General features: G+C 45.9%; 1 long non-coding RNA gene across 1 annotated transcript; it reads left to right on the forward strand.

The window, feature by feature from the left end:
• The first annotated feature begins 5,692 nt into the window (after positions 1 to 5,692).
• LOC141101026 (uncharacterized) lies at positions 5,693 to 44,490 on the forward strand. The gene is made up of 3 exons (XR_012234856.1): positions 5,693 to 5,836; positions 8,593 to 8,623; positions 43,710 to 44,490. It is a non-coding gene; the product is annotated as an uncharacterized lncRNA (long non-coding RNA).
• Positions 44,491 to 72,089: the final 27,599 nt, after the last annotated feature.

Raw genomic sequence — 72,089 nt, forward strand, 5'->3', positions numbered from 1 at the left:
GTATCAGCATACTCAGGACAAATTGGACAACAACTTTTGGGGTCCAATTTCTCATGGTACCCTTGGGAAAATAAAAAAAATGGCGACTAAAAGATCATGTTTGTGGAAAAAATACGAATTTTTTATTTTCACGCCCGGGCGTTATAAACTTCTGTGAAGCACTGGGGAGTTTAAAGTTCTCACCACACATCTAGATCCTTGGGGGGTCTAGATTCCAAAATGGTGTCATTTGTGGGGGGGTTCCACTGTTTAGGTACATCAGGGGTTTTCCAATCGCGACATGGTGTCCGATCTCAATTCCAGCCAAAAACGTCAAATGGCGCTGCTTCCCTTCCGAGCTCTGCCATGCGCCCAAATAGTGGTTTACCCCCACATATGGGGTATCAGCGTACTCAGGACAAATTGCACAATAACTTTTAGGGTCCTGTTACCCTTGGAAAAATAAGAATTGAGGGTGAAAAGATCATTTTTGTGGAAAAAATATGATTTTTTAATTGTATGGCTTTATGTTATAAACATCTGTGAAGCCCATGGGGGTTCAAAGTTCTCACCACACATCTAGATAAGTTCCTTAGGGGGTCTAGTTTCCAAAATGGTGTCATTTGTGGGGGGTTTCCACTGTGTTGGTACATCAGGGGTTTTCCAATCGCGACATAGTGTCCGATCTCAATTCCAACCAAAAACGTCAAATGGCGCTGCTTCCCTTCCGAGCTCTGCCATGCGCCCAAATAGTGGTTTACCCCCACATATGGGGTATCAGCGTACTCAGGACAAATTGCACAATAACATTTAGGGTCCTGTTACCCTTGGGAAAATAAAAATTGGGGTAAAAAGATCATTTTTGTGGAAAAAATATGATTTTTTAAGTGTACCGCTGTACGTTATAAACTTCTGTAAAGCCCTTGTGGGTTCAAAGTTCTCACCACATATCTAGATAAGTTCCTTGGGGGGTCTAGTTTCCAAAATGGGGTCACTTGTAGTGGGTTTCCACTGATTAGGTACATCAGGGACTCTCCAAACGTGACATGGCGTCCAATCTGAATTCCAGCCAATTTTGCATTGAAAAAGTCAAACGGCGCTCCTTCCATTCTGAGCTCTGCCATGCGCCGAAACAGTCGTTCCCCCCCACATATCAGGTGTCAGCGTACTCAGGACAAATTGCACAATAGCTTTTGCAGTCCAATTTCTCCTGTTGCCCTTGGTAAAATAAAAAAATTGAACCTGAAGTATTTTTTTTATGAAAAAAAGTAAGATGTTCATTTTTTTAAATATTCAAAAAAATTCCTGTGACGCACCTAAAGGTTAATAAACTTCTTGAATGTGGTTTTGAGCACCTTAAGGGGTGCAGTTTTTAGAATGGTGTCACTTTTGGGTATTTTCAATCATATAGACCCCTCAAAGTGGCTTCAAATGTGATGTGGTCCTAAAAATAAAATGGTGTTGTAAAAATGAGAAATCGCTGGTCAACTTTTAACCCTTATAACTTCCTAACAAAAAAAATTTTGGTTCCAAAATTGCGCTGATGTAAAGTAAACATGTGGGAAATGTTAGTTATCAAGTTTTTTGTGTGCCGTATCTCTGTGATTTAAGGGCATAAAAATTCAAAGTTGGAAAATTGCGAAATTTTCTAAATTTTCACCAAATTTCCGTTTTTCTCACAAATAAACGCAAGTTATTTGAGTGAAATTTTACCACTAACATGAAGTACAATATGTCACGAGAAAACAATGTCAGAATCACCGGGATCCATGGAAGCGTTCCAGAGTTATGACCTCATAAAGGTACAGTGGTCAGAATTGAAAAAATTGGCCCGGTCATGAACGTGCAAACCACCCTTGGGGGTGAAGGGGTTAAATGTCTAAGCATGTAACTGGTATTCAAATTTCTCAGATTTTTCCCTCGGCTAAAGGTCTTTGCGCACTTCTTTGCCTGATCATTAGGATTTTGTTCAAAAAAGTGCCACACTGCACTCTTCCTACTATGGAATACATTTTGAGGCCTTGCACGCTGTGCTAATTTGACCGTCTGGCCTAGAGTTCCTGCAACTCTTTGGGTTTTTGTAACCCATTTTTGGACTGCTCCGGGCCTGCCACATAACAGCTGTTGCGATGTCGATGCCTGCTGCGGATGCTCCTCCTCCTCTTCTGAGCTATTGGCAGCGGCACCCTCTTCCCCCAATGGATGCCAATCTGGGTCAACAACTGGGTCATCCATCACCTCCTATTCAATGTCATGTGCTCCTTCCTCTGTGTCACCATGTAAGGTGGTATAGTATGCGGGAAGGGGCACCTGAGTTTCATCAGGGTCAGATTCTGGCTCAGTACACTGCGAGGACAATGTAGTGCTCTGACTGAATGTACCAGCAGAGAAATCTAGCAGTGGCTGTGCATCAGTGCAATCCATGTCAGATTCTTCTTGGACTGGGAAATTCACAATTTGACTTGATAACCCATGCAAGGTATGTGAAAAGAGCTCCATGGATTAATCTGTAGTGTGGCCTGCCGCATCCTGCACTTTTGGTAGGGGTGAAGGACACAAGGAAAGGTGTGGTTCCTGACCATGAGCCTCCAATGAGGACTCAGTGCTTTTATTTTTTGAAAGTTCAGAAGAGGAGGCGATAGAGCAGGAGGCTGTGTCAGCAATGTAAGCCAAAACTTGTTCCTTTAGCTCCGGCTTTAAAAGCGGTTTACCTACTCCCAGAAAAGGGAGCCTTCGAGGCCTTGTGGAGTAAGACGATGACGCAGGCTCAACACCTCCTGCATTAGGTGCTATTGTGCTTTTGCCACTACCAGCAGATCCACCACCACCAACACCATCATTACCAGCTGGCAACCCCCGCCCACTTCCACGGCCTCTTCCAACACACTTCCTCATTTTTGAGAAAATGTACTCAAAATACCACCAGCAATATGGTACTGTAAAACAAGGAACAAGGTGTATATAGTATTGGGGAGAATTTAAATCTCCCTACATACTTGAGGACACTGAACTATTACCTCAGGCCTAGTGTAGATTACACCTCAATATAACAGGCTGAAATTGGATGATGTATAAAATGTCTATATAGGATTGGGGAGAATTTGAATCTCCCTACAGACTTGATGACACTAAACTAGTATCTCAGGCCCAGTGTAGATTACACCTCAATATAACAGGCTGAAATTGGATGGTGTATAAAATGTCTATATAGGACTGGGGAGAATTTGAATCTCCCTTCAGACTTGAGGACACTGAACTATTGTCTCAGGCCCAGTGTAGATTACACCTCAATATAACAGGCTGAAATTGGATGGTGTATAAAATGTCTATATAGGACTGGGGAGAATTTGAATCTCCCTACAGACTTGAGGACACTGAACTATTATCTCAGGCCCAGTGTAGATTACACCTCAATATAACAGGCTGAATTTGGATGGTGTATAAAATGTCTATATAGGACTGGGGAGAATTTGAATTTCCCTAGAGATTTTAGCAAGCTGACAATGATGCTCTCAGTCCCAAGTATGGCAGCAGGCAGCCTCATAAGCTGGACTGCTGCACACAAAAGTGTGGAAAAATGAACGATTGGTAGCTGGGCAAAAAAGAGGATGAAAAGTATTTTTGCTTTAAAAAAGCAGTTTGCACAGCAGTGTGAAAAACAGCAATGCAGCTATCAGGGAGCCTTATAAGGCAGCCTAATAACCAACAGAGCTGAATGCACCAAAATATAGCCTCCCCTTGCACTGCACACTAACTGGTGTGTTGTACAGGCAAAATCGCTAGCAGCAGAAGCAGTTTTTTGTATCTTCTTCCCTGCCTAACGCTCTCCCTACAGAATCAGCAGCAGCAGCTCTCCCTATTCTGAGATCAGCAGAAGTAAGATGACGGTTGGCGTGCACGCCCTTTTATAGCCCCTGTGACGCCACACAAAGCAAGCCAATCACTTGCATGTCCTTCTCAAAGATGGTGGTGACCGCTGCCTATGTCATCGCATTGCCCACAGTGTGCATCCTCCATCATTGGCTGATAAAGGGCACTGGAAGCATCTTTTGAAACGCAACTTTGGCACCATGGTCGATGACCTCGTGGCCGACCTCACACTATGGTCGGGTTTCATTTCATGAAACCAGACTTTTGCGAAAGTCGGCGACTTTTAAAATTGACCAACCCGTTTCGCTCAACTCTAGTGGTGGTATCTAACCCTCAAAAGATAGTTCAAAAATGTATCGGTCTTATATTAGTCAACCATAGAGTATTGTGTTCTTGGGTACATTTTGGTGGTATCTAACCCTTCCAAAAAATTGTTAAAAAATTATCGGTATTATATTTCTCATCCATGGAGTACTATGTCTTCTTGGGTGCATTTCAATGATATCTAAGCCTCAAAAAAAAGTTCAACATTTTTTGGGTATTATATTGCTCATCCATTGAGTATTAAATGTTCTTGGGACAATTCAGTGGTATATAGCACTCAAAACAAGTTGTCAGATTTTCTTCGGTATTATATTGCTAGCACATTGGATATTACATCTTTTTGGGTAAATTTTGATGGCATATGTAACACTTTAAAAAAGCAGTGAGAAATTTGTCTGGATTCAGTTACTCATCCATATGTGTTTTCAGTTACATTTTGGTGTTATACAAAACCAAAAAAAAATTGAAAAAATATTTATTGATGCAATTACTGGTCCATACAGTATTACGTGCTTTCTGTTACATTTTGGTGACATAAAAATTAAAAAAAACTTGGAAAAAAATGTTTATGGATTCAATGATTCATTCACATACTGTAACAGTTATTGTTACATTTTGCTAGTGTATTAAATTCTAAAAAAACTGAATGTATGGTATTCAATGATTTGTGAATACAGTTTAATGTGCTTTGTGTAAAACTATGGTGGGTTAAAAAATTTTAAAAACGCTTGTCCTTGTACAGTTCCAAAAATATTTTTGGTCAAAATATTGAGTTTTGTCTTATATACTGTAGAACTTGTATGAAATAAATACCAAAATTGGCCTTGCTGCAAGTGTACACTTTCTTAATATTTTAGTGTAACGTCCAGTTGTTGCCTTCAAGAGTGTATAAATGACCCTGCTTGTAATTTTTTGGAAGGCTTTGCACTCTGCATGACTATTGAGAGTGGGGGAGTGCCACAACTATACTTTGCTCACAACATTTGAATGAGGTGCTACAGTTGGTACCATAAAAGTTGTAAGGATGACCCTGCTTGTAACTTTTGGTAAGCCTTGCCCTGTGCAGATCTTTTATTAGTGGAGTAATACCACCACTATACTTTGCTCACAATATTTTAATGAGGTACTACAGCTGGTGCCTTCAGGGTGTATGGATGACCCTGTTTGCTATTTTTAAAGGGTTTACAGTTAGTGCATAGCCGATGAGTCTAGTAGTACCACTATATGACAATTTGAAGAAAATGTGTATGAGGCCCTCCTTTATGTCAAATACAGGGTGTATCAGAGTCCTTCTTAAATCACATTTTTGGCAGTTCTTGCTTTCATCATAAATTACACTGAAATTTCCCATATTTTGCTAGAAATTTCAATTTTGATTTACTTAATTTTTTATATCTTTTTTAAATTTTATCTTATATTAAAGTCATTATACATAAAAGAATGCTTCTTAACATTTTTTTTTTCTGTAAACTCTAGTTTCTTGTTGATTTTTAATGTTTTGTAGGGTCTGCCGGAAAAATGCCATTATACTTGTTTCTTCAGACGAGCATTCAAGAATTAAAAATTGCTTGGTTGAGTAAAGAGCATCTGACCATTTTAGTGCTCGCTCTTCTCTACTTAGAATATCATCATTAGAATATGAAGTTTGTGTAGCCTGAAAAAGGTATTTGTATGGAACTGGCATATTTGTGGTGATAATAATAAAGATGGTTGTGGGGTAGAGGTTAAGGTGTGATGGTAGTATTTAGACATTGTATAGTGGAATCCTTAACAATATTGGTCTTTATGGCCTTAAAATAGAGGTATTTAAATCTGATACTCGACAGCACTCAGTATTAAAATTATCAATATTACATGCTGTAATCTGCACAGCATCTGACCTAACAGTATCATAAATCACTAGTGCATTTCCAGAAAGTCAACAGCAGGTTACCTACCGGTCACCAAGATCAGAGTAACAGGACATTTTGTACCCTAATACAAAACACTCAGCAAAAGAACTGACCATTTGGATTTGACTTTGGAGCCAAGAGTGCCACCAGAGTTTATTTCCTAATGGTTAATTTAGCTATAACCTATATCACTAAACTAATTTACTGTAAAGGGGGTTCACACTGACTTTTTTATGTGAATTCTTGCTCCAACATCCACATTAACAAGAGCTTTAAATAATGTTTACTTAAACTTCTAATAGTTCACATGGTTCTGTTTTTTTCCATATTTTTTTTAGCAGGAGAAAAAAACCATGTGCCACTTCTAAAGGTTTTCTCCATGAAAAAAACTCCAAGTTTGACCACTGAAGCAGATAACATTTTCCATAAACAAGGCACATACCAAAAATACATTTCAAAAATCGTTTTTTTTTAGGCAAGTGAATTTTTAACCAGGAAAATCCACGTTTGTGTGATCAAACCCCTAGTTGTTACTGATATTAAAATCTTATTCATAGAAAAATGTAATGAAATGTTCTGTATAGATGGAGATTGGGTTCTTAGTACCAGCATCCACTGTTGGATCAACTGCTGTAGTCTGACACTTTAATGTCACTGTACTCACATGGGATGTGTCTGGGTTTATATAATTGTAACAATCCCAAATTTTTGTGCCCCACACAAAACATCCACCACAATTCTCTCAATTGGTCCTTTAGAGGTTAAAGGAATTGTCCAGTCTTAGGGTACTGTCACACTTAGCGATGCACCAGCGATCCCGACAAAGATATGACCTAGTAGTGATCTAGGGATCGCTGGTGCGTCGCTACGTGGTCGCTGGTGAGATGTCAAGCAGTCAGATCTCACCAGCGACGCAGCAACGATACGAAATGATACGACTGTCGTTGGGACCCTGTCTCTCAGACCTGTAGTATAGAGGTCGTTTGTCGTGGTCCCTGTCAAACACAGCGATGCATGCTGGCCAGCGGGACACCAGTGATCAAAAAATGGCCCAGGACATTCGAGCATGATCAGCAACATCGCAGCAGGGGCCCGATCGCAAAATCGGTGAAGCAACACTGATCTCGCTAGCGAACTCGCTACGTAAGACGGGGGCTTTAGGCTACAATTCTGCAATTACTCTATGTTACTGCAGATATGTGAATCCACACACATAACGTACTGCAGGCTCTGAAAACGGGCGGTTATGTGACTGCAAGTATGCAATTTGCATACTTCCAGCCACATGCTGACTAGACGTGTTTGGCCTCAATATACTAGCATTGGCTGAGGGCGATCTTGTCTAGTCTGCATGTGACTCTATGCATGCAAACTGAATACTTGCGGTCATGTGCCCAGCAGCGGCACCAGAGAATTCTTACCGTGTGCGCGCTTTGAGGATTCACAAGTCTGCGGTTACATAGAGTGACCGCAGACTTGTAACCTAAGGCCAGACGATCCCTTTAGTGACTAACATTATTCATAACTGGATTCATGGGGATTCCAAACAGCCCCTGCCAGGCATCCATATAACTTAACTGAGAACAGCCCCTGCAAGGCATCCATATAAAAGAAATGAGAACAACCCCTGTCAGACATCCATATAACTTAGAACAATGGTTCCCTAGGAAGATGTCAGTAATAACTTTGAACAAACAGACACTCGAAATTAAATCCTTGATTCAACACATGATTGGCATCGACTTAAAAGGCTCCAAATTCAACCCGGGAGCTGCGAAGAGCTTTTTAGCTAAAAATCAAAATTGCTTATAATTACGAAACAAAAAAAACATAATTTGTCTGTGTTGTCATTCAACATTCATTTTCTTGTCATTTTTTCAAGCCCAAAATGCCCATCATAGCGGCTGAAATGGCACTGCTTCAATCATCTCTGCAAACATTTGTATAAGCAAAGGATATTGACTGCTATAAGAATATTTCAGCGTGATTATGACACCGAGCAAACTCTTAAAAACACATACTACCTCTGGAAGCAAAACTGTTAGGTGGAAATGTACTGTGAATGACAAAACCCGAGCACAGAGAGACAAGAAGAAAGGAGAGGAAGGAACAGAGAGGAATAAAAGAAGCGGATGAAAGAAACAGTAAGAAGCTCAGAAATATAAATTGATAGATGGACGGAAGGGTAAAAATCTTGGGAGACTTGCCGTACTCCTAACAGAAAACAACAGGTATCCAATTGACTTATAACCCCTGTAGATGTTTCTTCCAATGGAAAATAACACAATACAGAGGAGCCAACCGTAAATAAAGCGACCATTGTGTGCAATTTATAGAATTCATTTTTAGACGCACTTCACAAAGCGTTGCTTGAAAGGTTGGAGATTCAGATTTCTAATTGTATGTTCTTTTGGGGTCATAAAATCAATTTCCTTTGAAAGTGAAAAAAGTGACAGATGTAATTAGTTCATAGGTTAACCCTTCAATTTGAGAAATACAGTAACCATTTTTTATTTCTGTTTGACAGATCAAGTCTTCATGGTCAGTAGAAATCAAAAGTAAGTGCTGTTGAAATAAGTCCTGTGCCAAAGAGGAGTTTGAGGTCTTGTTGACCGCTTTAAAGTTAAACAAGGCATTGACTCTCCAAAGGTACTACAAAATTTGACAGCAAAATGAGAGAACTTTGTATGTTACAAGTATGTTACAAGAGATTGAATGGAACAAACAAGTGCTAAGTCTTTAAAAAATGGAAGTTGTATAAAATAAATATACAAACACGTGTGTGAACTAGTGAACAGTGAGTTTGACAAAATTTGAATGTGAAATTTTCTTGAATTTGGCAAGAAAATCAATCTTAATCAAAGATACGAAATGCAAATTGAAAGTTCCTTACTAAGCTATAATGTTCTGGGGACTTTCTAGATCCTAAAGCATAAAAATTTAAGGGTGTAAAAAAATGATACTCCTCTGTCCTGTTGCCACTGTCTGATCCTCCATTCATTCATGCTTTCTCTGACATGTAATGTCTTTATCGGGCAACTTAATTTTGCTCCAGGGCTTCAGGAGCTGATCAGGCTTCTGAAACAACAAATAGTTTAGAGGGACTTAGATTTATTTTTTGTTGTCAGGGTCTTTGTAACTCATGTATGCACTACTACAGCAGCACGACCATACAGTCATGTTCAGCCTTATCTGAATATTAGGAATTTTATACTGTTTTTTTTGAGTAATTTCTACTTCACAAAGAGTATCTACAGTTGTGCTGAAATGCCATGCCATTTTATTCAGAAAAATAATTGTTTATTAATTAAATACATGTACAGCAAGCTGCACACACTGCACTAATTGTATTTGTCACAGACATTTACAGTTGTGCTCAAAAGTTTACATACCCCGGCAGAATTTTTGCTTTCTTGGCCTTTTTTTTAGAGACTATGAATGATGACACCAAAACTTTTTCTCCACTCATGGTTAGTGATTGGGTGAAGCCATTAATTGTCAAACTGCTGTGTTTTCTCTTTTTAAATCATAATGAAAACCCAAAACATCCAAATGACCCTGATCAAAAGTTCACATACCCTGGTGGTTTTGACCTGATAACAAGCACAGAAGTTGACACAAATGGGTTGGAATGGCTACTAAAGGTAACATCCTCACCTGTGACCTATATGCTTGAAATCAGTGTGTGTGCATAAAAGCTGAGTGAGTTTCTGGGATCCAGACAGACTTGCATCTTTCATCCAGCCTCTGACGTTTCTGGATTGTGAGTCTTGGGGAAAGTAAAAGAATTGTCAATGGCTCTATGGGAAAAAGTAGGATAACTGAATAAAACAAGAAAGGGATACAAAAAGATATCCAAGGAATTGATAATGCCAGTCAACAGCCTTCAAACTGTGATTAACAAATGGAAAATCAGGGGCTTTGTAAAAACAAACCCATGATCAGGTAGACCAGTAAAAATGTTGTCCAAACTGCCAGGAAAATTGTTCAGGATGCAAAGAAAAACCCACAAATAACACCACCTCAGTGTTCTGTTCTGGGCCCCATATTGTTCAACATTTTTATTAATTATTTAGATGATGGAATTGAGGGTAAACTGATTAAATTTGCTGATGACACAAAGCTAGGTGGGATAGCTTATACTAGAGAATAAAGAGAGAGGATTCAAAAAGATATAAATAAACTGGAACAGTGGGCAGTAGAGTTGAGCGAAACGGGTCGAAAAAATTCAAAAGTCGCTGACTTTTACCAATGTCGGGTTTCATGAAACGAAACCCGACCTTAGCGTGAGGTCAGCCACGAGGTCGGCGACTTTAGCGCCAAAGTCGCGTTTCAAAAGATGCTTCAGCGCCCTTTTTCAGCCATTGAGGAAGAACGGACACTGTGGGCAACATGATGATATAGGCAGGGGTCACCACCATCTTTGAGAAGGGCATGCAAGTGATCGGCTTGCTTTGTGGGGCATCACAGGGGCTATAAAAGGGCGTGCACGCCGACCGCCATCTTACTTCTGCTGATCTCAGAATAGGGAGAGCTTCTGCTGCTGCTGCTGATTCTGTAGGGAGAGCATTAGGCAGGGAAGAAGAACAAAAAAACTGCTTCTGCTGCTAGCGATTTTGCCTGTACAACACACCAGTCACTGTGCAGTGACAGGGGAGGCTCTATTTTGGTGCATCAGCTCTGTTGGTTATTAGGCTGCCTTATAAGGCTCCCAGATAGCTGCATTGCTGTTTTCACACTGCTGTGCAAACTGCTTTTTTAAAAGCTAACATACTTTTCATCCTATTTTTTGCCCAGTTACCAAGTGTTCATTTTTCCACACTTTTGTGTGCAGCAGTCCAGCTTATTAGGCTGCCTACTGCCATACTTGGGACTGAGAGCATCATTGTCAGCTTGCTAAAATCTACAGGGACAATCCAATTTTCCCCAGTCCTCTATACACATATTTTTCACCATCCAAAATCAGCCTGTTACATTGCGGTGTAATATACACTGGGCCTGAGAGAATCCTTCAGTGTCCTCAAGTCTGTAGAGAGATTCCAATTCTCCCTAGTCCTCTATAGACATTTTTTACACCATCCAAAATCAGCCTGTTACATTGAGGTGTAACATACACTGGGCCTTAGAAAATACTTCAGTATCCAGAAGTGTGTAAGGAGATTCAAATTCTCCCCAGTCCTCTATACACATTTTTTACACCATCCAAAATCAGCCTGTTACATTGCGGTGTAATATACACTGGGCCTGAGAGAATCCTTCAGTGTCCTCAAGTCTGTAGAGAGATTCCAATTCTCCCCAGTCCTCTATAGACATTTTTTACACCATCCAAAATCAGCCTGTTACATTGAGGTGTAACATACACTGGGCCTGAGAGAATCCTTCAGTATCCAGAAGTGTGTAAGGAGATTCAACTTCTCCCCAGTACTCTATACACATTTTTTACACCATCCAAAATCAGCCTGTTACATTGAGGTGTAATATACACAGGGCCTGAGAGAATACTTCAGTATCCCGAAGTGTGTAAGGAGATTCAAATTCTCCCCACTACTATATACACCTTGTACCTTGTTTTACAGTACCATATAGTTGGTGGAATTTTGGGTACATTTTACCCAAAAATGAGGAAGTGTGGTGGAAGAGGCCATGGAAGTGGACGGGGGTTGCAAGCTGGTAATGATGGTGTTGGTGGTGGATCTGCTGGTAGTGGCAAAAGCAAAATAGCACCTAATGCAGGAGTTGTTGAGCCTGCGTCATCATCTGGCTCCATAAGGCCTCGAAGGCTCCCTTTTCTGGGAGTAGATAAACCGCTTTTAAAGCCGGAGCTTCAGGAACAAGTTTTGGCTTACATTGCTGACAGCCTCCAGCTCTATCGCCTCCTCTCCTGAAGTTTTAAAAAATAAAAGCACTGAGTCGTCATTGGAGGCTCATGGTCATGAACCACACCTTTCCTTGTGTCCTTCACCCGTACCAAAATTGAAGGATGCCACAGGCCACACTACAGATTACTCAATGGAGCTGCTTTCACATACCATGCCTGGGTTATCAAGTCAAATCGTGAATTATCCAGGCGAAGATGAAGCTGACATGGAGTGCACTGATGCACAGCCCCTGCTAGATGATTCTGCTGGTACATTCACTCAGAGCACTACATTGTCCTCACAGTGTACTGAGTCAGAATCTGACCCAGATGAAACTCAGGTGCCCCTTCCCGCATACTATACCACCATACACGGTGACACAGAGGAAGGTGCACATGACATTGAATACGAGGTGATGGATGACCCAGTTGTTGACCCAGATTGACATCCATTGGGGGAAGTGGGTGCCGCTGCCAGTAGCTCAGAAGAGGAGGAGGAGCATCCACAGCAGGCATCGACATTGCAACAGCTGTTATCTGGCAGACCCGGAGCAGTCCAAAAACGGGTTACAAAAAGCAAAAGAGTTGCAGGACAGCTTGGCCAGACGGTCAAATTAGCACAGCGTGCAAGGCCTCAAAATGTCTTCCCTAGTAGGAAGAGTGCAGTGTGGCACATTTTTGAACAAAACCCAAATGATCAGGCAAAGGTTATCTGTAAGAAGTGCGCAAAGACCTTTAGCTGAGGGAAAATTCTGAGAAATTTGAATACCAGTTGCATGCTTAGACATTTAACCACCATGCACGTGCAAGCGTTGATGGACTACCAAACCTCACGTACCACATGTGCAACTGCTCCCAATGAAGGTAGTCAGCAAGGCTACATTGTTTCCCCCACTGTAAGCCCACTGGTTAGCACACCACCAGCAGCAAATGTTGAGGTGTCGTCGCAAGGCCAAAGCAGTCAGGGTATCACAATGTTATTGCTACGAAAGACTGAATCTAGGCTATCAGAAAGAACACCAACTCCATCACCATCATCAACCCTCTCTCAGTCTGCCAGATCCACCGCTAGTTCCACCAAATGCAGCTCTCAAGTCCAGCTCACCCTACCAGAGAATATGAGTAGGACAAGAAAGTACTCATCCGCGTACACTGGGTTTGAACGCCCACATTGCCAAACTAATCTCGTTAGAGATGATGCCCTACCGGTTGGTTGAAAGCGCAGCTTTCTGCAAACTCATGGCCTACGCAGTACCACGCTATGGTCTACCCAGTCTGCACTTCTTTTCTCGCAAAGCCATCCCAGCCCTCCACCTTCATGTGAAAGAACGCATTGTCCATGCACTCAAGCAATCAGTGAGTGGAAAGGTGCCCCTCACCACAGCTGCATGGTCCAGTAGGCATGGCCAGGGCCGTTACGTGTCCATCACTGCGCACTGGGTTAATGTGGTGGATGCAGGGTCCACAGGGGACAGCGGTGGTGGGACAGTGCTGCCTAGCCCACGGTATAGGAAACAGTTGGCTGTAGGCGTTCGACCCTCCTCCTCCTCCTCCTCCAGAAGCGAAAGCTCGTCCACAGAGCGCAGTCGCACGAGCACTCCATCCACAGTTGCCAGTGTTGCACACAAGGTTTCCCACTATCGATCAGCTAGTGGAAAGCGTCAGCAGGCTGTGTTGAAGATGATGTGTTTGGGTGACAGACACACCGCGGAGGTACTGGCCGACTACTTTCAGCGACAAACTGATTCATGGCTGGGCAGTCTGCTTCTTGAGGAAGGGAAGGTAGTTAGTGATAACGGCTGGGAGCCAGTACCGACGCCCACGAGTGGGCCCCCCTTGCTTGGGCAGGGCCCCAGCATTTGTAATGTTTACCTCTCCCTGCTCCTCCGCTGTGTAGTCTGGCCTGTCAAATCCTTCACTGGGACTGCCACTACAAATATGGTGAACTGATAGATGATGGTTAAGACGTAGCTATGCCCTGTCCTGCTGGACGGGCTCTAGCTTCAGATGATCAATGGCTTCCTTTTCTTAAGGACGTCGACTCACAATGAGATGCATTGGTGGTTTCTCATCAGCTTTCACAGTTTTCCTACTCACAGACGTGTGACATTCCTGCCCACATTTTTTAATGTGCCCTCTCATGCCAATCCAGTAGAATCGCCTACAGTCTGTGGCTTCTGTCTTTTGCAATCCAAAGTTACGTGACAGATCATGATAGGCAGTGAGCACCATGTCTACATCTCTCCCTGTGATCAAAATTTGATGGAGATGAGTAACGGTGATGGGATCAACGGTACTGTGATACAGCAACACTTTCTTCACAAAGAACTGTTTTCACTGTCTCCATACACAAAAAGTAATTGAGGGTCAGCATCGCTTCTGAGAATTCTCCTAGAAGTTTTTCCCGTGATTAGTAATTCCTACATTTCTGCAATCTCTAGACTTTATGTCTGTACTTTTATGCATCTCATTTTCATTGCGGAGAGTCTGGACTGTCTTACTGAGACAGAAATATATATGAAGATTTAAAAATACCACTAAAATTTATACTGGTGTACGCTTCAAATACATTTCCTTTTTCCTACTTTTTAGATTGTTGTCTAATCCATACTGAGAACACGGAGATTTTAAATGTTTAAACTATGCTACATATATATGTTATCCAGTGATAATGTGCCCTTTCTCAACTTTGTACTATCTGGTCAAATCCAAACTGGGCCTTAGAACTTCTGAGTCTGCCTACTGATCTATAGACATATATTTGTAATGTGTAAACTATGCTATATATACCTGTAATCCGGTGATACTGTACCCTTTCTCTACTTTCTGCAATCTTGTCGAATCCATACTGTGCCTGAGACCATCTGAGTCTGCCTCCTGATTACAGCTGAGTGGTGTTTGAGTGGAACTGCTAGCCAAATTCAAATTCTACCTGTTTTGGGCGGTGTTAGATCCGTTTGTCGAACAACAAAACTTTGATTACAATTCCGCTGTTTGAGTTTCCATTCCAAAAAGTTTGCATCAAACAAACGCGTAACTATATTTTCACATTAATAATGGTTTTCAAAGATAATAGACAGTTTGAGGCCATAGTAGCGGTGTCTGGTAGCCAGCGGTGTAGTACACCTGTGAAGGAGCTACACCGTGTGTGCTCCTAATAATTTTATATCACATATTGTCATGAAAATCCTTTTTGGCCTAGTAACTGTGTCTGCTACTCAGCAGAGGAGCCCACCCGTGAACCGTGCTATGCCGCCTGTTTATAAAAGAACCAGTTTTTGACTGCATTTACACCACTTAATACTTTGGGCCTAGTAACTGTGTATGCTACTCAGCAGAGTTGGCAACAAAGCTATGCCGCCTGTTTAGGTAAGAACTGTGTGCTACTCAGCAGAAGAGCCCAGATGTTGAGCAAGCTACAGCCGCAGGCTCCACTCCTGATGGTGCCCTTCTGGACATTCCTTTAAGGTTCAGCTTTGCAACCATACTGCCCCCGGAAAACAAACACTTTGCCTTCATGGATGCTGTTTGGAGGATCATGACTCGTGGGAATAATGCCGCCCAATCAGTTAACCTGCTAGAAAGATCCTTCGTTGCTCACAAGCATGACATCACACTCCCTAGGTGGAAGCTAATGCCACTGTAGCGAACGTACTCCTTGGGGCGCCACAACTGCACAGATGCCCAGCCAATGCTAGATGATTCTACTGGAACATTGACCCAGACCACCACATTCCCCTTGCACTCTACACAGCCAGAATCTGACCGTGATGAAACTCAGGTTACCCTTCCCACATACTTTACCACCTTACATGGTGACAAAGAGGAAGGTGCAGATGAAAGTGCAGGTTCGGCCCACCCGCCGTCAGACACACCACCGTACTATGAGGGGCCTTGTGCCAGTGCTATCAACAATGAGTGGGCCCCCCCTGCTTTGTAAGGATCACAGCACTTACAAAGTTGAAACACTTACCTCTCCTTGCTCCTCCGCCGTGACGTTGTGCGCGTTTACTGACAGTGACATTCTGGTCAAAGAGTGCGATGACATCACGTCTGTATGCCCTCTGCCTAAACAGTCCAAGTGCAGAGAGAGGGAAGATGGGGACGACGAGGAGTCCAGACTAGTACAGGGATTCCTTAGCGAGGAGACTTATTGTTTTAAAGGTTGGTAGCAATTTTTGGGGAGCACTATACTCTGGAGAATGATATATGTGGCCCAACATACACTGGAGCATTCCAAAGGTGGACATCAGTCACTGGAGCTGCATTGACATGGCCCATTATACACTGGAGCATTAGATGTGGGGCCCATTATATATGGAGCATTATTTTGGCCCATAAGACAGTGGAGCTTCATCCATGGAGACCAACATATACTGTAGCATTATGTGGAGCTCATCATATACTGTATCGAACATTATATGAGACCAATGATTCTGTATGGAGAAATATATGGGCCTCATTACTCTGTATGGTGCACTATGCGGTGCCCATAATACTGTATGGAGGAGCATACTGTCTGTTTTTGGAGCCATTGGAAAATTTAAAATGGATATCAGTCATGAGATGTAAGAAGTGAAGTATTTTTCATTGTACTACACCGCTAATTCTATGGCGTATCAGAGGATCATGAATTGTGGCATGTGTTAAAGGAGCCCATCGACACTCTGGCCCAGGGCCCACGAAAATCTGGAGCCAGCCCTACCCCCCCACAACTTTAGCCAAATAACCCCCAGTTTTCAATGCCTAACTATTATTAGGAAGCAAATTAAGGTTGCCAAGCTTAAGTAATAAGAATTGATGTTTTTGGCATCAAAATGGGCACTGTAGGTGTGTTTCCTGTCCTCCTCTCACTGCCGATTTTTATTCCCCATTGACTTGCATTGGGTTTCGTGTTTCAGTCGGCCTTCGACTTTTCACAATAATCGGCCGATTTCGTTCGACCCGACTTTTGCGAAAGTCGGGTTTCACGAAACCCGACTCGACCCGAAAAAAGGCAAAGTCGCTCATCTCTAGTTGGCAGCATCTAACAGAATGGTTTTTAGCAGGGAAAAATGCAAAGTACTACATCTGGGCAATAAAAATGAAAAAAGCATTTACAGAATGGGAAGAATAGGGCTAAGCAACAGCACATGTGAAAAGACTTGGGTATACTAATAGATCATAAACTGAACATGATTAAACAGTGTGATGCAGCAGCAAAAAAGGCAAATGCAGTTCTGGGATGTATTAACAGAAGCATACAGTCTAGATCACGTGAAGTCATTATTGCCCTCTTCTCCTCTTTGGTCAGACCTCATCTGGAACACTGTGTCCAGTTTTGGGCACCACGTTTTAAAAAAAATCAACAAACTGGAGCAAGTTCAGAGAAGAGCGACCAAAATGGTGACCGGTCAGCAAACCATGTCGTATGAGGAGCAATTACAGGATTCGGGAATGTTTAGCTTGCAAAAATGAAGACTGAGAGGAGACTTAATAGCTGTCTATAAATATCTCAAGGACTGTCACATTGTAGAAGGATCATCTTTATTCTCATTTGCACAAGGAAAGAATAGAAGTAAAGGGATGAAACTGAATGGGAGGAGACACAGATTGGATATTAGAAAATATTTTTGACAATTAGGGTGATCAATGAGTGGAACAGGCTGCCACGAGAGGTGGTGAGTTCTCCTTCCATGGAAGTCTTCAGATGCTGGACAGACATCTGTTTGGGGTGATTTAGTGAATCCTGCTTTGAGCAGGTGGTTGGACCAGATGACCCAGGAGGTTCCTTCCAACTCTACCACTCTATGAATCTAACATCAGCTGAAATATAGGACTCTCTGAAAACTAGCGGTGTGGCTGTTTCAAAATGCAGAATAAGGAGGCACTTGAAGAAAAATGAGCTGCATGGTCAAGTTGCAAGAAGAAAGCCATTATTGCGTAAATGCCACAAATTTCTTGCCTACAATTCTCATAACACCACAGAGACAAACCACAAAACTTCTGGAACAAGGTAATTTGGAGTGATGAGACTAAAATTCAACTTTTTGGCCACAACCATAAACGCTCCAATTGGAGAGAGGTCAACAAGGCCTATAATGAAAGGAACATTATTCCTACTGGATGTTCCAACATGACAAAACACAAGGCCAAGTCAACCTGTCATTGGCTACAGCAGAACAAAGTGAAGTTTCTGGACTGGCTATCTCAGTTTCCTAACCTCAATATCATTGAACCACTGTGTGGATACCTCAAGTGCGCAGTTCTTGCTATACAGCCCAGAAATTTACATGAACTGAAGGCTTTTTGCCAAGAAGAGTGGGCAGCTTTGCCATCTGAAAAAATAAAGAACCTCATCCACAACTACCACTAAAGACTTTAAGATGTTATTGATGTTAGAGGGGGCAATACACGGTATTAAGAAATGGGGTATGTGAACTTTTCATCAGGGTCAATTGGATGTTTTGGGTTGTCATTATGATTTAAAAAGAGAAAACACAGTAGTCTGACAATAAATGGCTTGGAGAAAAAGTTTTGGTGTTATCATTCATTTTCTCTGAAAAAGGGCCAAGAAAGCAAAAATTCTGCTGGGGTATGTAAACTTTTGAGAACAACTGTAAAAAATCAACTAAAACAATTTTAACCCTGAACCAACTATAGTGCAAAAAAGAAAAATACATTAAATAGTTTTATGTTCATGTTGCGACAGTATTCCTGTTTCCAATAATTTGACTTTTAATTTAAATAGTTATGTAAATTTCACGTTAGGCCATGTATACATCTTAGTTGGGCTTTCCAATTTAAAGGCAGGAGCAAAAAACGTAATTCAAGTTGAGGACTGATCCCTCACATGGACAACTCTTAACATTCCTGGTTGCCTGTTATTGCTAGTTATTTTATTAAATACTTTGGGTTTCCATCATTAAAAGTTTCACGTTTTGCCAACTTTTTTTCCTATAATTTTCTTTGACTGTGGCTGCAAATTGAGCTTTCAACATGGATGTGAAGAGGGTCTTATAGGTTTAAATTGGCCAATTAAACCTCTTCCTTCTCTGGTCACTTTTTTGCTGTGCTCTTGGAGCCTTTGCTTTTTTCCATCAATATAACTAGGTAGGGGTTGTAGTATTTAAAAGTATCATTTCGTTTTCCATGAAGGCAAAGAGAAAACAAAATTGTGGTGTGAATGGAAAAAGAAAATCAGCAATTCTGGCTTTTTTCCTATTGTTTATTTTTAAAGCATGCAATAAAAATGAGATTTTTACTTTTTTCCTCACTTCAGTGTAAATTAATTGGTAATATTATATTTATACACAGTACTGTTCAAACGTTTTAACCTGCTATATGAAAAAAATGCTTCAGAGTAAGAATGGTATCAAAAATGTATTTTTTACGATTAATAAAATCCAAAATGAATAACAAAAGAAAAATCAAAATCAAATCCATAGTTTCTGTCACCGTGCCTTGCCTTCAATATAACAAAAATTATTTTCTGTGTTCTTAAGCACAGTTTTTGAAGGTACTCAGCAGAGAGTTTGCTCCAGACCTCTTGGAAAACTAACAGCAGATCGTCTGTCGATGTTGCTTGTTCAAATCCTTCTGTCTGTTTATCTAAACCCACACAGACTGATGAGATTAGGGCTCTGTTGGGAACATATCATCTCTCATCTCTATCATCAGTGACATTGGCTGTATGTTTGGGATCATTTTCCTATTGCAGAATAAATTTGGAGCCAAATTGACACCTTCCTGATGGTATTGCATGATGGATAATTATCTGCCTGTATTTCTCAGCATTGAGGACACCATTAATCCTGACCAAATACCAATCTTTATTTGCTGAAATGCAGCCACAAACTTGTAAGAAACCTCCACCATGCTTCACTGTTGCCTGCAATCTCTCATTATTGTGCTGATCCCATGCCTTCAGCAAAAAAACTGCCTTCTGTTACAGTAAAATATTTAAAATTTTGAATAATCAGTTCAGACAATCTGCTGACATGTTACTGCAACCCAGTTTTTATATGTTAATGCATAGTTGAGTCACTCAGCCTTACACCCATATTGTAGGTATGGCTATTTGGTTGCATTTCTTCCATTAAGACCTTTTCTTGTGATACTTCTCTTAACTGTAGAAGCAGCTAGTTGTGAGCTGATAGCACTGTTGGATACAGTGGGCAGAAAGTATTCAGACTTCTTTAAATTTTTCACTCTTTGTTTCATTGCAGCCATTTGGTAAGTTCAAAAAAGTTCATTTTTTTCTCATTAATGTACACTCTGCACCCCATCTTGACTGAAAAAAGCAAGTAATGTAGAAATTGTTGCAAATTTGTTAATAAAGAAAAGCTGAAATATCACATGGTAATAAGTATTCAGATCTTTTGTTCAGACACTCATATTTAAGTCACATTCTGTCCATTTCCTTGTGATTCTCCTTGAAATCATTCTACTCCTTCATTGGAGTCCAGCTGTGTTTAATTAAACTGATAGGACTTGATTTGAAAAGGCGCACACCTGTCTATATAAGACCTCACAGCTCACAGTGCATGTCAGACCAAAAGAGAATCATGAGGCCAAAGGAACTGGCCAAGGGGCTCAGCGACAGAATTGTGGCAAGGCACAGATCTGGCCAAGGTTACAAAATAATTTTTGCAATACTTAAGCTTCCTAAGAGCACAGTGGCTTCCATAATCCTTAAATGGAAGAAGTTTGGGACCACCACAAGTCTTCCTAGACCTGGCCGTCCAGCCAAACTGAGCAGTAGTGGCAGAAGAGCCTTGGTGAGAGAAGTAAAGAAGAGCCCCAATATTACTGTGGCTGAGCTCCACAGATGCAGTAGGGAGATGACAGAAAGTTCCACAAAGTCAACTATCACTGCAGCCCTCCAACAGTCAGGCCTTTATGGCAAAGTGGCAGGACGGAAGCCTCTCCTCAGTTCAAGACATCTGAAAGCCTGCATAGTTTGCTAAAAAAGCACATGAAGGACTCCCAGACTATGAGAACTAAGATTCTCTGGTCTGATGAGACAAAGATAGAACTTTTTAGTGATAATTCTAAATGGTAAGTGTGATGAAAACCAGGCACTGCTCATCACCTGCCCAATAAAATCCCAACAGTGAAACATGGTGGTGGCAGCATCATGCTATGGGGGTGTTTTCCAGCAGCAGGGACAGGACAACTGGTTGCAATTGAAGGAAACAAGAATGCAGCCAAGTGCAGAGATATCCTGGATTAAAACCTCTTCCAGAGTGCTCTGGATCTCAGACTTGGCCGAAGGTTCACCTTCCAACAAGACAAAGACCATAAGCATACAGCTAAAATAACAATGGAGTGGCTTCAGAACAACTCTGTGATCATTGCTGATTGGCCCAGCCAGAGCCCTGACCTAAACCCAATTGAGCATCTCTGGAGAGACCTGAAAATGGCTGTCCAATAATGTTCACCATCCACGCTGATGGAACTGGAGAGGATCTGCAAGGAAGAATGGCAGAGGATCCCGAAATCCTGGTGTGAAAAACTCTTGACATCATTCCCAAGAAGACTCATGGCTGTACTAGCTCAAAAGGGTGCTTCGACTCAATACTGAGCAAAAGGTCTGAATACTTATGACTAGAGTTGAGCGAAACGGGTCGAAAAATTTAAAAAGTCGCCGACTTTTGGCAAAGTCGTGTTTCATGAAACGAAACCCGACCCTAGGATGAGGTCAGCCACGAGGTCGGCGACTTAAGCGCCAAAGTTGTGTTTCAAAAGTTTGTTATGCGCTCTTTTTCAGCCAATCAGGATACACGGACACTGTGGGCAACGTGATGACATAGGCAGGGGTCACCACCATCTTTCAGAAGGGCATGCAAGTGATTGGCTTGCTTTGGTGGGCGTCACAGGGGGTATAAAAGGGTGTGCATGCCGACCGCTATGTTACTCATGCTGATCTCAGAATAGGGAGAGCTGCTGCTGCTGATGATTTTGTAGGGAGAGCGTTAGGCAGGGAAGAAGACACCAAAAACTGCTTCTGCTGCTAGCGATTTTGCCTGTACAACACACCAGTCACTGTGTGTGCAGTGCAAGTGGAGGCTATATTTTGCTGGATCAGCGGTGTTGGTTGTTAGGCTGCCTTCTAAGGCTTCCTGACGGCTGCATTGCTGTTTACCCACTGCTCTGCAAACTGCTTTTTTAAAAGCAATCCCAATTTTTTTTTTTGTCCTAGTGAGGTACTGAGCGTGCATTTTTTCACACCATACAGCGGTGCACACTCCTCACACAGTACCGTATAACGGCTGTTATCAAGCCACAGTGAAGCTATCTGTGTGTCACTCTGTAAGGATAAGTCGAGGACATGTTCCGTTCTTACAGACCTGCACCTTCTAGTTTTGTCTAGCTTTCAAACAGTTAAATATATTTGCTGTTTGATCACATTCAAAACTATAGAGAGACAGCGTGTGTCAGTCCGTACATTTAAAAAACACGGAGCTTGACAATTTTATATACACCAGACAGCCGTGTACGTGCACGCTCCTCTCTCAGTACCATGTAACGGCTGTTATCACGGCCACAGTGAAGCTGTGTGTCGCTCTGTAAGGATAAGTCGAGGACATGTTCCGTTCTTACAGAACTGCACCTTCTAGTTTTGTCTAGTTTTCAAACAGTTAAAAATATTTGATGTTTGATCACATTCAAAACTATAGAGAGACAGCGTGTGTCAGTCCGTATACTTAAAAAACACGGAGCTTGACAATTTTACGTACACCGGACAGCCGTGTACGTGCACACTGCTCTCTCAGTACCGTGTAACGGCTGTTATCACGGCCACAGTGAAGCTATCTGTGTGTCGCTCTGTAAGGATAAGTCAAGGACTTGTTCCGTTCTTACTGACATACACTCTAGGGAGATTCCTATTCTGCCCAACTCTATATACACCTTGTAGTTTGTCATACACTAGCCAATTTCTGCCTGTGACATAGCGCTGTGATATTCAGTGGGTCTCACACAATCCAAAAGTGTCCAGTGTCCACAAGTGTGTGCAGAAATTCAAAATCTCCGTTATCCTCTAGTGACATTTTTCACACCTGCGACATCGAGCCTGTGACATAGCGCTGTGATATTCAGTGGGCCTCACACAATCCAAAAGTGTCCAGTGTCCACAAGTGTGTGCAGAAAATCAAAATCTCCGTTATCCTCTAGTGACATTTTTCACATCTGCGACATCGAGCCTGTGACATAGCGCTGTGATATTCAGTGGGCCTCACACAATCCAAAAGTGTCCAGTGTCCACAAGTGTGTGCAGAAATTCAAAATCTCCGTTATCCTCTAGTGACATTTTTCACACCTGCGACATCGAGCCTGTGACATAGCGCTGTGATATTCAGTGGGCCTCGCACAATCCAAAAGTGTCCAGTGTCCACAAGTGTGTGCAGAAATTCAAAATCTCCGTTATCCTCTAGTGACATTTTTCACACCTGCAACATCGAGCCTGTGACATAGCGCTGTGATATTCAGTGGGCCTTACACAATCCAAAAGTGTCCAGTGTCCACAAGTGTGTGCAGAAATTCAAAATCTCCCCTGTCCTATAGACACCTTGTACCTTGCTTTACATTACTATATAGTTTGTTGGATTTTGTCTACATTTCTACCAAAAATGAGGAAGACTGGTGGAAGAGGCCGTGGAATTGGGCGGGGGTTGGCAGCTGGTAATGATGGTGTTGGTGGTGGATCTGATGGTAATGGCAAAAGCAAAATAGGACCGAATGCAGGAGGTGTTGAGCCTGCGTCATCGTCTGGCTCAACACCTCCTGCATTCGGTCCTATTTTTCACAAGGCCTCGAAGGCTTAGTTTTCTAGGAGTTGACAAACTGCTTTTAAAGCCAGAGCTTCAGGAAAAAGTTTTGTCTTACATTGCCTACTCACCCTCGAGCTCTATCGCCTCCTCTTCTGAAGTTGTAAAAAATAAAAGCACTGACTCGCCATTGGAGGCTCATGTTCATGAACCACACCTTTCCTTGTGTCCTTCACCCCAACCAAGATTGAAGGATGACGCAGGCCATTATCAAGTGAAATGGTGAATTACCCAGGCCAAGATGAATCTGACATGGAGTGCACTGATGCACAGCCACTGATAGATGATTCTGCTGGTACATTCACTCAGAGCACTACATTGTCCTCGCAGTGTACAGAGCCAGATTCTGACCCTGATGAGACTCAGGTGCCCCTTCCCGCACACTATACCACCATACACGGTGACACAGAGGAAGGTGCACATGACATTGAAGAGGAGGTGATGGATGACCCAGTTGTTGACCCAGATTGGCATCCATTGGGGGAAGAGGGTGCTGCTTCCAATAGCTCAGATGAGGAGGAGGAGCATCCACAGCAGACATCGACATCGCAACAGCTGTTATCTGGCAGGCCTGGAGCACTCCAAAGACAGGTTCCAAAAATCAAAAGAGTTGCTGGACAGCTTGTCCAGAGGGTCAAAATATCACAGCGTGTCTGCCAAAGTAGTAAAAGTGCAGTGTGGCACTTTTTTGAACAAAATCCTCATGATCAGGCCAAGGTTATCTGTAAGAAGTGCGCAAGGACCTTTAGCCGAGGGAAAAATCTGAAAAATTTGAATACCAGTTGCATGCTTAGACATTTAACCAGCATGCACTTGCAAGCGTGGACACAACACCAAACCTCAAGTACCACATGTGCAACTGATCACAAAGAAAGTAGTCAGCAACGCTACATTGTTTCCCCCACTGTAAGCCAACCGGTTAGCACAGCAGCAAATGTTGAGGTGTCGTTGCAAGGCCACAGCAGTCAGGGAATCCCACTGTTATATCAATGAAAGACTGAATCTAGGCCATCAGAAAGAACACCAACTCCATCACCATCATCAACCTTCTCTCAGTCCGCCCTGTCCACCGCTGCTTCCACCATATGCAGCTCTCAAGTCCAGCTCACCCTCCCAGACACTATGAGTAGGTCAAGAAAGTACTCAGTCTCTCATCCACGTACACTGGGTTTGAACGCCCACATTGCCAAACTAATCTCATTAGAGATGATGCCCTATTGGTTGGTGGAAAGCGCAGCTTTCCGCGAACTTATGGCCTATGCAGTACCACGCTATGACCTACCCAGTCGCCACTTCTCTCGCAAAGCCATCCCAGCCCTCCACCATCATGTGAAAGACCGCATTGTCCATGCACTCAAGCAGTCAGTGAGTGGAAAGGTGCACCTCACAACTGATGCATGGTCCAGTCGGCATGGCCAGGGCCGTTACGTGTCCATCACTGCGCACTGGGTTAATGTGGTGGATGCAGGGTCCACAGGGGACAGCGGTGGTGGGACAGTGCTGCCTAGCCCACGGTATAGGAAACAGTTGGCTGTAGGTGTTCGACCCTCCTCCTCCTCCAGAAGCGAAAGCTCGTCCACAGAGCGCAGTCGTGCGAGCACTCCATCTGCAGCTGCCACTGTTGCACACGAGGTGTCCCCCTATCAAGCAGCTAGTGGAAAGCGTCAGCAGGCTGTGTTGCAGATGATGTGTTTGGGCGACAGACACACCGCCGAGGTGCTGGCCGAGCACTTTCAGCGACAAACTGAGTCATGGCTGGGAAGTATACATCTTGAGGCAGGCAAGGTAGTTAGTGATAACGGCCGTAATTTTGTGGCAGCCATAGCCCTTTCAAAACTCAGCCACATACCTTGCTTGGCTCACACCTTGAACCTGGTGGTGCAGTGCTTCCTCAAAAATTATCCGGAGTTAACAGCCCTGCTCCAGAAGGTGCGAAGACTGTGCGCACACATCCGCCGGTCGCCTGTACACTCCATTCGTATGCAGAAGCTGCAGCGATTGCTCCACCTTCCCAACCACTGCCTCATTATCGACATTGCAACAAGGTGGAACTCCACCCTGCACATGGTTGAGCGGCTGTGCGAGCAGAGGCAGGCCATAATGCATTTGTGGGAGGATACACGGCCAGGCACTTTGAGAGCAGACATGGAGTTGACAGGTGTGCAGTGGTCGAAGCTGAAAGACCTCTGTAAAGTCCTTCAGTGTTTTGAGGAATGCACATGGCTGGTAAGCGCAGACAACGCCATCCTAAGCATGAGCATTCCACTTATGCACTGCTCATGCAAACTTTGACGCAACTTAAGGAGCAGGCGTCTGCAGCCAATGTTGATGAGGAGGAAGAGGTGGAGGGAATCCTTCATGACATTCAGCCATTGTCTGCTCAGGGACCTCTCCTGGATGAGGTGGAGGAAGAAGAGGAGGAGGAGGATGATGATGGGGATGATTACTTAGGGGAGGAGGATGCATCTCATGGGGCAAGTGAAAATGTTGGCGTGGCAAGGTCTGGTACAGGGTTTGTGCGTGACTGGAGGGATGTGGATTTGCAAGAAAGTGCTCCTCCACCCAGCACTCGCAGTGCATCATTGACACCGGGAACATTGGCCCACATGTCAGATTATGCCTTGCAGATCCTAAAAAGGGACCGACGCATTGCCAAAATGATGAACGATGACGACTAATGGTTGGCCAGCATCCTGGATCCATGCTATAAAGGCAAATTACAAAACATCATGCCACAGGAGAACCTTGACCTAATATTGGCTACTAAACAAGCAACTCTGGTTATCCGGTTGGTTGAGGCATTCCCAGCACACAGCAGCGGTGATGGTTTCACACGAGCCGTACGGGCCGGGGGCAGCTTGGCAGAGGTGTTCGCGGTGCACACAGCAGAAGTGGCGTTGGAGACAGGGGTTTCATGACAATGTTGTGGACTGATTTTTCACGGACCGCTCACACAACTGGTAATACTGCATCGATGGAAAGTGACAGGAGACAGCAGTTGTCAACTATGGTTAACAACTACTTTTCCTCCCATATCGATGTTCTCCCACACAGGTCATTCCCCTTTGACTATTGGGCCGCTAAACTGGACACCTGGCCTGAATTGGCACAATATGCCTTACAGGAGCTCACTTGCCCAGCTGTAAGTGTGCTATCGGAAAGAGTCTTCAGTGCAGCTGGATCAATCCTGACAGAAAAAAGGACCCGTCTGTCAACCCAAAATGTGGATGATCTAACCTTCATTAAAATGAACCAGGCATGGGTTTCCAAGGATTTTGTCCCACCTTCCCTTGATGACACCTAGGTTGCCAGAAAAATGGCTTGCTTTGGTCCTCCTCCTATTCCACGAACTTGACCTATTTCGCCTTTTGCAGCAGCTGAATGACCTACATCTACATATGCCACTTTGTAAACCTCCCTAAATGGGCGCCCCCCCATGGACGGGGTCACCACCTAGCGCACAAAACCGTGCGAGTGCCGTTGCCCTGGACAGGTGGATAGGCCGACTTTTGGGCGCGGGCACTGGCATAGGGTCCCTCATAGTGCAATCAAGTGTCTCTGACAGTGGTGGTGCACACCCGCCGTCAGACACACTGCCGTACTATGAGGGGCCCAGTGCCAGTACCGACGCCCATGAGTGTGCCCCCCTTGCTTGGGCAGTGCCCCAGCATTTGCAATGTTTACCTCTCCCTGCTCCTCCGCTGTGTAGTCTGGGCTGTCAAATCCTTCACTGGGACTGCCACTACAATTTGATTGAACTGAAAGATGATGGTTAAGATGTAGCTATGCCCTGTCCTGCTGGCCGGGCTCTAGCTCCAGATGATCAGTGGCTTCCATTTCTTATGGACGTCGACTCACAATTACATGCAGTGGTGGTTTATCATCAGCTTTCACAGTTTTCCTACTCACAAACGTGTGACATTCCGGCGCACATTTCAAAATGTGCCCTCTCATGCCAATGAAATAGAATCGCCTACGGCCTGTGGCTTCTGTCTTTTGCACTCCAAAGTTACGTGACAGATCATGATAGCCAGTGATCACCATGTTTACATCGCTCCCTGTGATAAAAGTTGGATTGAGATGAGTAACAGTGATGAAATCAATGGAAGTGCGATACAGCAAGACTTTATTTACAAAAAAATGTTTTCATTGTCTCAACACACAAATTAATTGAGGGTCAGCATCGCCTATGAGAATTGTGACGGAAGTTTTTCGCGTGAATAATAATTCCTAGATTTCTGCAATCAATAGCCTTTATGTCACTAATTGTATGCATCTCATTTCCTATTGCGGAGAGGCTGGACTGTATTACTGAGACAGAAATATATATGAAGATTTAAAAATAACACCAAAAGTATATAGTTGTGTACGCCTCAAATGCATTTCCTTTTTTCCACTTTTTAGATTGCTGTGTAATCCATACTGAGAACACGGAGATTTTACATGTTTAAACTATGCTATACATACCTGCTATCCAGTGATGAAGTACCCTTTCTCAACTTTGTACAATCTGGTCAAATCCATACTGGGCCTGAGAACATCTGAGTCTGCCTCCTGATCTATAGACATATATTTTTAATGTGTAAAGTAGGCTACATATATACGTGTTATCGGGTGAAACTGTACCCTTTATCAACTTTCTACAATGTTGTTGAATCCATACTGGGCCTGAGAACGGCTGCCGAGCTGTTAAGCAAGCTACAGCACCTGTGGTTTGGACACGTAATTTTTTCAGGAATGACGGTTAGGCCTAACTCCAGAATTGCGGTTGACCTGAACTTACTGGGAAATCATCGTTCGCGGGGAATAGTCTGAATCCGAGATCCCCATCACTAACGGAGTTCAGCAGGTTATCTGCACCTGTAAGCGACAAAAGCTGGTCCTTTCAGTGTAGCGTGCATGCAGCCCCGGACATGTACTGGAATGCTAGACCTGTTATTGCTCGATCTAACGTGCCACAGCCTCGCGCATCCCTCTAGTAAGCTTGACGCGTACCACGTGGCCATGCCGGAGTCTCGGTCGTTAACGGAATAAAGCTGAGAAATTGCTAGCACTACTACAAACGGACATACCACACCACACACAGAATCGACAAAGCTTGCAATCTGTCCATCTTTTCTGTAGCTTGTATGGTAGTGGTTTCCTGGGTGCAGTCCAATTAAGCCACAGGCTCCACTCCTGGTGGTGCCCTTTTGGACATTCCTTTAAGGTTCAGCTTTGCAATCATACTGCCCCCGGAAACCAAAAACTTTGGGTTCGTGGGAATAACGCCGCCCGATCAGCAGTCGGCATATGGGTCGCCCTCCCAGGGCTGTGGGGTACTCGGTACCAGGCCAGTGTCAGTGGGATGTGTCACAGCAGCGGTGACCCGGACGGTGGCCCTGGGCACCCATGTAAATGGCGTGGTATAATGGTAAAGAGTTTATATAGATAGTTTGACGCCACCTGTGGTGTTCAGCAACATAGATGTTAGGCCGACGCTGCATGCAGATCCTCTGGGACTGATGGTGTTGTGCAGCAAAGATGGTGAAGCTCCCCACAGGTGGAGCTGGAGTCCCAGGGAAGAGTAGATGTAGTGATGGGGGAAAGGCGGTGTAGGTGCTGGTACCCAGATGTAGCGGTGCTGGAATAACTGTAGGACACCAGAGTGTGCAGTTCCAAATCTTTACTCACAGTCTGCAGGTTACACAGATGCCTGCCTCCGTGCTGTGTCCTCCGGGTCAGGACCTCTGGCAACCTCCGGGACCAGAATGGAAAGCTCCCTTCCAACACTCCGCCAACATGTACCTTCCTAAACGTCTCCTTTCTAGCGCTTGTGGGGGAAGCACTCACAGGACCGTGGTTCACTGAAACGCCTCCTGTCTAACAGATGTTCCTCAGACTTTACTTGTATGGCAGACAGCTGTAGTCTTTTCCTTCTGCCTCGCACACATCGATGCTGGGGCCTCCGAGCCTTAGTTGGGTACAGAGCATTTATAGCTGCTACTTCCCCCGCTTTCTGCTGCAGGAACGTCAGTGTCCCTACAAACTCGGAGACCGGAATCCGGACCATGCGCTCCAGCTAGGAGTGAGCCTTAACTCTGCTCATCCTCCAGCTCCCCTTCTCACGTCCACACACTTCCCCTTCCCTGCACAGAGTGCCCTAACTTACCTCCTCCCGACCACAGAGAGCAGCTCCTCAGCAGTCAGGTTCAGAGGTCTCCCTGCTGGCCTGGAGTGGGAAATGTGTTGTGTGTTGGTTTCACTGCTAGAGAGATCCTTCATTGCTCCCAAGCTTGACAACACACTCCCTAGGAGGAAGGCAATGCCACAGTGGCGACCGTACTCTTGGGGACGCCACAAGTGCACTTAGGCCCAGCCACTGCTGGATGATACTGCTGGTACATTGACCCAGACCACTACATTCCCCTCGCACTCTACACAGCCAGAATCTGACCCAGAGGAAACTCAGGTTCCCCTTCTCGCATACTATACCACCTTACACGGTGACAAAGAGGAAGGTGCAGATGAAAGTGCAGGTTCCTTGAGCAGGTGGGGGGCATACTCATGGGCGATGGCACTGGCACAGGGCACCGCATAGTATGCAAAAGTGTCTCTGCCGGTGGGAGGGCCTAAACAGCCAAGTGCAGTGAGATGGAAGATGGGGCCGACATGGAGTTCAGAGTAGTGCAGGGATTCCCTAGCAAGGAGACTTATGTAATTGTTTTCAATGTTGGGACAGCAATTTTTGGGGAGCACTATACTCTGGTGAATGATATATGGGGCCCACCAAACACTGGAGCATTCCAAAGGTGGACATCAGACACTGGAGCAGCATTTACAGGGCCCATTATACACTAGAGCAGTAGAAATGGGGCCCATTATATATGAAGTATTATTTGGGCCCATAAGACAGTGGAGCTTCATCCATTGGGACCAACATATACTGAGCATGTGGAGCTCATCATATACGGTTTGAAACATTATATGGAATAATGATTCCGTTTGGAGAAATATATGGGCCTCATTACTCTGTATAGTGCACTAAGCGCTGGCCATAATACTGTATGGAGTTATATACTGTCCGTTTTTGGAGGTATTGGAGAATTTAAAATGGATGTCAGTCATGAGTAGTGTTGAGCATTCCGATACCGCAAGTATCGGGTATCGGCCGATATTAGCGGTATCGAAATTCCGATACTGACTTCCGATACTTTTGTCATATCGGATTCCGGAATCGGAATCAGAAGTTCCCATCATGCTATGAGCCTGCTTGCTTTGATTAAGCCAATGGGAATCCTCCGAATTGTGGGCACATCCTGTTAGGCATGTAGGCATGTTAACTATTGGCATGGTTGTGATTGGCTGCCGAAATGATGTCATGATGCACTATAAAAGCCACCGCAGCCGCCATTTCTGGCCACTCTGCTGTGAATTCAGTTAGGGACAGGCTGCTGTAGAAGACTGTGAGGGACAGTTAGAAATAGCGATTCCACCAAACATCTAGTGCTTTACCCAGGCTACATAAACCACCATTGTAGCCTTCTTTGCCCTAGAAGCAGTGTTCACAGCTGTCTGCAAGGGCTGTGTGAGTGCAGCTCACGCTGTGGAGTGGGTCCTGCAGCGACGTCAGGCTGTAGGCCACCCAGTGTGATCACTGCTGCCTCATACATCTTTTATTTTTTGAGCTGCATTTTTTACATAATTTCAATCTAGTGTGCTTCCATCCGTATCCATATACGTTGGTTGCAAACACTAGTAGTAGACAGCGGAGCCTTTCTGCAGCCTTTCAGTGCTAGTGTCCACTTTGCTGCACTGTTCACGGCTGTCAGAGAGGTCTCTGACTGTGTGTGAGTGCAGCTCATGCTGAGTAGTGTGTCCTGCAGCTACGTCTGGCTGTAGGACGCTCAGCGTGCGTCAGTGCCTCACACATATTTTTATTTGAGTGCAGCTCATTTTTTCTTCTATTAGTGTGCATCCATCAGTCTCCAGCTACGGTGGTTGCAAACACTATATAGGAGTACACAGCGGAGCCTTTCTGCAGCCTGTCAGTGCCAGTGCCCACTTAGCTGCACTGTTGACGGCTGTCTGAGAGGTCTCTGACTGTGTGTGAGTGCAGCTCACGCTGAGTAGAGTGTCCTGCAGCTATGTCTGGTTGTAGGACGCTCAACGTGCGTCACTGCCTCACACATATTTGTCTTTGAGTGCAGCTCATTTTTTCTTCTCCTATTAGTGTGCATCCATCCGTATCCATCAACATTGGTTGGTTGCAAACACTATATAGGAGTAGATAGAGGAGCCTTTTTTTCTGGCTTGTGCCCTGCCGGTGCAGCCAGATTAGTATTACCCAATTTTTTTGGAGCCTCATCTTTTGCATTGTAGGTTACCTGCCTGCATTGTAATAGCTCCAAAAAGTTGGTGATACTATCAGTTTCAATTCTTTGTTCACATACTTTGAGTTTGTGTCCAACAAAGAAACCACAAAAAAAGTTCACCAAACACTACATTTGGAACTTGTGTAGGCCACATCAGCTCCTATTAAAGTGTAGTCCACACACACACACTTCATAAAATTAGTGTTTCTTGTACCTGTAACCAGCTGTTCAGGAATAAGCACACTAAGGCCCCCCTTTGTACTTTTCTGCCTATCTTAAGCAGTCTGGCAAGATGAAGAAGGCAGGGAGTAAGGCTCGTGGGCATGGAGTTTCAGCAGGGAGAGGACGTGGGGATTCTGCAGGGAGAGGACGTGGGGATTCTGCAGGTAGAGGACGTGGGGATTCTGGGCCTGCTGCGGGCACCAGTGGATCAGCATCCCCCAGTTTTAGCAGACAACAGTCCTTTATGCGCAGCTTTGTAGGACCTCAACGTACCCCACTGCTGCGGGAGGAACAAATTGAAGCCGTTGTCGGATGGATGGCAGCTAACGCATCGACTTCAATTACTTCCGCATCCTCTCAGGATCAGAGCACCGAAGAGCAACCATCTGTCTCTTCACCACCTGCCAAAGTGCCCAGGCAGTCAGAGAGACATGGACAGGAGCCATCACAGTCTCTACTTCTGTTCTCGGAATCTGTTGGCTTGGAAAGAGGGGGCCAGCCAAGCAGCATTCCTGAATGTGAAGAAGAGGGAGTATGCAGTGATGCGCAACTTCTTTGTCCCTCTGAATCTGAAGAGGCGAGTGGGCCAGTGCCTATGGTCAGCACACCTCAGTACGCATCAGATGATGACGAGACTCAGTTGCCACTTTCTGGTGCGTATGGTGCTGGCGAGACAACCCCGGAGAAGCAGCTGTTTGAAGAGGGGAGGGAAGATGATGAGGTCCTTGACCCATCATGGCGTGAGGAACAGGAAGGTGGTGGGAACAGCTCGGAGGAAGAGATTCCCCTACCGGCCAAAACAGGAGGCAGAGGGAGGGGGAAGACTTGGTTGCCTGTACCCTCCACTTCGGCACCCGTTAGGAGCATTCCTCATTCCAAAGGCAAACCGGGCGCTCCCAAGAGTTGCAGTGCGTGGTCCTTTTTTGACACAGTTGCAGATGACATTTTCTTTGTCAAATGCAAGCTGTGTCATCAGATAGTCAAAAGAGGGAGAAATGTCAGCAACCTCAATACCACAAATATGTGGAAACATGTGCGCACCAAGCACGAGTTGGAGTTGCAGAGACACCCTGAAGACGTAGGCCAACGTACAGCACCACCTACCACCTCTTCAGTTCATGTTGGGGCCTCTTCCTCCAGCTCGCACACTGCTGGTTCGGCTTCCTCACAGGATCGCCAAGGAAGAACCTCTGCCACTGTTGTCCGGAGACCCTGTCAGATTCCACCCATAGCAGCACGTTCCCATCCATCACAGCCATCGGTAGCACAGGCATGGGATAAAAGGCGCCCTTACATGGCAAACCATCCCCGAGCACAGTCTCTGAATGCTGGCATTGCCAAACTTCTGGCAGTTGAAATGCTGTCATTCAGGCTGGTGGACACTGACACCTTCCGGGACTTAATGGCATTGGCAGTCCCCCAATACAACATGCCCAGCCGCTTTTATTTCAGCAGGCGAGCCGTCCCTGCCCTGCAGAAACATGTTGAGGGCAAAATAAAACATGCGCTACTAAACGCCGTTAGTAGCAAGGTCCACCTGACCACCGATGCGTGGACCATTAACCATGGACAGGGACGATACCTTTCCCTCACTGCCCACTGGGTCAATGTTGTGGAGCCGGGTACAGATCTGGAGAGTGGCGCTGTACGTGTTCTTCCAACGCCACGGATTGCAGGACTCCAGTCTGTACACATAGACTCCTCCTCCTACTCAAGTTCCTCAGAAACAGCAGAGCAGGAGCCTGTTACGACCGATATGAGCACAGCCATGGCCAAACGTCAACAGGCTGTACTCAAATTAATTTCTTTGGGGAATCGAAGCCACACAGCGCAGGAGCTCTGGAATGCTATCAAGCTGGAGAGCGATGTGTGGTTTGGGCCAGCGAATCTCCAGCCGGGCTTGGTAGTGTGTGACAATGGCTGAAATCTGGTGGCAGCTCTTGGCCTAGGCAACCTCACACACATCCCATGTCTGGCACATGTGCTTAACTTGGTCGTGCAGAGCTTTCTGAGGGACTATCCGGATCTTGATGCACTGTTGCACAAGGTCCGCATAGAGTGCGCTCACTTGCGACGTTCCAGCACGGCAAGATCGCGCCTCGCTGCTCTGCAGCGACGATTTGGCCTTCCGGAACATCGCATCATATGTGACCTACCCACCCGGTGGAATTCAACGTTATATATGTTGGAGCGGTTGTGTGAGCAGCAGGCAGCAGTCATAGAGTACCAGCTGCATCAGGCGCAAACAAGTCGCACTGTGCGCCGTTCACACTTCAGCACCATTGAGTGGGCCTCTATGAAGGACATCTGCCTCGTTTTGCGTGCCTTCGATGAATCCACGTGGATGGCGAGTGCAGATGATGCACTAGTCAGCATGACTGTCCCCCTTATCTGCCTGCTTCAACAAACACTGCAAGCACTAAGGGATGAGGTTTCGGAAGAGGTGGAGGATGAGGAGTCCCAAATGCCATCTGCTTCTGGACAGTCTGCGCTACGTGTTTCCTCACAAAGGCCTAGGCAGGGGACACTTTGTGAGGAGGATGAGGAGGAGTCGATGGAGGAGGAAGACATCTCTCCAGAGGAGGGAGGTACACAAACCTCTACTCAGTATGTACAGCGAGGGTGGGGTGATGCAGAGCAGGCCGAGGTCACGCCTCAAACAGGGGACAGCGGTTCTTTGGCAGTTGGGAGTCTGCAGCACATGGTTGATTTCATGCTGCAGTGCCTGAGAAACGACCGCCGCATCGCCCACATTCTCGTCTCGGCTGATTATTGGGTGTACACCCTCCTAGATCCTCGCTACCGGGACAGCGTACAAAGGCTCATACCAACGTTGAACCGGGAGCGTAAACTGCGGGAGTACGAAGAGTCACTGGTGCAGTCCATAATGTTTTCCATTCCACCCGACAGCATTGTTGCTAGTGCTTTACAAAGCAGCTATGTGCGTCGAGGCAGTGGAGGAAACTCTGCACAAAGAGGGAGCAGAGGCAGCGCCGCAGCACAAGGCAAGACCACTATGGCCCAAATGTGGCAAAGTTTTGTGTGTCCACCACAATTGTCTACACCATCAGCGACGCCTAGAGTCAGCAGGAGGCAACGCTTCCGTCAGATGGTGTCAGACTACATGTCTTGCCCTGTCACTGTACTCCCAGATGGCTCTTCCCCCTTCAAGTTTTGGGTCTCTAAGCTGGATACATGGCCAGAGCTTAGCCAGTATGCATTGGAGGTGCTGGCTTGCCCTGCTGCCAGTGTATTATCGGAACGTGTCTTTAGTGCCGCAGGTGGTGTACTAACAGACCGTCGCACACGACTATCTTCCGATAATGTTGACCGGCTGACTTTTCTGAAAATGAACAAGGCCTGGATCTCCAAAGACTTTGCCATTCCTCTTACAGACTAAATTAGTGGTTGGCAACTGTATCCAGGTCTGCTGGTGTGTTCATTTTTCTACCACCTGAACTATAATCCCTGTGCTTCAACACAGCCAGTTGTCGCTCAGATGTGTCGTCTGCACAGAGAAACACACTAGCTCCTGTGTTAGTGGGGTTCAGTAACGCCAGCTGATCCCCTGCTGTGTGGACGGCAAAGTCACCAGCTCCATCAACATTCAAACCACTACTGATTTTTAACCGTGCCCAACTTAGGTCTCTGGCTCCACTGTCTCTACTATTTCCCCTGACCTCCAACCCCGCCATCTACATCTCTGAAGTGGCGTCAGCACAATCTACACTTGTTCCTGTGTTCCTGTGGCTCAGTCCCATCAGTTTATCCCCTGATGTGTGTCCGGCAAGGTCTCCTGCTCTGTCCACATTCCCATAACCAGTAGTGGGAATGAGGACAGAGCTGGCGAACTTGCCGGACAAACATCAGGGGATCAACTGACGGGACTGAGCACCAGTAACACAGGAACAAGTGTAGATTGTGCTGACGCCACTTCAGAGATGTAGCTGGCGGGGTTGGAGGCCAGGGTAAATAGTAGAGACAGTGGAGCCAGAGGCCTAAGTGGAGCATGGTTAGAATCAGTAGTAGTCAACAACCTCCATAAAAACCGCTGCCCATTGGCCTCTGCATGCGGCATGCGTAATCCTGGGCTCCAACAGTGTCAGTTGGTGTTCAGAAGTGTCGTCTCCACAGAGCCAAACACATTCGTTCAAGTGTTAGTGGGGTTCAGCACTGCCAGCTGTTCCCCTGCTGTGGAGATGGCAAGTCTCCTGCTGCCTTCAGCTGCCAAAAGCAACAGGCCCCAGCCTGCTCCTCGCCTAATCCTGGGCTCCAACAGCGTCAGTTGGTGTTCAGAAGTGTCGTCTCCACAGAGCCAAACACATTCGATCGAGTGTTAGTGGGGTTCAGCACTGCCAGCTTTTTCCCTGCTGTGGAGATGGCAAGTCTCCTGCTGCCTTCACCTGCCAAAAGCAACAGGCCCCAGCCTGCTCCTCGCCTAATCCTGGGCTCCAACAGCGTCAGTTGGTGTTCAGAAGTGTCGTCTCCACAGAGCCAAACACATTCGTTCGAGTGTTAGTGGGTTTCAGCACTGCCAGCTGTTCCCCTGCTGTGGAGATGGCAAGTCTCCTGCTGCCTACACCTGCCAAAATCCAGTAGGCCCCAGCCTTCTCCACGCCTAATCCTGGGCTCCAACAGCGTCAGTTGGTGTTCAGAAGTGACATCTCCACAGAGCCAAACACATTCGTTCGAGTGTTAGTGGGTTTCAGCACTGCCAGCTGTTCCCCTGCTGTGGAGATGGCAAGTCTCCTGCTGCCTTCACCTGCAAAAAGCAACAGGCCCCAGCCTGCTCCTCGCCTAATCCTGGGCTCCAACAGCGTCAGTTGGTGTTCAGAAGTGTCGTCTCCACAGAGCCAAACACATTCGTTCGAGTGTTAGTGGGTTTCAGCACTGCCAGCTGTTCCCCTGCTGTGGAGATGGCAAGTCTCCTGCTGCCTACACCTGCCAAAATCCAGTAGGCCCCAGCCTGCTCCACGCCTAATCCTGGGCTCCAACAGCGTCAGTTGGTGTTCAGAAGTGACATCTCCACAGAGCCAAACACATTCGTTCGAGTGTTAGTGGGTTTCAGCACTGCCAGCTGTTCCCCTGCTGTGGAGATGGCAAGTCTCCTGCTGCCTTCACCTGCCAAAAGCAACAGGCCCCAGCCTGCTCCTCGCCTAATCCTGGGCTCCAACAGTGTCAGTTGGTGTTCAGAAGTGTCATCTCCACAGAGCCAAACACATTCGTTCAAGTGTTAGTGGGGTTCAGCACTGCCAGCTGTTCCCCTGCTGTGGAGATGGCAGTCTCTCCTGCTGTCACCTCATTCCAAATACAGTAGGCCTCTGCCTACACCCTCCTATTTCCTGGGCTTCAACACAGCCAGTTGTAGCTCGGAAGTGCCGTCCACACGGAAAGAGACACTTGCTCCCGTGTCTCAGTGGGGTTCAGTAACGTCAGCTGATCCCCTGCTGTGTGGATGGCAGTCTCTCCTGCTGTCACCTCATTCCAAATACAGTAGGCCTCTGCCTACACCCTCCTATTTCCTGGGCTTCAACACAGCCAGTTGTAGCTCGGAAGTGCCGTCCACACGGAAAGAGACACTTGCTCCCGTGTCTCAGTGGGGTTCAGTAACGTCAGCTGATCCCCTGCTGTGTGGATGGCAGTCTCTCCTGCTGTCACCTCATTCCAAATACAGTAGGCCTGTGCCTACACCCTCCTATTTCCTGGGCTTCAACACAGCCAGTTGTAGCTCGGAAGTGCCGTCCACACGGAAAGAGATACTTGCTCCCGTGTCTCAGTGGGGTTCAGTAACGTCAGCTGATCCCCTGCTGTGTGGATGGCAGTCTCTCCTGCTGTCACCTCATTCCAAATACAGTAGGCCTCTGCCTACACCCTCCTATTTCCTGGGCTTCAACACAGCCAGTTGTAGCTCGGAAGTGCCGTCCACACGGAAAGAGACACTTGCTCCCGTGTCTCAGTGGGGTTCAGTAACGTCAGCTGATCCCCTGCTGTGTGGATGGCAGTCTCTCCTGCTGTCACCTCATTCCAAATACAGTAGGCCTGTGCCTACACCCTCCTATTTCCTGGGCTTCAACACAGCCAGTTGTAGCTCGGAAGTGCCGTCCACACGGAAAGAGATACTTGCTCCCGTGTCTCAGTGGGGTTCAGTAACGTCAGCTGATCCCCTGCTGTGTGGATGGCAGTCTCTCCTGCTGTCACCTCATTCCAAATACAGTAGGCCTCTGCCTACACCCTCCTATTTCCTGGGCTTCAACACAGCCAGTTGTAGCTCGGAAGTGCCGTCCACACGGAAAGAGACACTTGCTCCCGTGTCTCAGTGGGGTTCAGTAACGTCAGCTGATCCCCTGCTGTGTGGATGGCAGTCTCTCCTGCTGTCACCACATTCCAAATACAGTAGGCCTCTGCCTACACCCTCCTATTTCCTGGGCTTCAACACAGCCAGTTGTAGCTCGGAAGTGCCGTCCACACGGAAAGAGACACTTGCTCCCGTGTCTCAGTGGGGTTCAGTAACGTCAGCTGATCCCCTGCTGTGTGGATGGCAGTCTCTCCTGCTGTCACCACATTCCAAATACAGTAGGCCTCTGCCTACACCCTCCTATTTCCTGGGCTTCAACACAGCCAGTTGTAGCTCGGAAGTGCCGTCCACACGGAAAGAGACACTTGCTCCTGTGTCTCAGTGGGGTTCAGTAACGTCAGCTGATCCCCTGCTGTGTGGATGGCAAAGTCTCCTGCTGCCTACACAGTCGTAACACTACTGATTTTTAACCGTGCTCCAATTAGGCCTGTGGCTCCACTGTCTCTCGTATTTCCCCTGTCCTCCAACCCCGCCAGTTACAGCTCCGAAGTGGCGTCTGCACAATCCACACTTGTTCCTGTGTTACAGGTGTTCAGTCCGGTCAGTTAATCCCCTGATGTGTGTCCGGCAATGTCGCCTGCTCTGTCCACATTCACATAACTAGTTATGGGAACGTGGACAGAGCAGGAGACATTGCCGGACACACATCAGGGGATTAACTGACCGGACTGAACACCTGTTACACAGGAACAAGTGTGGATTTTGCAGACGCCACTTCGGAGCTGTAACTGGCGGGGTTGGAGGACAGGGGAAATACGAAAATCAGTGAAGCCACAGGCCTAAGTGGAGCTTGGTTAAAATTAGTAGAAGTCTACAACCGATCTTAAAATTTCTTCAATGCAGCCTCAGCCTGCTCCGTGCTTGTCCCTGGGCTTCAACACAGCCAGTTGTTGCTCGGAAGTCTTCACAGAGTAAAACACTAGCTCCTGTGTTTGTGGGGTTCAGTAACGTCAGCTGTTCCCCTGCTGTTTTGATGGCAATCTGTCCTGCTGCCTCCCAATTGACAGCACATCAGGCCTCAGCCTGCTAAGTGCTTGTCCTGGGCTCCAACATCGCCAGTTGCTGCTCATAACTGACTTTGGCACAGGTACTCCCTCCTGCCCAGCTTGGTTCCAGCCCTGCCTGCTGTTTCCGGGAAGTGTCAATGTCAGTTTGCCACCCCAAGTTGCCATGTCGTGTTGCGGTTGGGTTAGCCGAGGCTAGGGTGCCAGCAGTTTAGGTGCTTCCTATGTGGACTGCGGGTTCTGGTAAGAAAGGCTTGTTCCGTAGTGCCAGTAGGACAAGCACCCCCTGTAGGACTGTGTGATTCGGTAACTGCGGCCAGCTTGCGGCATGCCAACTTTGCTTTTCAGGGGTAACTTCTGCTACCCCTCCGGGTTCCAGCACCGTCAGCTGGTTCTCGTCAGAGCCTTTGGCCTAGGTGCCTCCATCTCGGTATCCGAGTTCCGGCAACGTCTGCTGGTCCTTGGTAGTGCTTTGTAGCACAGGTACCTCCTGCTTAGTAACCGGGTTCCAGCACCGTCAGCTGGTCCTCGGTTGTGCCATTGGCTCTTATTCCTTCTGCTGCCCCTCCGGGTGCCAGCACTGTCAGCTGGTCCTCGCTATTTCCATTTGCTCTTGCAGCTTATGCTACCCCTCCGGGTTCCAGCACCGTCAGCTGGTTCTCGTCAGAGCCTTTGGCCTAGGTGCCTCCATCTCGGTATCCGAGTTCCGGCAAAGTCTGCTGGTCCTTGGTAGTGCTTTGTAGCACAGGTACCTCCTGCTTAGTAACCGGGTTCCAGCACCGTCAGCTGGTCCTTGGTTGTGCCATTGGCTCTTATTCCTTCTGCTGCCCCTCCGGGTGCCAGCACTGTCAGCTGGTCCTCGCTATTTCCATTTGCTCTTGCAGCTTATGCTACCCCTCCGGGTTCCAGCACCGTCAGCTGGTTCTCGTCAGAGCCTTTGGCCTAGGTGCCTCCATCTCGGTATCCGAGTTCCGGCAACGTCTGCTGGTCCTTGGTAGTGCTTTGTAGCACAGGTACCTCCTGCTTAGTAACCGGGTTCCAGCACCGTCAGCTGGTCCTCGGTTGTGCCATTGGCTCTTGTTCCGGCTCCGGCTCCGTACAGTCAGTACAGTCAGCTGGTTCAAGAGGACAAAGAACAGGAAGACAACCACCAAGATGCAGAACAACAAGAGAGAGAAGACAAAGAAGCATAAAAAAACAAAGCAGAAGAACATTAAGCATAAGACTAATACTCTGAGCAAATGATATTATCTTATTTATAAGCAGAAGAAGACTAAGCAGTGTATGGGGGTGAGTCCGTTCCTCCTCGTGGTGCCCCTGGAAAAGGCCTGCTGCTGCAGGCCAAACTGAACGCGGACAAATCCTGTTGTAAATCTTTTGTGACAGGCAGAACGGAAGGTGTAAACTTCTAACTTTTCTAGATAACAACTACAGGAATGCCTGACACAAACAAGAATATGATGAAGAAGAATAGGAAGAAGATGAAGAAGTTGAATATGTAGAATAATAATTGTTGAATAAGAAGAATATGAAGAATGTAAGAAAAGGAAGAAGAAGAAGAATGTAAAAAAAGGAAGTAGAAGAATTTAAAAAAAGGAAGAAGAAGAATGTAAAAAAAGGAATAAGAAGAAGAATGTAAAAAAAGGAAGTAGAAGAATGTAAAAAAAGGAAGAAGAAGAAGAAGAATGTGGAATAAGAAGAAGAAGAAGAAGGTAAAAAAAGGAAGAAGAATAAGAAAGAAGAAGAAAGAAGAAAGAAGAAGAAGACATACATGTCTGGCAAAATATAAATGAGGCTAACATAGTCAATATCTTTGTAACTCCTAACATCTTTAAAAAAAAAGTTTAATTCCTGCTATTCCATTTGATTGGGCTAAACCTCTATGGCTTTAATGTCTCCTCCACCTCCCACAATACATTCTACATTATTCTTAGTTGTTTTTCTTCATGTAGAATTAACCTACAAGGAAAGAAAGGGTTTTTTTTTAATTCCGATATTTTGGCCCCATTGACTTGCATTGGTTCCCGGTATCGGAATCGGCGATACCGATACTTTTTTTTAAGATCGGCCGATCCATTCCGATCCGATATTTTCAAGTATCGGCTGGTATCGCTCAACTCTAGTCATGAGATGTAAGAAGTGAAGTATTTTTCATTGTACTATACTGCTATTTCTCTGCCGTATCGGAGCATCATGAGTTGTGGTATGTGTTAAAGGGTGCTAGAAAAGCACCTAGAGAATATCATTTGAATCCTATAAAAGAGAAAAGGCAGGACGATTTTTTTGTTCAAAATGAAATTCCCATTATCTTACAATATAATTCGAATGTCAGAATTATTAGAAATATTGTTAAAAAACATTGGAACATTTTAAAAAATGATAAAATTATTGGGGAATTATTGCCTGTGAACCCCAGATTTGTGTTCCGAAAGGCGAATAATCTTGGAAACATGATTGCACCTCCGATCCCAAGCATTTTGAAAAGTAACAATAATGTTGAATCAGATCCTGTAAAAGATTTTTTTCCATGTAAAAGATTTGGACCCTGTAAAAAATTGAACACTAAGAAACAAATGTTCATTAGTAATAAGGGTACGGAAAACAAAATAATGGATTTTATTAATTGTGACACAAAAGGGGTTATCTATGGAATCACTTGTCCATGTGGTAAATTGTATATAGGAAGAACTATTCGCCCATTACATGCACGAATTGCTGAACATCTTCGTAACATTATTAATAAATTTACTGGACATCCCCTTTCTAATCATTTCTGTAAGCATCATGGAGGCTCTATTAAGGACATTTTGGTAACTGGTATTAAGACTGTCAAAAAAAGCTGGAGAAAAGGCGATTTTATTGCGCAGATGTCAAGAGAAGAAAGCGAATGGATTTTTAAAATGAATACTCTTATGCCTAATGGTTTAAATAGCGAAATTGAACTATTCGCTTTCAATAAATAATTTTTTTTTTTTTTTTTCGATTGGATATATAAGTGTCACCTCTATGACATGGATCATCCCTGAAGAAGGAAGCAGTAAGCCTCCGAAACGCGTAGGATTGGTTTTTGGTCCTGTCAGTCATTTCAGCCGATCACGTAGTTCATCACGTGATAGTGACGTCACGCAAGGTCCTGCATCTTGCCGGCTTTTTTCATATCTCCCGCTGCTGGACCCGCTCTTTATCGGCGATTACTATTGGAGATTTGGGCTATTGCTACCGGCCGGAGCATTGCCCGTTATCTACTCACATCAGAGGTGGACACTTTTTATTTCTTATCCGTTACTTCCTAAACATCTATGTGATCGTCACCATTTGGGAACGTACCATCACTCCAGCACGTAGGAGCACAGGAGGAGAGTGTCTCTCCGCCAGCTGAAATCTCTATTGAATTTTCTACAAATACAGCGTTGGCATTGTGGAATGCGTTATCATCCCAGCCTATAGTGGTAAGGTAGGAGAAACATTTGTGCAAGTTGAACTTTTAATAACGCACGTGTTGTGAACAGTGACCTGGACGGTCATTTAAATTGTCTCCTCGTGTTAAGAGACCCACGGTTGCTGGCATTATTATTATCATTATTATCTTGATAACAGTTTTAGGAGATTTCTTTATTATTTGCGCTATCCACGTAAACTTCTGGGAGATATTTCTGTCTTTTGAGATTATTTGGTTAATTTTACTATGGATCGCTATTGAGTGATAAATTGTATTCTAGTGGGTTAAATTTGCAAAAATGTCTACATTTCTGTTTTTTTGCAATCAAGATGGGTGTACATTAATGAGAAAAAATTAAACTTTTTTGAATTTACCAAATGGCTGCAATGAAACAAAGACTGAAAATTTTAAAGGGGTGTGAATAGTTTCTGTACCCACTGTATCTTCAATTTGGAAAAGAAGTCTGCTACACAAAGTTTCCTAGGATGTGAATTGGTAATACAGTCCTGAACGTTGCCTTTTACTTCATGTTATTTTATGATGGAAAATAAAGACAGATGCTAATCCACCAGACATCTGATTAGTTCCCAATTTATTTTTCAGCAGGATGAAGACCCCAAACATACAGCCGACGTTATTAAGAAAACTACATTTAGCAAGAAAAAGAACAAGGAGTTCTAAAAAGTGATGATATTGCCCCCACAGTGCTCTGATCTCAACACCATTAACTCTGTTTGGGATTATGATACTCTTTGACACACTCAGAGCAGAGATGAATGTGTCCCATGAATTTGTGTCTTTCTGCAAAAATTAAGGAATATGCTCCTCAGACCTTGTGAGGACACCACAACTGTGGACCAAACCTCAATCACTGGACAACAAAACTTTCACACTGCTTATCCACGAATTTCACCGATATTTACTGCCAAAACTTTTCTCCCCTTCCCACATTGATAGTTCTGCTTCACAACACTTTTCTTATTTACTGCACTATTCCTGTGTCCTGTTGAGTATAAATATGTGACTCTTCAGATTTTGTTATTCTATGCCTGATGAAGAGACTTGTGCAATAACGAAATTAATAATTGATAATTGTTACCATTTTTCAGTTAGCCTTTAAAATCAATCAACCATTAAAGATTTTTTTTTTAATATTTCACTGGCTAACTCGGTACAAAAATGTTTTTCTAAAGTGCCTCAAACTTTTGCACAGTACTGAATACATACATTTATGGCAGCACAGTGGCTCAGTGGTTATCACTGTTGCTTTGCTGTCTTCTGTTCAAATCCCACCAAGGACAACATTTGTTAGAATTTTGTGTGTTCTCCCTCTGCGTGGGTTTCCTCCATGTCCTCCAATTTGATCCCACTCTCCGAAGACATAGTGAAAGGGAATTTAAATTGTGAGCCTCACCGTGGATGGTGATGATGATGTTTGCAGAGCGCTGCACAATATGATAGTGTTGTATAACCAATTCATTAAAAATTAATAATATATTTTTTCAAACTTTTACAAGATAGCTCCTTTTGCTGTACATATGGTAGATGTCAGGAAAGGGTATAGGAAATCATTTGCAATGTGAAAGATTAAGTTCTCACCATGATCAAGACTACTGGTGAAAGTTCTTGTTTTTTTCAGGTAACTGTAGTCAAACAGGACAGTGCAGAATCCTGTTACCAGAGACTAGAATTGGGGAAATAAAGATGTTGGTGAACAGGATTAAAAAGAGATTGAACATTTTGGTAATTTTGGGTTAGCTATTTAATGGCAAAGGGTGCCAGAAACTTACCAGGTTTTACACGGCTTCCTTTTATCTTTGTTTTTAATGGCTTGTGAAGGAACTGTTTTTTTATGTTGAACAGTTGAACTAGATTCCTTCCTCCCTTTTCCTCTTCATGGCTGTGACTCACCAGCAACAACTGCACCCTCCACATATATCTCTGGTCATCGATAACTTTGCAGGGTAGGGAGCTCTATTCATTTTCCCCTTTTCTCTATTTTATTGCTACATAGAGCTAAGCTCAAAATTATCATGTGTAAATAAAGATAGACACTGAAAAATCTGTAATAATGAGTGACACTCCACAAATGAAAAAAAGCAGGGTAGGAACATCAAAAAATAGAGACAGTCCAACATTATGGAATCAATGGTGCTACATAAATAAATAAATAATAATAATACTTATAGTTGTAAAATTAAAATTCACCTGCGATAACAAAACAAATAACTCTGACGAGTTTCTGAATAAAGATCCTTAGTGCTTCATGTTACACACACATACCTTTCTTGAAAAGTATAATATTACAGGGTATATACACTAGTCTCCTTAATATTGCGTTGATCCAGGGAGCTAGTCTGATTGCCGTATGTGGAGTCGGGAAGGAATTTTTTTCCCCAATGTGAAGCTTACTGTTGCCACATGGGTTTTTTTTGCCTTCCTCTGGATCAACATGTTAGGGCAAGTTAGGATAGGATATGGGTTGAACTAGATGAACTTAAAGTCTCCCTTCAACCTTAATTACTATGTTACTATGTTACTATGTTACTATGTTCGAGCATATATGCTGGGTTGATACAGTAGATAATTACAAGAGTCTTGACATAAATTATTGCTATTATTAATATGATATAACATTAACCCCCTTAGCCCCGAAGGCAATTTGCACACTAATGACCGGGCCAATTTTTACAATTCTGACGATTGTCACTTTATCTATATATATTATTGCCTTAAATTGTCCATCATCCACTTCCGTCTGGATGTCCCCGAATCCCACAATCCACCGCGCCGACCAGAAGTACGCCGACCGCCATGTTTGAATACCCAAGTGATGGGTATTTCAATATGGCATGCGCTGGTGGTACCAGGCCCTTCCACAGTACCACCAGCGGGACACCGCTGCCACTGCTGGACCTGCCGCCGATAGACCCCACCCCACTGGACTCTCCCGCCGGACCTGCCGCTGCCTGCCCACCCACCTCTGTCACAGCCGCGGTCTTTCCTGCCGGCTAGCCATCGCCAGGACCCCCCCACCGCTGAACCACCGCCGCCGCTGGACCCTCGGCTGCTGGTTACGCCACCGGACCCCCCGCTGGACTCATCGCTGCTTGCCCACCATGTACATACACACATGCACATACACACACATGTACACACACATGTACACACATGTACACACACACATGTACACACGCACGTACGTACACACATGTACGTATACACACACATGTACATACACACACATGTACGCACACATGTACACACACGCACGTACACACACACATTTACGTACACACACACGTACACACACATACTCACATACATACTCACACAAACACACACACGTACTCAATACATGCACACACGTACTCACATACACACACATACTCACATACACACACACATGTACTCACATACTCACACATGTACTCACATACACACACATGTAGTCACATACACACACATACCCACACGTACATGTACTCACATACACACATGTACACGTATTCACATATACACACATACACATACTCACATATACACACATACTCACATATACACACACGTACTCACATATACACACACACGCTCACATATACACACACACACATACTCGCACACACGTACTCACGCACACACATACTCACATACATACTCTCACAGACACACACATACACACACGTACTCACATATACACACACATGTACTAATACGCACACACGTACTCACATATACACAGGTACCCACGTACTCACATACACACACATGTACTCACATACACAAGCATTCATGCATACTCACATACACACATACTCACATACACACACATACTCACATACACACACACGTACTCACATGCACACATACATACACACACACGTACTCACATACACACACGTACTCACATACACACATGTACTCACATACACACACACACACTCACACACATGTACATACACACACACACACACTCACATATACACACACATGTACTCACATGTCCAGCACAGGCCGCAAACCACCCTCTTTCCTGCCGGCTGTAACTGCATGGAGGTGGGTAGTCAGGCAGCGGCAGGACACACAGACACATAAACACACACACATGTATGTACAGACACACCCTTGCACTCACACACACACACTCACACTCTTCCCTCCCTTCCCTTGCATTTATTTGTGAAAATAATGGAAATCTGGTGAGAATTTTGAAAATTTTCCAACTTTGAATTTTCATGCCCTTAAATCACAGAGTTATGTTACACAAAATAGCTAATACGCAACATTTCCCACATGTCTAATTAACATCAGCACAATTTTGAAACCAAAATTTTTTTCGTTAGGAACTTATGAAGGTTAGAAGTTGACGATTTTTCTTTGTTCCAACAAAAATTTTGAAAAAACTTTTTTTAGGGGGCCACATCACATTTGAAGTCACTTTGAGGGGACTATATAATTGAAGACACCCAAAAGGGGCACCATTCTAAAAACTGTACCCCTGAAGGTGCTCAAAACCACATTAAGAAAGTTTATTAACCCTTCAGGTGCTTCACAGGAACTTTTGGAATGTGGAAATAAAAAATGAACATTTTCACTTATTTTTCACCAAAAAATTACTTCAGATCCAAATTATTTTTATTTTGACGAGAGTAACAGGAAAGGATGGACCCCAAAATTTGTAGTGTAATTTCTCCTGAGCATGCCGATAACACATATGTGAGGAAAACCACTTTTTGGGTGCACGGCTGAGCTTGGAAAGAAAGGAGCACTATTTGACTTTTTGAATGCAAAATTTGCTGGAACAATTGGATGACGCCATTTCACATTTGGAGAGCCCCTGATGTGCCTAAACAGTGAAAATACCCCACAAGTGACACCTTTTTGGAAACTAGACCCCTTAGGGAGCTGATCTAGATTTGTGGGCAGCACGATGAACCCTTAGGTGCTTCACAAAAGCTTATAATGTTGAGCCATGAAAATAAAAAAAATCTAATTCTCCCCACAAATATGTTTAAGGCTACTTTCACATTAGCGCTTCGTGCACAATAGAAATGTATGCAAAAAATGCATCATGCGTTTTACATGCATTTACTTTTTTTAGGCGCATGCGTTTTAACCAGTTTTTATCCATGTTAACTCTTAAAACGCATGCGATTTTAAAAGCAGGCATGCGCATGGACATGGACTGCATTCCCATAGACTGTAATGTGTTATTTTGTCACATTCCGTGCGCAAGTGTGCGCATGAGTTTTTTTTACACAGTTGGGCGCACCCAAAAATGCAACAGGTTGCGTCCAGAATGCCTAGGCGCACTCTACAAATTAACGCATGCACACGAAAATGCATATGAACGCGTGCAACCCCTAGACCATGCGCCCCCATGTTAACCCCTTAAGCCCCAAGGGTGGTGTCATCGTCCAGTCCGGAGTTTATCTTCTGCTGTCTTCACTCCGGACTGGTCATGCGGGGGTTAATCTCCTTAGCCTCGTTCTGGAGCTAGCTGGGCTATTTCAAACCCTCACAGCCTGCTGACCAGTGTTAGTGATAGCTCAAGCTTGCAGTTTAGAGCCGCTGACCCTTGTACCCTGGTGATCCTCCTGCCTTTGAATGATATTCACGTGTATGACCCGGACTGATTTCTGACCCCGTCTCTTGGTATTCGTCTCTGCTGTTCCGTTCCCTCTCTGGCATCTGACTCCCTGGCTTGTACCCCGACCACGTATTTCGCCTCATGTTTTGGACCCCGAGCTCATGTTCTGGCTTTCTGACTCTCGGCTTTGGTATTTTGACTACGTGTATTGCTGCTCCTTCTGGTACGTCTGCTCCTGCTAGTTTCTGACTCGGTTCGTCTGACTATTCTCTCTCGTCACCTGTGGCACCTGTGCTGTTGCTCAGGGTTGCTGCTCTTAGTGTGTAACCTCTCTTCCCTCACCAGCTCCCCCTGGTGGAGGTTTCACTACATTATCACTAACCTCACATTTAAACGGGATTTTGCATTTTTTTTTCTTTGGTCATGGATCTGCTGCATAACTTGGCAGATCAAGTGTCCAGTTTGACGCAGATGGCGCAGGACTTTTCTGTGAATCATCAGTCCCTTGTCATGTCTCAGACCCACTTACAGAAAGTACTGACTGAGACTATTAAGACCATGCAGGGAAACACCTCTCATATTGTTTGTCCACCAGGTGACTCTGTAGATGTTATTTTGCACTCTCCTGAACCCTTAGTTAAACTTCCTGACCCATTTTCTGGCGAAAAAGATAAATTTCATATATGCAAGGAGAGTTGTAAATTATGGTTTTCTCTTAGACCCCGATCGTCTGGGGATGAGACTCAGCGGGTGGGGATTGTTATCTCCTTACTTAGGGAGGGTCCCCAATCCTGGACTTTTTCATTGCCCCCTACTGCCCCTGAACGGATGTCGGTAGATAGGTTCTTTGAGGCCCTAGGACTTATCTATGATGAACCGGACCGTGTTAGGGTGGCAGAGGACACTATTTTGGGTCTGGGGCAAGGGAAGCACTCAGCCGAATGGTACATCTCCGAATTCCGTCGATGGTCCACTGAGGTGTCCTGGGGCGACTCTGCACTGAGATGTCTGTTCAGGAAGGGACTGTCGGATTGCTTGAAGGACGCTCTGGCTCTCCATCCACCTCCCAGTTCATTGGAGGAGGCTATGAGTCAGGCTATCCGTATGGATCGGGGTCTGCGGGAGAGAGGTGTTACTCAGTGAGGGTTTCCGTTTTTCCCTGCTAACCCTGATGTTTTGCTTCCATCTGAACCTATGGAGGTGGGAGCCACCAACCCCCAGGAGAAAGAGAGGAGACGGCGACGTGATGGAAAAATGTGTTTTTACTGCGGAGATCCTGGACATTGGAAAAAAGACTGCCCCTCCTGTCCTCCGACTAACAAGCGGCTGAGTCTGGGTGATAATCGTGGAGGTCACCCAGACTCTCAGGTACCTTTTTCTTCCTTTTCAAGAGTACTGCTAAAGGTGGAACTTGGTGCTGAGAACGGCTTTTTCCATACTTCGGCTTTTGTAGACTGTGGGTCATCCCTGAACCTGATTGACTCTAAGCTGGTGGCTCGCTGTAGATTAGGGACAGTTAGGTTGGGGACTCCCTTAAAAATTGTGGCTATTGATTCTACACCTCTCACTAAGGATGGTCTCCATTTCATTTCTAAAGAATTTACCCTCAGGGTGGGGGCCCTACACCAGGAGCGCATGTCATGCTTTGTTTTGGATAACCTCCCTGCTGGCCTGGTGTTAGGGTTTCCCTGGTTGCAACGGCATAACCCAGTTATTGACTGGGGGTCCCGGGATTTTGTTAAATGGGGACCTGGGTGTTCTGAAAATTGTCTTGCTACTGTGTCTATGTCATCCGTCAACCTGGAGGGTATTCCGGAGTACCTAAAGGGTTTTAAGGATGTGTTCTCCGAAAAGGAGGCTGAGGTTCTACCACCACACCGCCGATTCGATTGTGCCATGGATCTTGTTCCCGATGCCAAATTGCCCAAAGCCCGGCTGTACAATCTCTCCGGCCCTGAGCGGGCTGCTGTGACGGAGTATATCTCTGAGAGCCTCCGTAAAGGGCATATACGGCCATCTGTCTCTCCCGTGGCAGCGGGGTTCTTTTTTGTAAAAAAGAAGGATGGTGATTTACGCCCATGCCTCGATTTTCGAGAACTGAATAAAATAACCATAAGAAACGCTTACCCTCTCCCACTGACACCTGATTTGTACAATCAATTGTCGGGGGCCAGGTGGTTCTCTAAGTTGGACCTCAGGGGAGCATACAATCTCATCCGTATGCGGGAGGGGGATGAATGGAAAACTGCGTTTCTCACCTCTGAGGGTCTGTTTGAAAATTTGGTTATGCCCTTCGGTTTGACTACCGCACCAGCGGAATTCCAGAATTTCATTAACCATATTTTTTCTGATTTTATTGGACGCTTTGTAGTTGTTTATCTTGACGATATACTTATATATTCTTCTGATAGACAAAGTCATATGGGTCATCTTCATGTGGTTCTCCAGAGGCTCAGGGAGAACACACTCTTTGCCAAATTGGAGAAGTGTTCATTTTTTACTCAAGAATTGTCCTTTCTAGGGGTCATCCTGTCCGCTGAGGGGTTTCGTATGGACCCTAGGAAGGTACAGGCCATTGTGGATTGGGTGCAACCCAGAGATCTCAAGGGTCTTCAGCCATTTCTGGGTTTCGCCAATTATTACAGAAAATTCATCAAGGGGTTCTCTCCAGTGGTCAAACCCCTCACTGATCTCACCCAAAAGGGAGCGGATCTTAAAAACTGGTCAGCTCCAGCTGTGGCGGCGTTTTCTTTGTTAAAAGAACGTTTCATGACTGCTCCGGTACTGGTGCAACCTGACTTGTCTAAACCATTCATCGTAGAAGTGGATGCCTCTGAGGTGGGAGTGGGGGCTGTGTTGTCCCAGGGGCCCACCACATTAACTAGCTTAAGACCCTGTGCCTTCTTTTCTAAAAAAATTTCCTCTGCTGAAAGGAATTATGATGTGGGTAACCGAGAGTTGTTGGCCATTAAATTGGCTTTTGAAGAATGGAGGCATTTTTTGGAGGGGGCTGTCCACCGTATCACTGTCATTACAGATCACAAGAACCTGTCTTACATCGAATCCGCCAAACGTCTGACTCCGAGACAGGCAAGGTGGTCACTTTTTTTTTCCCGATTTCAGTTTTCCATCACTTTCAGACCAGGTTCCAAGAATGTGAAGGCGGATGCCTTGTCTCGCAGTCTAGATCCGGTATCGCCTCCGGAGCCTCCTTCCTCCATTCTTCAGCGCGGGGTAGTGGCTTTGGTGTCCCAGAGATTGGAGCAGGAGATTCGTGAGGCCCAATCTCTTGCTCCCCCATCCATACCTGAAAATAAGCTCTTTGTGCCTGTCCAGTATCGGTTAAGGGTGCTTTGGGAGTTCCACGACTCAGCTCTGAGTGGGCATCCAGGAATCTCGGCCACTCGTAAAGCCATCACTAGGCTGTTCTGGTGGCCCTCATTGACTTCTGACGTCACTGGTTTTGTGTCCTCCTGTGAAACTTGTGCCCGCGCTAAAGCCTCCACAACCGTCCAGCCGGGGAATTGGTGCCACTGCCAATTCCGGATAGACCGTGGACTCACCTGTCCATGGATTTTATCACCGATCTCCCACCCTCTAATTGCAAAACCGTGATCTGGGTAGTTGTGGATAGGTTCAGTAAACAAGCACATTTTGTACCCTTATCGGGCCTTCCTAATGCTGAAACTCTATCTAAGCTATTCATTGAGCATGTGATTCGGTTGCATGGTGTGCCTGTCAGTGTGGTGTCTGATAAAGGGGTGCAATTTGTGTCAAAATTCTGGAGAGCTTTTTGTAAAAGGCTGGGCATCAGTCTGACCTTTTCATCGGCCTACCATCCCGAGACCAATGGTCAGACTGAAAGGACCAATCAGTCTTTAGAGCAGATACTGCGGTGTCTTGTCACATCCAGACAGGATGATTGGTGCTCTGTGATACCTATGGCGGAATTCGCCTTCAATAATCGTGTCAATCAGTCTACTGGTACTTCTCCTTTCTTCTGCAACTATGGGTTTCACCCTCATTTTGGTGAATTCTCCAGACTAGATTCGGAGTGTCCAGGGGCTGATTCAGCCTTTTTGTGGTTGGAGGAGGTTTGGAGGGAAGTTCAGAGAAACATTGAGGAGGCTCAGGGCAAATATAAGTTTTTTGCGGATAAACGACGCTCGGTGGGGCCGACTTATCAGGTGGGGGATAAGGTATGGTTATCCACCAAAAACATAAGGCTGAGAATTGCCTCTGCTAAGTTGGGTCCCAAGTTTATTGGTCCGTATGAGATTTTAGAGGTGATTAATAGAGTTGAGCGACTTTTGGTTTTTTAGGGTCGCGTTTCGTTTCGTGAAACCCGACTTTTCCAAAAGTCGGGTCGAGCAAGATCGTCCGATTATAGGGAAAAGTCGGGGTCGTCCCGAAACACGAAACCCAATGTAAGTCAATGGGGAATAAAAGTCGGCAGTGAGAGGAGGACAGGAAACACACCTACAGTGCCCATTTGAATGCCAAAAGCATCAATTCTTCTTACTTAAGCTTGTCAACCTTAATTAACTTCATAATACAAGTTACGCACTGAAAAATGGGGGTTATTTGGCTAAAGTTGTGGGGGGGGAGGGCTGGCTGCAGGTTTTCATGTGCCCTGGGCGAAAGAGCGCCCCTTTAACACATACCACAACTCATCATGCTCCGATACGGCAGATAAATAGCGGTATAGTACAATGAAAAATACCTCACTTTTTACATCTCATGACGAGGCCTATCTATTTCTCCATACAGAATCATTGGTCCCATATAATGTTTGAAACAGTATATGATGAGCTCCACATAATGCTACAGTATATGTTGGTCCCCATGGATGAAGCTCCACTGTCTTATGGGCCCAAATAATGCTCCAAACATAATGGGCCCCATTTCTAATGCTCTAGTGTATAATGGGCCCTGTAAATGCTGCTCCAGTGTCTGATGTCCACCTTTGGAATGTTCCAGTGTATGGTGGGCCCCATCTATCATTCTCCAGAGTATAGTGCTCCCAAAAAATTGCTGTCCCAACATTGAAAACAATCAAATAAGTCTCCTCGCTAGGGAATCCCTGTACTTGTCTGGACAGGTGCTGTAGCTTGCTTAACAGCTCGCCAGCCGTTCTCACGCCCAGTATGGATTGCACGTGATTGCACAAAGGTTAGAAAGGGTACCGTATCCCTGGATAACATGTATGGATAGCGTACACATTCAAAATATATGTCTCAGGAGGCAGGCTCAGATGGTGTCAGGCCCAGTATGGATTGCACGTGATTGCACAAAGGTTAGAAAGGGTACCGTATCCCTGGATAACATGTATGGATAGTGTACACATTCAAAATATATGTCTCAGGAGGCAGGCTCAGACGGTGTCAGGCACAGTATGGATTGCACGTGATTGCACAAAGGTTAGAAAGGGTACCGTATCCCCGGATAACATGTATGGATAGTGTACACATTCAAAATATATGTCTCAGGTGGCAGGCTCAGACGGTGTTAGGCCCAGTATGGATTGCACGTGATTGCACAAAGGTTAGAAAGGGTACCGTATCCCCGGATAACATGTATGGATAGCGTACACATTCAAAATATATGTCTCAGGAGGCAGGCTCAGACGGTGTTAGGCCCAGTATGGATTGCACGTGATTGCACAAAGGTTAGAAAGGGTACCGTATCCCCGGATAACATGTATGGATAGCGTACACATTCAAAATATATGTATCAGGAGGCAGGCTCAGACGGTGTTAGGCCCAGTATGGATTGCACGTGATTGCACAAAGGTTAGAAAGGGCACCGAATCCCCGGATAACATGTATGGATAGCGTACACATTCAAAATATATGTCTCAGGAGGCAGGCTCAGATGGTGTTAGGCCCAGTATGGATTGCACGTGATTGCACAAAGGTTAGAAAGGGTACCGTATCCCCGGATAACATGTATGGATAGCGTACACATTCAAAATATATGTATCAGGAGGCAGGCTCATACGGTGTTAGGCCCAGTATGGATTGCACGTGATTGCACAAAGGTTAGAAAGGGTACCGTATCCCCGGATAACATGTATGGATAGCGTACACATTCAAAATATATGTCTCAGGAGGCAGGCTCAGACGGTGTTAGGCCCAGTATGGATTGCACGTGATTGCACAAAGGTTAGAAAGGGTACAGAGGTGTGTCTAACGGCGCGTGTGCACCACCACCGTCAGAGACACTTGATTGCACTATGAGGGACCCTGTGCCAGTGCCCGCGCCCAAGAGTCGGCCTACCCACCTGTCCAGGGCAACGGCACTCGCACGGTGTCGTGCAGTAGGTGGTGACCCCGGCCATGGGGGGGAGGCAGCACAGTTAGGGAGTTTTAGAAAGTGGCATATGTTGATGTTGGACATTCAGCTGATGCAAAAGGCGAAATAGGTGAAGTACCAGGAAGAGGTGGACCAAAGCAAGCCATTTTTCTGTCACCCTATGTGTCATCAGGGGAAGGTGGGACAAAATCCTTGGAAACCCATGCATGGTTCATTTTAATGAAGGTTAGATCATCCACATTTTGGGTTGACAGACGGGTCCTTTTTTCTGTCAGGATTGATCCAGCTGCACTGAAGACTCTTTCCGATAGCACACTTGCAGCTGGGCAAGCGAGCTACTGTAAGGCATATTGGGCCAATTCAGGCCAGGTGTCCAGTTTAGCAGCCCAATAGTCAAAGGGGAATGACCTGTGTGGGAGAACATCGATATGGGAGGAAAAGTAGTTTGTAACCATAGTTGACAACTGCTGTCTCCTGTCACTTTCCATCGATGCAGTATTACCAGTTGTGTGAGCGGTATTTGAAAAATCAGTCCACAACATTGTCATGAAACCCCTGTCTCCAACGCCACTTCTGCTGTGTGCACCACGAACACCTCTGCCAAGCTGCCCCCGGCCCGTACGGCTCGTGTGAGAACCATCACCGCTGCTGTGTGCTGGGAATGCCTCAAGCAACCGATTTACCAGAGTTGCTTGTTTATTAGCCAATATTAGGTCAAGGTTCTCCTGTGGCATGATGTTTTGTAATTTGCCTTTATAGCGTGGATCCAGGATGCTGGCCAACCAGTAGTCGTCATCGTTCATCATTTTGGCAATGCGGGGGTCCCTTTTTAGGATCCGCAAGACATAATCTGACATGTGGGCCAATGTTCCCGGTGTCAATGATGCACTGCGAGTGCTGGGTGGAGGAGCACTTTCTGGCAAATCCACATCCCTCCAGTCACGCACAAACCCTGTACCAGACCTTGCCACGCCAACATTTTCACTTGCCCCACGAGATGCATCCTCCTCCCCTAAGTAATCATCCCCATCATCCTCCTCCTCCTCCTCTTCTTCCTCCACCTCGTCCAGGAGAGGTCCCTGAGCAGACAATGGCTGAATGTCATCAAGGATTCCCTCCTCCTCTTCCTCCTCATCAACATTGGCTGCAGACGCCTGCTCCTTAAGGTGCGTCAAAGTTTGCATGAGCAGACGCATAAGTGGGATGCTCATGCTTAGGATGGCGTCGTCTGCGCTTACCAGCCGTGTGCATTCCTCAAAACACTGAAGGACTTTACAAAGATCTTTCAGCTTCGACCACTGCACGCCTGTCAACTCCATGTCTGCTCTCAAAGTGCCTGGCCGTGTATCCTCCCACAAATGCATTATGGCCTGCCTCTGCTCGCACAGCCGCTCCACCATGTGCAGGGTGGAGTTCCACCTTGTTGCAATGTCGATAATGAGGCGGTGGTTGGGAAGGTGGAGCAATCGCTGCAGCTTCTGCATACGAACGGAGTGTACAGGCGACCGGCGGATGTGCGCGCACAGTCTTCGCACCTTCTGGAGCAGGGCTGTTAACTCCGGATAATTTTTGAGGAAGCACTGCACCACCAGGTTCAAGGTATGAGCCAAGCAAGGTATGTGGCTGAGTTTTGAAAGGGCTATGGCTGCCACAAAATTACGGCCGTTATCACTAACTACCTTGCCTGCCTCAAGATGTACACTGCCCAGCCATGACTCAGTTTGTCGCTTCAAGTACTCGGCCAGCACCTCGGCGGTGTGTCTGTCGCCCAAACACATCATCTGCAACACAGCCTGCTGACGCTTTCCACTAGCTGCTCGATAGGGGGACACATTGAGTGCAACAGTGGCAGCTGCAGATGGTGTGCTCGTACGACTGCGCTCTGTGGACGAGCTTTCGCTTCTGGAGGAGGAGGAGGAGGAGGAGGAGGAGGGTCGAACGCCTACAGCCAACTGTTTCTTATACCATGGGCTAGGCAGCACTGTCCCACCACCACTGTCCCCTGTGGACCCTGCATCCACCACATTAACCCAGTGCGCAGTGATGGACACGTAACGGCCCTGGCCATGCCGACTGGACCATGCATCAGTTGTGAGGTGCACCTTTCCGCTCACTGACTGCTTGAGTGCATGGACAATGCGGTCTTTCACATGATGGTGGAGGGCTGGGATGGCTTTGCGAGAGAAGAAGTGGCGACTGGGTAGGTCATAGCGTGGTACTGCATAGGCCATGAGTTCGCGGAAAGCTGTGCTTTCCACCAACCGAAAGGGCATCATCTCAAACGAGATTAGTTTGGCAATGTGGGCGTTCAAACCCAGTGTACGTGGATGAGAGACTGAGTACTTTCTTGATCTACTCATAGTGTCTGGGAGGGTGAGCTGGACTTGAGAGCTGCATATGGTGGAAGTAGCGGTGGACAGGGCGGACTGAGAGAGGGTTGATGATGGTGATGGAGTTGGTGTTCTTTCTGATGGCCTAGAATCAGTCTTTCGTTGATATAACAGTGGGATTCCCTGACTGCTGTGGTCTTGCAACGACACCTCAACATTTGCTGCTGTGCTAACCGGTGGGCTTACAGTGGGGGAAACAATGTAGCGTTGCTGACTACCTTCGTTGTGATCAGTTGCACATGTGGCACTTGAGGTTTGGTGTTGTGTCCACGCTTGCAAGTGCATGCTGGTTAAATGTCTAAGCATGCAACTGGTATTCAAATTTTTCAGATTTTTCCCTCGGCTAAAGGTCTTTGCGCACTTCTTACAGATAACCTTGGCCTGATCATGAGGATTTTGTTCAAAAAAGTGCCACACTGCACTCTTCCTACTTTGGCAGACATTTTGCGGCCTAGCACGCTGTGATCTTTTGACCCTCTGGACAAGCTGTCCAGCAACTCTTTTGATGTTTGGAACCTGTCTTTGGAGTGCTCCGGGCCTGCCAGATAACAGCTGTTGCGATGTCGATGTCTGCTGTGGATGCTCCTCATCTGAGCTATTGGAAGCAGCACCCTCTTCCCCCAATGGATGCCAATCTGGGTCAACAACTGGGTCATCCATCACCTCCTCTTCTATGTCATGTGCACCTTTCTCTGTGTCACCGTGTATGGTGGTATAGTGTGCGGGAAGGGGCACCTGAGTCTCATCAGGGTCAAAATCTGGCTCTGTACACTGCGAGGACAATGTAGTGCTCTGAGTGAATGTACCAGCAGAATCAAACATCAGCGGCTGTGCATCAGTGCACTCCATGTCAGATTCATCTTGGCCTGGGTAATTCACCATTTCACTTGATAATCCAGGCATGGTATGTGAAAACAGCTCCATGGAGTAATCAGTAGTATGGCCTGCGTCATCCTTCAATCTTGGTTGGGGTGAAGGACACAAGGAAAGGTGTGGTTCATGAACATGAGCCTCCAATGACGACTCAGTGCTTTTACTTTTTACAACTGAAGAAGAGGAGGCGATAGAGCTGGAGGCTGAGTCAGCAATGTAAGACAAAACTTTTTCCTGATGCTCTGCCTTTAAAAGCGGTTTGCCAACTCCTAGAAAACTAAGCGTTCGAGGCCTTATGTAGCCAGACGATGACGCAGGGTCAGCACCTCCTGCATTCGGTCCTATTTTGCTCTTGCCACTACCATCAGATCCACCACCAACACCATCATTACCAGCTGCCAACCCCCGCCCAATTCCACGGCCTCTTCCACCAGCCTTCCTCATTTTTGGTAGAAATGTAGACAAAATCCAACAAACTAAATAGTAATGTAAAACAAGGTACAAGGTGTCTATAGGACAGGGGAGATTTAGAATTTCTGCACACACTTGTGGACAGTGGACACTTTTGGATTGTGTGAGGCCCACTGATATCTGAGCGCTATGTGACAGGCTCGATGGCACAGCTGCCTGTGACCAAAGTGACGAGAGGATAATGGAGATTTTGAATCTCTGCGCACACTTCTGGACACTGGACACTTGTGGATTGTGTGAGGCCCACTGATATCTGAGCGCTATGTGACAGGCTCGATGGCACAGCTGCCTGTGACCAAAGTGACGAGAGGATAATGGAGATTTTGAATCTCTGCGCACACTTTTGGACACTGGACACTTGTGGATTGTGTGCGGCCCACTGATATCTGAGCGCTATGTGACAGGCTCGATGGCACAGCTGTGACCAAAGTGACGAGAGGATAATGGAGATTTTGAATCTCTGCGCACACTTTTGGACACTGGACACTTGTGGATTGTGTGCGGCCCACTGATATCTGAGCGCTATGTGACAGGCTCGATGGCACAGCTGTGACCAAAGTGACGAGAGGATAATGGAGATTTTGAATCTCTGCGCACACTTTTGGACACTGGACACTTGTGGATTGTGTGAGGCCCACTGATATCTGAGCGCTTTGTGACAGGCTCGATGGCACAGCTGCCTGTGACAAAAGTGACGAGAGGATAATGGAGATTTTGAATCTCTGCGCACACTTTTGGACACTGGACACTTGTGGATTGTGTGAGGCCCACTGATATCTGAGTGCTATGTGACAGGCTCGATGGCACAGCTGTGCCAAAGTGACGAGAGGATAATGGAGATTTTGAATCTCTGCGCACACTTTTGGACACTGGACACTTGTGGATTGTGTGCGGCCCACTGATATCTGAGCGCTATGTGACAGGCTCGATGGCACAGCTGTGACCAAAGTGACGAGAGGATAATGGAGATTTTGAATCTCTGCGCACACTTTTGGACACTGGACACTTGTGGATTGTGTGAGGCCCACTGATATCTGAGCGCTTTGTGACAGGCTCGATGGCACAGCTGCCTGTGACAAAAGTGACGAGAGGATAATGGAGATTTTGAATCTCTGCGCACACTTTTGGACACTGGACACTTGTGGATTGTGTGAGGCCCACTGATATCTGAGTGCTATGTGACAGGCTCGATGGCACAGCTGTGACCAAAGTGACGAGAGGATAATGGAGATTTTGAATCTCTGCGCACACTTTTGGACACTGGACACTTGTGGATTGTGTGAGGCCCACTGATATCTGAGCGCTATGTGACACGCTCGATGGCACAGCTGCCTGTGACAAAAGTGACGAAAGGATAATGGAGATTTTGAATCTCTGCGCACACTTTTGGACACTGGACACTTGTGGATTGTGTGAGGCCCACTGATATCTGAGCGCTATGTGACACGCTCGATGGCACAGCTGCCTGTGACCAAAGTGACGAGAGGATAATGGAGATTTTGAATCTCTGCGCACACTTTTGGACACTGGACACTTGTGGATTGTGTGAGGCCCACTGATATCTGAGCGCTATGTGACAGGCTCGATGGCACAGCTGCCTGTGACCAAAGTGACGAGAGGATAATGGAGATTTTGAATCTCTGCGCACACTTTTGGACACTGGACACTTGTGGATTGTGTGAGGCCCACTGATATCTGAGCGCTATGTGACACGCTCGATGGCACAGCTGCCTGTGACCAAAGTGATGAGAGGATAATGGAGATTTTGAATCTCTGCGCACACTTTTGGACACTGGACACTTGTGGATTGTGTGAGGCCCACTGATATCTGAGCGCTATGTGACACGCTCGATGGCACAGCTGCCTGTGACCAAAGTGACGAGAGGATAATGGAGATTTTGAATCTCTGCGCACACTTTTGGACACTGGACACTTGTGGATTGTGTGAGGCCCACTGATATCTGAGCGCTATGTGACACGCTCGATGGCACAGCTGCCTGTGACCAAAGTGACGAGAGGATAATGGAGATTTTGAATCTCTGCGCACACTTTTGGACACTGGACACTTGTGGATTGTGTGCGGCCCACTGATATCTGAGCGCTATGTGACAGGCTCGATGGCACAGCTGTGACCAAAGTGACGAGAGGATAATGGAGATTTTGAATCTCTGCGCACACTTTTGGACACTGGACACTTGTGGATTGTGTGAGGCCCACTGATATCTGAGCGCTATGTGACACGCTCGATGGCACAGCTGCCTGTGACCAAAGTGACGAGAGGATAATGGAGATTTTGAATCTCTGCGCACACTTTTGGACACTGGACACTTGTGGATTGTGTGCGGCCCACTGATATCTGAGCGCTATGTGACAGGCTCGATGGCACAGCTGTGACCAAAGTGACGAGAGGATAATGGAGATTTTGAATCTCTGCGCACACTTTTGGACACTGGACACTTGTGGATTGTGTGAGGCCCACTGATATCTGAGCGCTATGTGACACGCTCGATGGCACAGCTGCCTGTGACCAAAGTGACGAGAGGATAATGGAGATTTTGAATCTCTGCGCACACTTTTGGACACTGGACACTTGTGGATTGTGTGAGGCCCACTGATATCTGAGCGCTATGTGACACGCTCGATGGCACAGCTGCCTGTGACCAAAGTGACGAGAGGATAATGGAGATTTTGAATCTCTGCGCACACTTTTGGACACTGGACACTTGTGGATTGTGTGAGGCCCACTGATATCTGAGCGCTATGTGACAGGCTCGATGGCACAGCTGCCTGTGACCAAAGTGACGAGAGGATAATGGAGATTTTGAATCTCTGCGCACACTTTTGGACACTGGACACTTGTGGATTGTGTGAGGCCCACTGATATCTGAGCGCTATGTGACACGCTCGATGGCACAGCTGCCTGTGACCAAAGTGACGAGAGGATAATGGAGATTTTGAATCTCTGCGCACACTTTTGGACACTGGACACTTGTGGATTGTGTGAGGCCCACTGATATCTGAGCGCTATGTGACAGGCTCGATGGCACAGCTGCCTGTGACCAAAGTGACGAGAGGATAATGGAGATTTTGAATCTCTGCGCACACTTTTGGACACTGGACACTTGTGGATTGTGTGAGGCCCACTGATATCTGAGCGCTATGTGACACGCTCGATGGCACAGCTGCCTGTGACCAAAGTGACGAGAGGATAATGGAGATTTTGAATCTCTGTGCACACTTTTGGACACTGGATACTTGTGGATTCTGTGAGGCCCACTGATATCTGAGCGCTATGTGACAGGCTCAATGGCACAGCTGTGACAAAAGTGACTAGAGGATAAGGGAGATTGGATTGCTTTTAAAAAAGCAGTTTGCGGAGCAGTGGGTAAACAGCAATGCCAGCGTGTCAGGAAGCCTTAAAAGGCAGCCCAACAACCAACACCACTGATACACCACAATATAGCCTCCCCTTGCACTGCACACACAGTGACTTGTGTGTTGTGCAGGCCAAATCGCTAGCAGCAGAAGCAGTTTTTTTGTCTTCTTCCCTGCCTAACGCTCTCCCTACAGAATCAGCAGCAACCTCTCCCTATACTAAGATCGTCAGAAGTAAGATGGCGGTCGGCGTGCACGCCCTTTTATACCCCCTGTGACGCCCACCAAAGCAAGCCAATCACTTGCATGCCCTTCTGAAAGATGGTGGTGACCCGTGCCTAGGTCATCACGTTGCCCACAGTGTCCGTGGATCCTGATTGGCTGAAAAAGAGCGCAAAACAAACTTTTGAAACGCGACTTTGGCGCGTAAGTCGCCGACCTCGTGGCCGACCTCATCCTAGGGTCGGGTTTCGTTTCATGAAACCCGACTTTGCCAAAAGTCGGCGACTTTTGAATTTTTTCGACCCGTTTCGCTCAACTCTAGTGATTAATCCTGTGGTCTTTCGCCTACGGTTGCCTCCGTCATTACGGATTCCTAATGTGTTCCATAAAGCACTTCTGAAGCCGTCGGTGCCTTCCTCTGACGAGTCTCCCTCGCACCCGCCGCCTTCCTCTGACGAGTCTCACTCGCACCCGCCGCCTGTTATGGTAGATGGGCAGACCGAGTACGAGGTGGATCAGGTGGTGGATTCTCGTATGCTCCGTCGTTCACGTCAGTACTTGGTGCATTGGAAAGGATTCGGTCCTGAGGATCGGTCATGGGTGCCGGCGCGTTCGGTCCATGCGGATCGGTTGGTCCGGGCCTTTCACGCTCGTCATCCAGGGAAGCCTGGGGGTGCAGTTGCCCCCCATTGAGAGGGGGGTGCTGTCATGGTCCAGTCTGGAGTTTATCTTCTGCTGTCTTCACTCCGGACTGGTCATGCGGGGGTTAATCTCCTCAGCCTCGTTCTGGAGCTAGCTGGGCTATTTCAATCCCTCACAGCCTGCTGACCAGTGTTAGTGATAGCTCAAGCTTGCAGTTTAGAGCCACTGACCCTTGTACCCTGGTGATCCTCCTGCCTTTGACTGATATTCACGTGTATGACCCGGACTGATTTCTGACCCCGTCTCTTGGTATTCGTCTCTGCTGTTACGTTCCCTCTCTGGCATTTGACTCCCTGGCTTGTACCCCGACCACGTATTTCGTCTCACGTTTTGGACCCCGTGCTCATGTTCTGGCTTTCTGACTCACGGCTTTGGTATTTTGACTACGTGTATTGCTGCTCCTTCTGGTACGTCTGCTCCTGCTAGTTTCGGACTCGGTTCGTCTGACTATTCTCTCTCGTCACCTGTGGCACCTGTGCTGTTGCTCAGGGTTGCTGCTCTTAGTGTGTAACCTCTCTTCCCTCACCAGCTCCCCCTGGTGGAGGTTTCACTACAGGTGGTTTGCACGTTAATGACCAGGCCAATTTTTACAATTCTGACCACTGTCCCTTTATGAGGTAATAACTCTGGAACGCTTCCATGGATCCCGGTGATTCTGTCATTGTTTTCTCGTGACATATTGTACTTCATGTTAGTGGTAAAATTTCATTCAAATAACTTGCGTTTATTTGTGAAAAAAATGGAAATTTGGCGAAAATTTTGAAAATTTCGCAATTTTCCAACTTTGAATTTTTATGCCCTTAAATCACAGAGATATGGCACACAAAAAACTTAATAAGTAACATTTCCCACATGTTTACTTTACATCAGCACAATTTTGAAACCAAGATTTTTTTTGTTAGGAAGTTATAAGGGTTAAAAATTGACCAGCGATTTCTCATTTTTGCAGCACCATTTTATTTTTACGAACCACATCACATTTGAAGCCACTTTAAGGGGTCTATATGATAGAAAATACCCAAAAGTGACACCATTCTAAAAACTGCACCCTTAAGGTGCTCAAAACCACATTCAAGAACTTTATTAACCCTTTAGGTGCCTCTCAGAAATTTTTTGAATATTTAAAAAAAAAATGAACATTTAACTTTTTTTCACTAAAAAAATATTTCAGGTTCAATTTTTTTATTTTACCAAGGGTAACAGGAGAAATTGGACTGCAAAAGTTATTGTGAAATTTGTCCTGAGTATGCTGATACCTGATATGTGGGGGGGAACCACTGTTTCGGCACATGGCAGACCTCAGCAGGGAGGGAGCGCCGTTTGACTTTTTCAATGCAAAATTGGCTGGAATTCAGATCGGACGCCATGTCGCGTTTGCAGAGCCCCTGATGTACCTAAACAGTGGAAACCCCCCACAAATGACCCCATTTTGGAAACTAGACCCCCTAAGGAACTTATCTAGATGTGTGGTGAGCGCTTTGAACCCCCAAGGGCTTCACAGAAGTTTATAATGCCCAGGCATGAAAATAAAAAAATCGTATTTTTTCCACAAACATGATCAATTAGTCTCCAATTTTATTATTTTCCCAAGGGTAACAGGAGAAATTGGACCCAAAAAGTTGTTGTCCAATTTGTCCTGAGTACGCTGATACCTCATATGTGGGAGAAAACTACTGTATGGGCACACGTCGGGGCTCGGAAGGGAAATAGTGACGTTTTGGAATGCAGACTTTGATGGATTGGTCTGCGGGTGTCATGTGCATTTGGAGAGCCCCTGATGTACCTAAACTATTGAAACTCCCCACAAGTGACCCCATTTTGGAAACTAGGCCCCCCACGGAACTTATCTAGATATGTGGTGAGCACTTTGAACCCCCAAGTGCTTCCCAGAACTTTATAACGCCTGGGCGTGAAAATAAAAAAATCATTTTTTTCCACAAAAATGATATTTTTGCCCCCGATTTTTTATTTTCCTAAGGGTAACAGGAGAAATTGGACCCCAAAAGTTGTTTTGCAATTTGTCCTGAGTATGCTGATTCCCTATATGTGGGGGTAAAACACTGTTTGGGCGCATGGCAGAACTTGGAAGGGAAGGAGCACCATTTGACTTTTTCAACGCGGAATTGGTTGGAATTGAGATCAGATGCCATGTTGCATTTGGAGAGCACCTGATGTGCCCAAACAGTGGAAACCCCCCAATTATAACTCCATCTCTAATCCCAACACACCCCTATCCCTAACCCGAGCCCTAACCCTAGCCCTAACCCTAACCCTAGCCCTAACCCTAGCCCTAGCCCTAGCCCGAACACTAGCCCTAACCCTAATGGGAAAATGGAAATAAATACTTTTTTTTTATTTTATTTTTTCCCTAACTAAGTGGGTGATAACGGGGGGGGTTTGATTTACTATTTATGGCGGTTTTTATTCCGCTTTTTGGAACACAGAATGAACAAAAACCAGCGTTTCATGAATTTCTTTTGGGGGGTGCGTTTACACCATTCCGTGTGCGGTAAAATTGATTAAGCGGTTTTATTCTTCGGGTCAGTACAGTTACAGCGATGCCTCATTTAGGTTTTTTTATGTTTTGTCAGTTTTTTGCAATGAAAACAATTTTATATAAAAAATAATAATTTTTGCATCGCTTTATTCTGCGAGCTATAACTTTTTTATTTTTTTGCGGATGATGCTGTATCATGGCTCGTTTTTTTGCGGGACAAGATGACGTTTTCAGTGGTACCATGGATATTTATATGCGTCTTTTTGGTCGTGCGTTATTGCACTTTTTGTTTGGTGGTATGATAATAAATCATTATTTTTTGCTTCATTTTTTATTTTTATTTTTTAAGGGGTTCGCTAAAGGGGTTAACTAATGGGACAGTTTTATAGGGCGGGTCGCTACGGACGCGGTGATACCAAATATGTGTACTTCTATTGTTTTTATTTATTTTCAAAAAATGAATTTATTGGGGAATATTTTTTTTTTTACTAATTTATTTAGCAATTTTTTTAAAATTATTTTTACACTTTTTTTTTTTTTTTTGCTTTATTACATAGTCCCAGGTGGGACATCACTGTCCTGTGACAGATCGCTGATCTGTCACATCACAGATCACTGTGACAGATCAGCAATCTGTCACAGGCAGTTCTGCAGACTTCCTCATGCCTGCGATTTGCAGGCAGTGAGGAAGTCAGCTCCCTACAGGCCCCCGTCGCCATCTTGGATCCGGTGGCCTGTAGGGAAGGAGTCCCCCGCAGCAGCGCTGCACATTGCGCTGCCGTGGGGGGCTCAGGGAAGCACGGAGGGAGCCCCCTCCCTGCCGATGCTTCCCTTTAACCCCCGATACACCGCGATCGTGTTTGATCGCGGTGTACAAGGGGTTAATGTGTCGGGGGCGGTCCGTGACCGCCCCTGACACATTGTGCCGGATGTCGGCTGTGATAATCAGCTGACACCCGGCCGCGATCAGCGGCGCTCACCACATTAGACGTACTATCCCGTCCTTTGGAATTAAGTCCCAGGGCACATGGACGGGATAGTACGTCTAATGGCAGAAAGGGGTTAAACATAGGGGCTCAGGAAAAAACGCTGATGTGAAACCAGCCTTAACCCCAAATGTTGCATTTTCATTAGGGTAACAGGAGAAATTGCGCCATACAATTTCTCCTGAGTACACCGATACCCCATATGCGGGGTACAGTGTTAGGCTTCGGGTTCCTGCCTTTGCACAGCAGGAATCCCAGGCCTTGCCTTCTGCGATCTCCCTTTCCTCTCCAGCCGCAGAGGAATCAGCTCAGCAAAGATGTTCTTCCCAGCGTCTTGCTCTGTCTACTTCTGTTGGCTTGGTTCCTGCTGCCAAACAGGGTTCAGCTATGGTATTCTGCAATAGCCAGCAGCGAGCAGCTCTTGGGACTAAGTCCTTCTTTCAGCCCACTGAGTATGTCTGTGGGAAGTCTTCTCATTGGAGGTCTGAGGTCAAGTGCTCAGGTCCTATTGCTGCTCCCATTGGACCACTAGGAAGATCCCGAAGGACGTTGCTATAAAAGGTTTGCATGGACGCTCGGCCATGCGTTAGTATAGACTGTAATACTCATGGAGTGTATAATGATGGACGCATGTATCTGATGACTGACTCATTGGAAACCCCTACCCTTGGTTGTGTCTGTTGGTATAGGGATTCAGAGTTAGAGTCAGTGCCAAAGGGTGGCTGTGCTCACGCCACTGTGCTCCTGCTAGTCACACGCTATTGTCTGAAGGTGTTGGGTCACCCTCCCAGGGCTGTGGGGTAGTCGATACTGGGCCAGTGTCAGTGGGATATGTCACGGCAGCTGTGACCCGGTCCGTGGCCCTGGGCGCCCAAATCAATGGTAGTTTGTGATATAGTTTATGTGATAGTTCGTGACGCCACCTGTGGTGTTTGGCAAGCAAGATGTTAAGCCAACGCTGCGTGCAGATCCTCTGGGGCTGATGGTGTGTTGCAGCATAGATGGTGTAGCTCCCCACAGGTGAAGTTGTAACCCCAAGGCAATGTATAGGCGCAGGCGGTGTGAGGAATGTTAGTACCCAGATGTAGCGGTGCTGACGGTGTTGGCGCACAAATGAATGGAAGACACCAGGGCTTGCAGTTCCAAAGCTTTACTCACAGTTCGTGGTACACACTGGTGCCTGCCTCCGTGCAGTGTCCTCCGGGGCAGAGACTCAATCAACCTCCCCAGCAAGTCAGGATTCTCCTCTCCAACACTCCGCCAACATGTACCTCTCCTGAATGACTCCTCTATTGCGCCTTAAGGTGTGAAGAGCTCCAGTACCGTGGTACTCTGAAGTTCCTCCTGTCAGATGTTCCTAACAACTCTACATGTATGGCAGACAGCTGTAGCCTCTCTCGGGGACTCCCTTCTCCAGAATCCTGGCTCTCTATTCAATTGCTGTTGTGCCCCAAGTCTTAGATGGGAGTAGTGCATTTACAGCCAACTACTCCACCGGTGTCTGCTGCAGAATCATAAGTGTCCATACAACCTCGGGGACCGGGCCCCGGCCTTGCGCTGAGAACCTATAGGCAGGGTTCCTCTTCCAACCCACAACTCCTCTCTGTTCTCCTACTCCTTCGATCCGCACTGTTCCTTCTCTCTCTTATGGAAGCTTAGGTTGCAGTTCTACGTCTTTCTCCTTCTGTTCCTTTCCCGTGCCAGCTGGCTCAGGTCACTGAGGCAGCTGCAGCACTCCTTCCTCCATCCCTTCTTCCAGGGATCCCCACTCCTCCCGAGTGGCTTCCTTCCTCTCTAACCTTCTGTCAGACCCAACCTCGACTCTCTCCTGTAATTCTAAACCTTCCCAACCTTTCATATATCTCAACTCCACCCACCTCCCAGCACATCTCGTGTTACGAAGCAAGGACCCACGAAAGGTGATCTGCTACCCTCTAAGCATGGAGCCGCAATGGGGTCCTGCTGAACTATCCTGTGTGTGGGGTGCAGGTGTTGCAGTGTGCAAAGGAGTTCCCAACTTACCTAGGTGGTGGGGCACTACACCTTAGGAGAAGGTGCAGTACCTCTGTGGTGACTGAGCCTCAGGGGCACCACAGTGTCGCCCACTGAAAGGCACTATGGAACCACAGCAAGGTACAGGCACCGCCTGTGCGGCGCCGTGCGCAAGTCTAACACTTTCCTCCCTAGTCCGGGTGGTTAGTGGCATTCGCCAGAGCGGCGCTGTGCACACATAGTGCGCTTTATCATTTGGTTGCTTCCTCCTGGCACTGCAGTTCCGGTGCCGAGCACGAGTGTGTCTAGAGGGACTCTGACCCAGTGTCTCAAGGGTAGAGTCCTGTGACTATACACTAGTGTTGGCACTGCCGTGCTCTATGAGCTTTAACAGGCCACGGCATTTAAGTTTGGTGGCCGTGCGGCTCTGTAAGGTAACAGAGTCCACCTCGGCACACACAGGGTGAAGTTAACCCCGTGTGTTCCTTTATTATACCGCCATATCACGTCCTCCATTACTAAGCAGCAGTTTTCCATCTCTGCATGGTGGACCCTGGGTTGCGATCGCACTACCTTATATTTTATATTTATTGCAGTCCGCAACCCTAACACACAGTGAAAAGCTCAGAAGGGAAAATGCACCATATTGGAGTTCAGATTTTGCTGGAAAGGTTTAAGGGTGTCTTGTCACAGTGGCAAAGCCTCTGAGGTGCCATAACAGAAACCCCCTATATGTGAACTCATGATACAAACTACACTCCCCAATGCATTGCAGTGATCATATTGACACCAAATGTGCCTCACAGAATTTTATACCATTTAGCATTGAAGAAAGAATAAATTGCATTTTTACCCCTAAAATATTGTTTTCTAAGGGCTAGTAAGAAATTTTTATACAAAAAACTGAGGTACATTTTTTCCTGAGTGCTCCTGTTAGAAGCCAAGATTCTCCCGCTGCACAGGGGGATGCAAAGCCTGATCTGTCTCGGCAGTCTTTCATTCGGACTTGGCCACTGCAGGCCCTGCTCAGCATAGACGTCAGTCTCAGCATCTAGCTCAGGCTCAGGTGTGTGCTTTGTTACTGCTAGCTTTCCTGCCAAGTCCTTAGTAACCTGTGATATTCAGGGACAGTCCAGCGCCCTGGAGTCTAAGTCCGGAGATCACCGTACTGAGCATGTCCGTGATCTTGCGTATTCTCGTTGGTTCTCAGAGGCACTCGCCAGTGTGCTAGTATCATTTATGTGTGGCTTGTGTGTGGAGTCACTACTGCTCTGTCTGCATGTGTGGTGTGTTAGTGTAGTTTTGGGACTGAACATGATTGGCAGGCAGCTAGCTTCAGTGGGGGCAAATAGGCACTTGGCATAGCATGCAAATTTTATGGAGCATGTCCAACTGATAGTCAGTGAATAGTATATTGTGGCACAGCTGTGTCGGTGCTCAAAATAGGTTCCCAAACCAATAGAGTAGCTGATGATATTTGGCACTCAACTCATGTGGGTCCGTGGAACAAATTATTTTTTATTGCAGTCCAAAAAAGTTTTTGCCATCAGTAGACCTTCATCAGTATGCCGACTGCGCTTGCAATATCTGTGTCAATAGCCAATGCTCATGGTTAACTATCATGTGTCATCTGGGAGGTTAATTATCAGGCCCCAGTCAGGAAACGTTTTCCTGTGTAGCAGAAAATTTTCAGATCAGCAGGATGAAGTACTGGTTCTACTGTGGCGGTTAAGGAATCCTTGTATTTGTAAGGTAGGGCGGCAGATACCGCGTTAGACGAGGACTCCTATTTCCACCACCCAACACCGATTTTTCCACATTCCCTGCCTTACAAATACAATAATCATGAGCTTTGGCTATTGACACAGATATTGCAACGGCAGTCGGTATACTGATGACTGAAACATTTTTTGGACTGCAATAAAAATTATTTGTTCCATGGACCCACATGAGTTGAGTCCCAAATTTCATTGGCAACCCATAGTCAGGGGTTTATACTCAGTGCCTGCTTTGTTACTGTGTGAAACTGACACGGTTCTGTTGCAGAGCAGGTTCAGTCCATGTGCTTTGTCCTGTGATGCTTAACAGGACTTAGGCTACTTTCACACTTGGGCTTTTTTGCTACGCGTTTTTTGCACACACAAACGCATGAAAAAAACGCATCATGCGTTTGTGTGTGTTTTTTGCGGGTTTTGGTGCATTTTTTTAAAAAATGCATGCGTTTTTTGCGCATACGTGTGCATAAGTGCGCATGCGTTTTTTGGGGGCAAGTCAGACGCACAAAAAATGCAACAGGATGCATTTTGTGTGCCCGAGTGCACACTAGAAAAAACATGCACATACAAACGCGTACAAACGCATGTGTATGCGCACATATGCGCACCCATGTTAAAGTATAGGGAAAAAAATGCATGCGTTTTTTTGCGCTAAAACACAGCGCAAAAAAACGCAAGTGTGAAACCAGCCTTAGTACTTTGCATTCATTTGTTCCGTTCCACCCTGTGGAGTAACAGGCCTAGGAACTCTGGTATTTATTTTCCCTGAGTGACTAACTCAGTGAGTACGAGCATTCGCTCACTGTGTGCACCACCATTGTTCACTCTAGCAGCAGTTTAACATCTCTGCACGGTGGACCCCCAGTTGAGATTGCACTCTATCATTTAATTTAGTCAGTGCAATACACTAACCAATAACAGTATACTAGCACCAGGGTCTGGCTAGTAATGGCAGACAAGCAGCGTCTGCAGCGGTATGTATAGCAGCTGGAGGACACATTGACCACACTTGAGCAGGTAACTTCAGCTCTGTATCGAGGTAGCTATTTTGGGAGGGCTAAATTAACCCTTCACGGTTGATCCAGTGATTTCCAAATTATTCCACAGTGTTGCTAGCAACTCAAATGACCACACGGAGACGGGGGTCTCTGTACGGGAGGATCGAGGCAGATCACTAAGCCCCTTTATTTTAGTCACATCTTTTATAATCTTTTGCTTATTTATGCAAGGTTCTCAACTACCAATAAAATCATTTCACTTTGTAAGCCAATAATATTGCAAGAAAACCAGAAACTACATATATGTCCGTCATAGAAAGTAGTATAGTGGCATATTCTTCAGAGTTTTACACTCCTGCCTCCCTTATCTTTGCACCTGATGAGAACAGTCTGGTTTCATGACAGCCCTTGCCAATTACAAAAATGTATCTTACAGCAACAAAAATGAAGAAACGAAACCTTCAGAGAATGGACAAAACGAAACTTCAGCTCTGATTTTAGTATTAACCCTTCACATTCCCCCCAGATAAATTTTTTCAACACATATGCAGCATCAGAGGTGCTATCCCAAGCTAACAGCTTGAGGGGTACTGGTCTTCACATGACTGATGCCATGTTACAAGTCATGGCTGTCGTGGCGCACCCGTCCCCCCTGTATACTGCAGTTCATGAATAACAATTTTTGATTACGGTGGTGGAGATCTTTTGTAAGTAGCCATGTGCTTGGCTTCAACATCTTCATCAGATAGTCTTTTGAGATCAGTGCAGAGAAGAGCAGGGGCAACGACACCTTTGGT

This window comes from Dendrobates tinctorius, unplaced genomic scaffold, assembly GCF_039654945.1.
Source record: "Dendrobates tinctorius isolate UK_male_01 unplaced genomic scaffold, ASM3965494v1 ptg000113l, whole genome shotgun sequence".
Classification (NCBI taxonomy): domain Eukaryota; kingdom Metazoa; phylum Chordata; class Amphibia; order Anura; family Dendrobatidae; genus Dendrobates; species Dendrobates tinctorius.